The 72,089-nt window shown below is 43.8% G+C and overlaps 1 protein-coding gene across 1 annotated transcript; it reads left to right on the plus strand.

Moving 5' to 3' along the window:
• Positions 1-2,031: 2,031 nt before the first annotated feature.
• Positions 2,032-43,773, plus strand: LCMT1 (leucine carboxyl methyltransferase 1; the record flags this gene model as incomplete). Its single annotated transcript, XM_044915271.1, has 11 exons — positions 2,032-2,087; positions 12,907-12,998; positions 14,869-14,990; positions 17,054-17,130; positions 18,669-18,730; positions 23,648-23,750; positions 33,968-34,088; positions 37,050-37,151; positions 38,335-38,426; positions 41,775-41,872; positions 43,560-43,773. Coding segments are annotated over 11 exons (969 nt in total), but the record flags the coding sequence as incomplete, so codon positions are not given.
• Positions 43,774-72,089: the final 28,316 nt, after the last annotated feature.

Raw genomic sequence — 72,089 nt, forward strand, 5'->3', positions numbered from 1 at the left:
ACCAACTGTTATTTGCTAAGAGAATCTGAGGTGCCATCAAAATGATCAGAGGGAAATAAAATACTTTTCAGGGGCATATCACAATTAGGTGTATTTAAAATTTGTTGATGATTTATTTAATATTTGTTGGTAACAGTTTGTGCAAATTTGCTTACTTAAAGAGTAAATTAACTGTAGCGTAACTCAGACACTACGAAAGAACAGGGAAGTAGTTTAACTATAGCTTGCATTTTCTTGACTCTCCATTGGATAGTTTTTATAATTTTCCTGTTCTTGCATGCGTCAGTTTCCAATGCCCCCCATTGTGTCTGCAGACATCTAAACATTGTAGGGGAAGTTTGGGTTTGGAATGGCAGAGACTACAGTGGTACCCAGCCCAAAGTGCACTTCAGCAGAGCCTGTGGGTCTTTTTAAAGAAAATACAGATGCTCACGTCCTCCTCTAGACTCACTGAATCAGAATCTTCTGGGCTAGGTCCCGGCTATAAAGACCAGGTATGTTTCCCATCTGGAAGCATTTCATGAAAGCTTTTTTTGCACTGGGCTTTCCTTCAGGGGAACAACATGCAACAAGTTTGGGAGAATCCATAAGTTAATATCTGAAAACATTTTGCAGACCTCTGTCCTTCATGTTCTGTGATATCTTGATCTGCATCTTCAATGTAATGTGTTAAACCCTTAAACCTTGTCAGAAAGTCGTATTATTAATATCGGGATTCCTTGCTTGAATCATGGCCATATCACTTTATGCCTCAGTCCTCTCTTTGGAATCAGGATAAGATTGGAAACCCAGCACAGAGTGTAGCCTTCAATAAAGTATTATTACTACTTTTGATTTCCCTCAATTCTTTTTTTTTTTTTTTTTTTACAGATTGTATTTATTTTAGAGAGTGACGGCATGAGTGTGGCGGAGGAGAGGCAGAGGGAGGGGGACAGAATTTCAAGCAGAATCCACATTGATTTTGGAGCCCACGTGGGGCTCGAACTCACAACTCTCAGATCATGACCTATGTCAAAATGAAGAGTCAGAGGTTCAACTGACTGGGACACCCCTGCACCCCTTGATTTCCCTCCATCTGAATATTATTTAGTTGAAGTTACTGACTGTGGGTTAGGCTGGTTCCTGCCGCCCTAGGTTACAGCCATAAAGCCCCTAAAATCACACTAAGAAAGCCAGTTAGCCTCCCAGGACACCTAGGATTCCCTCCAAGAAAGGGAACCATCCGTTCCTCCCGTGACGGTCAGCATCCTCCACAAAGGCCACTGGAAGCACACCTGTCGTTAAACACGGTGGCTTCGTTACTCATCCTGAGGGGGAACCCACGTCATGGGGACTGTGGGGCTGATCCGTAAGAAAGAGGGTGTTAGAAAGAACTTACAGGATTTGGGCTTTGGGCGGATGTTTCGGGGAGTGTTCAAGGAAGCAGGGGTGTGCTCTGGACTGGGTGCTGAGGCGAGGCGAGACAGTTCTGGGATCGGGTAGCTCCATCAGTGTTTTCTAGAAGGAGGTGTGAGGAGCGTGACGGACGGTGTCATTCAGAAGGAAGACACTCGCTGGTATCAGCCGGGAGAGGGGAGGATTGGCATTTTGGGGTGGGCACGACAAGCTGGTTTTTGTCTGTTTGGACAAAAGAGCAAGTGGTCCTGTTTTGTGTCCCTTCATCACCGGGGCCACGGCACCTCAAGCTGCTGTTCTGCGAGGTCATTTGCGTGCAACCGGAGAACCACGTGGCGTCTCCTTGAGCGCCAGGCCCGCTGCGACCAGCCGTGCAGCCCGGCTCATGGTGCCAGGCCGCCTCCTCGATGTCAGCACTGCTCTTCCTTCTTTGCCAGTGGAGGGGGGAAGCCTTCAAGAGACAGATAGGTGTTTGCAGGGCAGAAGAAACTAGCCTGGCCACGGAAGCCCAGGGCTGTGTCATCGGCCCCTGACATTGGGCCAGGGAGCGGGGAGCAAGAGAGAATTCTGGAGAGGTCGTCAGAGAATGATATGTGGAAGGACCAAGGGGTCAAGTGGGGGAGCTGACGTGCTCCGGGTTTTCGGACGGTCCCCAGGAGCCTCGTGGGAGATGCATTGCTGACAACGAGCAGGTCTGTTCCCCTTTCCTTCCCTGTGGCCACACCCCTGGCTCAGGTCCCTTCTCCTACCTGCTCTGTTGCAACAGGTCCTTCTTGTTCTGCCTGCTTCTCATCCAGCTCCCTCTCCCATCCACGTGCTCCTGCTCTGGCCAGGGTGATCTTCTTGGAATCCCACATCTTCTCCTGTTACTGCGTTCCTCGAAACCTTTTGATTCCCCATCAGCCACAAGGTGAGAATCTGTACTGTGTGGCGACTCACTTTGCTTTTCCTGATCCTCTCACGGTTCCCTGGGTCTCCCGCTGCCACCTGGAAATCTGTATTTCAGTGTCTCCGAATTATGGCAAATCCGTTCTTTCCAAAACTTCTCAAGATCCCCTTCCTGTATTCTCCTCCTCGCCACCCCCACCCCCCCCCAACTCCGTGAATCGGGCCACTGTGTCCTTCAGGTCCCACGTGCAAAAGGGAGGAGTCCTCTTGGAACTCTGCTTTTACTTCCTTACCCCCTTGTGTGATCATTCTCCCAGACCTGTGATTTTATCTGCTAAATATTTCTGGAATCTGCCTCCTTTTCTCCACCTCTGCTTTTGCCCTCTCATTCCGAGTTAAGGTCATTTGGGGTCTGAGCCAGGGTTCTAGTCTGCTTACTGAGCTTCCAGGCGCTTCTACCGCCTCCAAATCCCTATCTCCCCCTGAAGCCAGAGGATTGTGGAAGGCCCATTCGTTCATGTCACTGCCTAGTTTCCTGGCTCCTTGTTGCCGTTCGAGATAGGCCCAAACGTTCCTTCTGTGTGTGCACGGCTGCTCGGTCCTTCTTCTCCAGTCTTGCTTCCCGCTCGCCTTCCCTGCTGTACACGATCCGGTCATTCCTTCCAATGTGCCCTGTGCCCGCCGGCCTTGGGGCGGCTCGGCTGCTCCCTCTGCCCAAGATGCTCTTTCCCGCAGCCGCCCTGCCTCACGAGCTCTCATCTTCCCTCAGATGACTGCAGTCACTCCACATTCTTTATTGAACGCCTACTCAGTTGCCAGAGGCTCGGTTCTTGTGCGCTTCCCGATGTGACCCAAACAGACCTTGGTGGAGCTGTTAGGGAGCCTTTCTTCCGGGGAGAGAATCAGCCAGGAAACACAGAGGCAAGGAATGTGGCGCATCAGGGGTCCTGGATGCTGTCGGAGCGTTGGAAGGGGTTGTCCTCTGAGCTGGGATGGCCAGGGACGGCCCCCTGAGGACAAGAGTGGGGAAAGCCTTGCAGGAGGTTGAGGGAGTGGGCCCCGTGCATGTCTGTGGGAACAGTGTCCCAGGCAGAGAGAAGGGGGAGTAGGAAGCCCTCCGGGGAGGGAGCTGGCCTGACTTGTTCCAGGAATGACAAGGCCAGAGTGAGGGAGAAGGGGAAGAGTAGCAGATAGGGTGTTAGGGACCTGGGACGGTGGCCACTGGGGGATTTTGAACTGAAGAGTGAGGTGACCTGACTTGGGTTTTAATGGGATCACTTCGGCTTCTCTGTTGAGAACAGCGAGGGTGAAAGCAGGGCGATCAGTTAGTAGGCTACTGGAATATTCCAAGTCAGAGATGCTGCTGGCTTGGGTCAGGATGGTAGGGGTGGAAGTGCTGAGAAGCGATCCAGATTCTGGGTACATGTTGAAGGGAGAGCTGATGGGATGTACTGACAGATTGGATGTGGGTGAGGCCGATGAGTCCAAGAAGGTGCCCAGCCTTCTGGCTCATGTGAGATGCGGCTCCCTCCGGAGGCCCCTGACAGCTGCAGACAAGGTCTAGCTCATTATCTGTTCTCTGTGCATCTCCTTTGTGGCAGTCAGTCCTGTTGCTACGCAGACATCTCGTTTAATGTTTGTCTCCCCCGTGGGAATAATGGTGCCGAGAGGGACCATGTGTGTCCAGTGCCATGAGCCTTGTAGACCCCTAGTAAGTATTTCTGAGCCCCAGAGTGATGAGGAACTGAATGTAGATGCTCAAGGTTGTATTTCCTGATGAGGTCTCCAAATTCCCATGTTCTTTCTCACTGGTTTTGAGTGGTCTGTGTGTTTTAGAAACCAGGCCAGGGCTGTAAGACGGAAATTGTATTGTGAGAATTCCAGAAGTTTTTCTGTTGTCACCCGCATCGAAAATGTCCCCCTTGACGTGCAAGTGGGTCAGTGGATCACCTCTTGGGAGAGGCAGCATCTTACGGAGGGCCTAGGCCTTCCAGCTCACTGATGGCATCTACACAGCTCTGTCCATAGTGCAGGGCTGAGTTTGTGATCTCAGATATTCTGAAGATGAGGGCTGCTGTTTTCCCTGCCCAAAGAAGACATGTTGCTGTATTTATTTATTTATTTAGATTTTATTTATTTATTTGACAGAGAAATAGAGAGCACAAGCAGGGGGAGCGGCAGGCAGAGAAAGAAGCAGGCTCCCCACTGAGCAGGGAGCCCGACGTGGGACTGGGTATCAGGACCCTGGGATCATGACCTGAGCCGAAGGGAGACGCTTAACTTTTTAAATGACAAATATGAAGTGATTTTCCCCACTTAGTAATCTTATTTGAATAGACGGTGCATATAATTTTTTGCATTGTTTTTTTTAATGGTTGAATGGTATTATACAGAGTGGTTGTATGTTTGTGACCATCCTTGTGTTCATGATTTGGGTGGCTATGATTTTGTTACTAAGATAGGGTTCCGAGGGGCGCCTGGGTGGCATAGTTAAGCGTCTGACTTCGGCTCAGGTCATTGATCCCAGGGTCCTGGAATCGAGCCCCACATCAGGCTCCCTGCTTCGCAGGAAGCCTGCTTCTCCCTCTCCCACTCCCCCTGCTTGTGTTCCGTCTCTCGCTGTGTCTCCCTCTGTCAAATAAATAAATAAAATCTTAAAAAAAAAAGAGATAGGGTTCTGATGAACATCTTTGCATGTGTGTTTGAGTTTTCCAGTGAAATGGATTTCAGGGGAGAAGCTTCTGCAAAATGGTCGTCAGAAGAGGTTTAGTCACTTTCTGTTCTCACCCATAGTAAATGAGATAATAATCACAGAGTATTCTCAGTCTCTTAAATTGTTTGTCAACTGGCAGGTAGAAAATAATGCCTCTTTTAAATATATATATATATTTCAATGATGTATTTATATGAGAGAGAACACGGGGGGAGGGGCAGAGAGAAAGGGAGAGAGAGAATCTCAAGCAGACTCCAGCTGAGTACAGAACCTGACTGGGGCTTGATCCCACAACCCTGATCCAAAGTCAAAAGTCAGATGCTTAAGTGATTGAACCACCCAGGTGCCCCTTAAATTTATATTTTCATAATCACTAGTAAGACTGAGTATTTTTAGTTGTTCACTGTCACTGATAGCTTTTTACATGAACCCTTACTCCTTACCATTTTTCTGCTGGGTGGTTGTCTTTTTGTTTGGTTATTTATAGTTTTATTATCGATTTTGAGGAACATTTTATATGTAGGATAGTAGTCCTTTGCCTCTGTAATGTTGCAGTATTTTCTCTCAAACTGTTGTTTATCTTTCAGTTTAGCTTGTACCATACATTTCATGATATGTTTCGTTCTGAATCTTCATGGTGCCAAATCTGGCAGTCTAACTTTATGGCTGGTGGCTTTTAGATTCTGCTTTAAAAACCATTTTCAATCACTACATTTTCTTTTAGTACTTTTATTGTTTTGGCTTCTATTGCTCAGACCATTCATCTGTCTTTATTATTTTGTATGTTATAAGGTAGCAGTTTTTGTCCCTACACCATCTAGTGATGGTCTGTATCCCCCAAGGATTTAAAACATCATTTAGATACTAAATTCTTATATATACTTTAATACAGCAATACCTGTATCATTCTTCACTTCCAGTTTGACTTGCTTTTTTCATTTTGATCCTTAAACATTTGACTTGTGATGTAACTTATCTGTGAATTGATTGAGAGCTCTCATAGATTGCTTCTAGAGTAAGAATAGGTTTGTACCAGGGAATAGCACCGTTTTCTTAGTTCATTTTAAGCAGCTGTACTCCAGGAAGGAAGAAAAGAAAGGGACACTGGCAATAGCTTTTCAGGAAGCACTACTGTGTGGACTTCAACATATGTGTCATTGGCCAGAACTAGGCATGTGGCCCTACCCCTAGCTGCAGGAACATGTGGGAGGGGAGAATTTCTCAGGGGGCAGATTATTACCTTGAAGAAAATTGGGGTCCTCTTAGTAAGGAAGAAAGGGCAAGGGGATATTGACAGGGGATCTTAGAGGGCCAGCTACATCTCTCATCTTTTTTTTTTTTTCTTTTAGAATTTTCCCAGGTAGGGGTGCCTGGGTGGCTCAGTAGGGTTGAGCGTCTCTTTTTTTTTTTTTTTTTAAGTTTTTTTTTTTTTTTTTAAAAGGAGAGACATAGTGAGAGCAGGAACACAAGCAGGGGGAGTAGGAGAGGGAGAAGCAGGCTTCCCGTGGAGCAGGGAGCCCGATATGGGACTCGATCCCAGGACCCCGGGATCATGACCTGAGCCGAAGGCAGACGCTTAACAACTGAGCCACCCAGGCGCCCCGGGTTGAGCGTCTCTTAATCTCAGCTCAGGTCTCGATCTCAGGGTTGTGAGTTCAAGTCCCACACTGGACTCCATGCTGGGTGTGGAACCTCCTTAATAAAAAAGAAAGAAAGAAAAAAAAAGAGAAGAATTTCCCCAGGTATTCCTTTTTTTTTTTTTTATATTATGTTAATCACCATACATTACATCATTAGTTTTTGATGCAGTGTTCCATGATTCATTGTTTGCGTATAACACCCAGTGCTCCATGCAGAATGTGCCCTCTTTAATACCCATCACCAGGCTAACCCATCCTCCCACCCCCCTCCCCTCTAGAACCCTCAGTTTGTTTCTCAGAGTTCATCGTCTCTCATGGTTCGTCTCCCCCTCCGATTTCCCCCCCTTTATTCTTCCCTTCCTGCTATCTTCTTCTTCTTCTTTTTTTTTTTAACATATAATATATTATTTGTTTCACAGGTACAGGTCTGTGATTCAACAGTCTTACACAATTCACGGTGCTCACCATAGCACATACCCTTCCCAGTGTCTATCACCCAGCCACCCCATCCCTCCCACCCCCCACCACTCCAGCAACTTTCAGTTTGTTTCCTGAGATTAAGAATTCCTCATATCAGTGAGGTCATATGATACATGTCTTTCTCTGATTGACTTATTTCGCTCAGCATAACACCCTCCAGTTACATCCATGTCATTGCAAATGGCCAGATCTCATTCCTTTTGATGGCTGCATAATATTCCATTGTGTATATATACCACATCTTCTTTATCCATTCATCTGTCGATGGACATCTTGGCTCTTTCCACAGTTTGGCTATTGTGGACATTGCTGCTATAAACATCGGGGTGCATGTACCCCTTTGGATTCCTACATTTGTATCTTTGGGGTAAATACCTAGTAGTGCAATTGCTGGATCGTATGGTAGCTCTATTTTCAAGTTTTTGAGGAACCTCCATACTCTCTTCCAGACTGGTTGCACCAGCTTGCATTCCCACCAACAGTGTAGGAGGATTCCCCTTTCTCCGCATCCCCGCCAACATCTGTCATTTCCTGACTTGTTAATTTTAGCCATTCTGACTGGTGTGAGGTGATATCTCATTGAGGTTTTGATTTGGATTTCTCTGATGCCGAGTGATGTTGAGCAATTTTTCTTGTGTCTGTTGGACATTTGGATGTCTCCTTTGCAGAAATGTCTGTTCATGTCTTCTGCCCATTTCTTGACTGGATTATTTGTTCTTTGGGTGTTGAGTTTGAGAAGTTCTTTATAGATTTTGGATACTAGACCTTTATCTGATATGTCATTTGCACATATCTTCTCCCATTCTGTCGGTTGTCTTTTGGTTTTGTGGACTGTTTCTTTTGCTGTGCAGAAGCTTTTTATCTTGATGAAGTTCCAATAGTTCATTTTTGCCCTTGCTTCCCTTGCCTTTGGTGATGTTTCTAGGAAGAAGTTGCTTCGGCTGAGGTCGAAGAGGTTGCTGCCTGTGTTCTCCTTTAGGATTTGGATGGACTCCTGTCTCACATTGAGGTCTTTCAACCATTTTGAGTCTACCTTTGTGTGTGGTGTAAGGAAATGGTCCAGTTTCATTCTTCTGCATGTGGCTGTCCAGTTTTCCCAACACCATTTGTTGAAGAGACTGTCTTTTTTCCATTGGACTTTCTTTCCTGCTTTGTCAAAGATTAGTTGACCATAGAGTTGAGGGTCCATTTCTGGGCTCTCTATTCTGTTCCATTGATCAATGTGTCTCTTTTTGTGCCAGTACCATACTCTCTTGATGATGACAGCTTTGTAATAGAGCTGTAAGTCCGGAATTGTGATGCCGCCAGCTTTGCTTTTCTTTTTCAACATTCCTCTGGCTATGTGGGGTCTTTTCTGGTTCCATACAAATTTTAGGATTATTTGTTCCATTTCTTTGAAAAAAGTGGATGGTATTTTGATGGGGATTGCACTGAATGTGTAGATTGCTCTAGGTAGCATTGACATCTTCACAATATTTGTTCTTCCAATCCATGAGCATGGAATGTTTTTCCATCTCTTTGTGTCTTCCTCTATTTCTTTCATGAGTATTTTATAGTTTTCTGAGTACAGATTCTTTGCCTCTTTGGTTAGATTTATGCCTAGGTATCTTATGGTTTTGGGTGCAATTGTAAATCGGATCGACTCCTTAATTTCTCTTTCTTCTGTCTTGTTGTTGGTGTATAGGAATGCCACTGACTTCTGTGCATTGATTTTATATCCTGCCACTTTACAGAATTCCTGTATGAGTTCTAGCAGTTTTGGGGTGGAGTCTTTTGGGTTTTCCACATAAAGTATCATATCATCTGCAAAGAGTGAGAGTTTGACTTCTTCTTTGCCAGTTTGGATGACTTTTATTTCTTTTTGTTGTCTGATTGCTGTGGCTAGGACTTCCAATACTATGTTGAATAGCAGTGGTGAGAGTGGACATCCCTGCCGCGTTCCTGACCTTAGGGGGAAAGCTCTCAGTTTTTCCCCATCGAGAATGATATTCGCTGTAGGTTTTTCATAGATGGCTTTTATGATATTGAGGTATGTACCCTCTATCCTTATACTCTGAAGAGTTTTGATCAAGAAAGGATGCTGTACTTTGTCAAATGCTTTTTCTGCATCTATTGAGAGGATCATATGATTCTTGTTCTTTCTTTTGTTAATGTATCACGTTGATTGATTTGCGGATGTTGAACCAACCTTGCAGCCCAGGGATAAATCCCACTTGGTCGTGGTGAATAATCCTTTTAATGTACTGTGGGATCCTATTGGCTAGTATTTTGGTGAGAATTTTTGCATCCATGTTCATCAGGGATATTGGTCTGTAGTTCTCCTTTTTGATGGGATTTTTGTCTGGTTTGGGGATCAAGGTAATGGTGGCCTCATAAAATGAGTTTGGAAGTTTTCCTTCCATTTCTATTTTTTGAAACAGCCTCAGAAGAATAGGTATTAGTTTTTCTTTGAATGTTTGGTGGAATGCCCCTGGGAAGCCATCTGGCCCTGGGCTTTTGTTTTTTGGGAGATTTTTGATGACTGCTTCAATTTCCTTAGTGGTTATAGGTCTGTTCAGGTTTTCTATTTCTTCCTGGTTCAGTTTTGGTAGTTGATACATCTCTAGGAATGCATCCATTTCTTCCAGGTTATCTAATTTGCTGGCATAGAGTTGCTCATAATATGTTCTTATCATTGTTTGTATTTCTTTGGTGTTGGTTTTGATCTCTCCTCTTTCATTCATGATTTTGTTGATTTGGGTCATTTCTCGTTTCTTTTTGATAAGTCTGGCCAGGAGTTTATCAGTCTTGTTAATTCTTTCAAAGAACCAGCTCCTAGTTTCATTGATCTGTTCTATTGGCGGCCTCCCAATCTCTGCCTCAGAGGAGCCGAGAACTCGGCCCCGCTCCTCAGTGAGCCCCCAGAGAAAAGCCGCCAGTCATTCCCGTCTCCCCGGTCTCCGGCTGCACTCCGTGCTCACCCGGCCTGTGACCACGCATTTCTTTCTCTGGCATCCGACCCCGTGTGGAGTCTTCAAACCCAGCAGATCCCTGCGGTGCGCTCCCGCGCCGCTCCTCCCGGGGGAAGAAGGTGAGTCTCCCCGGATCTGCCGTTTTTTGGGTCCCTGCTGGAGAAGCAGGGGCCCAACTGTGCCGCGGATCATGGTTAATGGCAACCCCGAGCTGAGAGCCTGTGCCTCGGCTCTGCCTCTGCAGCCGGCTTCCCCGCTCCGATACCTGGGAGCTCTGCCACCCTCAGGCACCCCCGGTCTTTCTGTGACCCCGAGGGTCCTGAGACCACACTGTCCCACGAGGGTTCCACCCCCTGCTTAGCCATCGGAGTGACGTCCCTCAGCGGAGCAGACTTCTAAAAGTTCCGATTTTGTGCTCCGGGGCTCTGTCCCTCCCCAGAAGCGGCCGACAGAGGCCCCCCCCCCCCCCCCCCGCCCGTCTATCCTCCTCAATATTGCCTCGGATTCACTTCTCCGCACGTCCTACCTTCCAGAAAGTGTCGCTTTTCTGTTCAGAGAGTTGTTGCTCTTCTTTTCTTCGATCTCCTGTTGAGTTCGTAGGTGTTCAGATTGGTTTGATCCCTATCCAGCTGAATTCCTGAGAGGAGACGAAATCCAGGTCTCCTACTCCTCCGCCATCTTGCTCCGCTCCCTCTATTTATTACTTATTTTTATTTTTATTATTTTTTTTATTTATTACTTTTTTTTAAAGATTTATTTATTTTAGAGAGAGAGAGTGCGGGGCGGGAGAAGGGCAGAGGGAGAGAGAATCCTGAAACAGACTCCTGGCTGAGGACGGAGTCCGCCACGGGGCTTGATGCCAGGACCCCGAGAAAATGACCTGAGCCTAAACCAAGAGTTGGCCGTTCAACTGAGACACCCAGGTGCCCCTCCATTTGGTTGAAATGTTAAAGACATTTATTAATTCACAAGATATCCATTGAGGGGCAAGGGCCAAAATGGCTTCACATGGCCTTTGGGATCCAGGCTCCTTTCCCTACTTCTGGTTGTCCTAAGGCTGGTTTCCTCATGGTTGCCAGAAGACCTTCAGTGGTAATCTGGGCTTCAGCTCCCTGGTTTAGAACACTAAAACTTTGATTCCTTGTAGTGTAGACGGGAGAGAGTTTAGGCTACCATAGCATTTTGCACGTTGTGTAGACCAGAGAGTGCAGGCTCTTTCTTTTTTTTTTTTTTTAAAATTCTTTATTGTACCAAATTCGACTTATATTAGGTGCTGAAGCATCTGAAGTTCAATGTCCTATTATTTATTACAGTTTTTTTTAAATTTTATTATGTTATGTTAGTCACCATACAATACATCATTCGTTTTTGATGTGGTGTTCCACGATCCATTGTTTTCGTATAATACCCAGTGCTCCATGCAGTACGTGCCCTCCTTCATACCCATCACCGGGCTAACCAATCCCCCCTCCCCTCTCCCCTCTAAAACCCTGTTTGTTTCTCAGAGTCCATAGTCTCTCATGGTTCATCTCTCCCTCCAATTCCCCTCCCCACCCATTTTTCCCTTCCTTCTCCTAGTGTTCTCCATGCTATTCCTTATGTTCCACAAATAAGTGAAACCATATGATAATTGACTTTCTCTGCTTGACTTATTTCACTTAGCATAATCTCCTCCAGTCCCATCCATGTTGATGTAAAAGTTGGGTATTCATCCTTTCTGATGGCTGAGTAATATTCCATTGTATATATATACCACGTCTTCTTTATCCATTCATCTGTTGAAGGGCATCTCGGCTCTTTCCACAGTTTGGCTATGCGGACATTGCTGCTATGAACATTGGGGTGCATATGGCCCTTCTTTTCACTACATCTGTGTCTTTGGGGTAAATACCCAGTAGTGCAATTGCTGGGTCATAGGGTAGCTCTATTTTTAAATTTTTGAGGCACCTCCATTCCCACCAACAGTGTAAGAGGGTTCCCCTTTCTCCACAACCTCTCCAACATTTGTTGTTTCTTGCCTTGTCTATTTTTGCCATTCTAACAGGTGTAAGGTGGTATCTCAGTGTGGTTTTGATTTGAATTTCCCTTATGGCTAATGATGATGAACATTTTTTCACGTGTCTGTTAGCCATTTGTATGTCTTCTTCAGAGAAGTATCTTTTCATATCTTCTGCCCACTTTTTGGCTTGATTATTTGTTTTTTGGGTGTTGAGTTTGAGAAGTTCTTTATAGATCTTGGATACCAGCCCTTTATCTGTAGTGTCATTTGCAAATATCTTCTCCCATTCTGTGGGTTGTCTCTAGCATTTTCTAGCTTGTAGCTGTTGTGTTTCTTTGTTTCTGGTTTTCCCCACTACAACGTGCTGAAAGCAACGACTGGTACCTAATACAGAGCCGGGGGAAATGCTTAGGTAGTCATTCATGAGTTTTACAAAACAATCCTGGATCTTCTTTCCTACAGACACAGAACTTCTGGTCGAGCAGAGTTGTCTGACTGGCTCTTGCCAGTAAGTTTGCTGAGGGAATAGGTGGTAGCAGGTCTTCTTGGTGAGAGATGAGGTGAGGTTCTGTCCTCTCTAGGGTCCTGGGGAAGGAGTTAGCCACATGAGTAAAGAGAGGGAAGAAATGGGCACCATGGGGAGGGTGAGGGGCCGTGTGTATGAGCACCAAGATGGATGGCTGAGTCTGCTGACATTTGTAATGGAGCACCTCTGTTGGACCAACAGACGTGCCTCTGTTGGTCTTTTGAGGTAGATGATTTTCCTTCTTGACCTGGTTCCTGAGAACTGGGTCAGATCCTACTGACCTCAACTCACCTGCCTCCTTTCCTCCTTTCCAGGTTTGCAGTAAGCCTTGGCTACTGGCATGACCCTTACATCCAGCATTTTGTAAGACTGTCTAAGGAGAGGAAGGCCCCCGAAATTAACAGAGGCAAGTGACCCCCTCCCTCCCAGCGTCCCCTCATCAGCCCAGAGACCTGAGCTTTTAGGGATTCATTCTACAAAAGAGAGAGTTCCAGTGTTCATTCTCTCCAGTGGCGTATGAAAGTGCTCATTTTCCAACATCCTCACCAACACAGTGTATTAGGAACCTTTTCATCATGGTTAATCTGATACATGAAGAATGGTATCTTACAGTAATTTTATTTTATATTCCTCTTATGTGGGGGTGAAGTTGAAGATCATTTTTATGTGCTTAAGAGGAAGAATTTTTTACTGTGAACTGTCTGTTCAAGTAAGGAATTACTTTCTTGGCCTTAGTAAAATGATAGTAACACTGTCAGGCTCTGCAAGTCCTTTCTATCAAGTCAGTGAAAGGATTTGAGACGGGAGGGTGTCTCAGTCTCAGCGAGATTGAGAAATTCACTAAATGACCACAGTCCTTGTGCATGCAGGGAATCCTGGCCCTAAAGATGGAGCCTATGGGTAGATTGTATAAGAAATGCAAAGAAAGTGTAAAGTGGTGGTTCCTGAGAATAAGGACATGGACCTTACTTGGAGCTGAGGGTGAACCCAGGCATCGGGGAGATGGGGCCAGGCCTGGCTAAGAGGCCTGAAGACTCCCTCCCGGGCTCCTGAGGCAGCTTTCCTAACCACGCTGCAGAGGTGGGAACCCACCTTGGGGCCCCGGGAGATGGGCGCCCCAGGCAGCGTGTCAGGTGACTTTCCTTCCTTCTTTCTCTGCCTGGGCTGGCATCTCCAGACTGGGGCCCACTAGGAGAGTGCTTCCCTAACAGTGTGTTATGAGCCTCTTTAAAGTTTTGTTCCAATAACCAATCTGTTGTGGACGATATTCTATAACATACATTAAAAATGATTTCCTAGAAAAATAAAATGCAAGAAACACATAAAATAGAAGCTCAAGTTACTTATTAGGATAATCAATAGACATAGAATTCCTTGTCATATTGCAGTAAGTTTCTAAATGCTACTCAAATTTTGTTCTTAAAGTAGTTATACTTAAGTAGCAGGGCTTTAGAATAGATATTATCTTCCTTTCCCTCTGTTTTTATTTTTCAATGCCTTTGCTCCAGCTTCCCATTCCCTTGGAGCTGAGCAAGTCCATTTATCGGCAATGCAGATGGTCTGTGAGGCCATTTTATTTATTTTTGTTATTTTTTGAAAGATATTATTTATTTGAGAGAGAGCGCAAAGGAGGGGGAGCGGCAGGCAGAGGGAGAAGCAGGCTCCCCATTGAGCAGGTAGCCCAACATGGGGCTGGATCCCAGGACCCTGAGATCATGACCTGAGCTGAAGGCAAACAGTTAATCGCTTTAGCCACCCAGGTGCCCCGTGAGGCCATTTTATAAACAGAGGCTCTTACCCGCACGGATGGAGATGAAGGGAACACGGTAAGAAATACGGCCTTTTTTTCTTTCTTTCTTTTTTTTTTTTTGACATTTATCTGTCCCATATAATGACCCCAAAATATTATTTTCATCATGATCTCGTCATTTTGACTTTTTGCAGAGTCCTGAGTAGCTTTCACCTAGCCACAAAAAAGCACATTTCCTGAAGGAATATTTAGATCCAACTTGTCTTTCATAAGTAAATTTACGGACCATTTTATTTTTAAGATAGTTAATTCTACCATTAAATAGATTGTACTTACTTTGGTTCTAGCAGCTTTAAATTAAAAAAAAAGGAAGAGAATGTGAAAGTCATTATTTCTGCCATGAAGTCCAGAGATAAACCACTGACCCCGAAGAAGAGCAGAAGAGTCCTCATTTGCTCTTCTCCTGGGGTGGGCTCTGCAGGGATGATTTCTGACCTCACTGAGCTTGTCCCTGTCTCTCTCTCAGGATATTTTGCTCGAGTCCATGGCGTCAGCCAGCTGATAAAGGCATTTCTACGGAAGACAGAATGTCATTGTCAAATTCTAAATCTTGGGGCTGGGATGGATACCACCTTCTGGAGATTAAAGGTAAATGAAAATGCCCCTTCTTCTTTCCCGAATTGTTTCATATGTGAAGGTGCCCGCCTGGTTCAAAAATGTTAAAAATATATTCAGAAGGAATGCAGTGACTGCCTATCTCGCCCCCCTGTCCCCAGCTGCTTGTACCTGCTGCCACCATCAGCCACATATATGATGTCACCAGGGCCTCGGTGAAGGATAGGTGCCTGGCTTCCCATCCTTTGCTCTTGCAACAGGGGTTATGATAAAAATCCTTGTAGACATGTCCTCAGCACGTGTGGAAGAGCCTGCCAGTGGAATTGTGAGACCCAGAGCCCCTGCATCTGCCATATTGATGATAAGGAAGATTTTATTGTCATCGTGACAGTATCCTCAATACAGTTTGGGGATGTGCAAGGCTGGGTGATGGTGATATGACACAAAGGCCTTTTGTAGCTATTCCCTGATTTGATCCCTCACCTGCTCTGTTAGGGGGCAAGAACAGGTGTAACTATGCTCACTCACAGGAAAGGAGATGGGTCTGGTTAGTGCAGAACCAGGACCGAAGCGCTGGTCTTGGATTCTGGGCTGGAATTGAAGTGCCCAGTCTGTTTCCGACGACACCCTCACCCATTGCATTTTCTTTCCTGTACATTTGTACAGAATTTTCTGTTTTTTCTATTAGGTCAGTCATGTGGCAGTGATGGGTTCGGGAGTTTCCCCAGAGTTCTTGCAGACATACACCAAGATAAATTAGAGCGTGTGGGCCTAACGTGACCTGCATATGTGTTTTGTCCCTAATGAGCTCTCCTGATAAGAAGGTCTTTGGTCATCAGTGTTCCCGACCTTTCTGTTACTCAGGAGAAAACTCAGCAGCCTCAGCCTGGCCTGAGTATCAGTCATTTGCCTCTGCCTTTTTCATTCAGGTTAGGAGAGCTCACGTTTATGAGGTGCTTGCACTTCCATGACCTCATGAATTAACTTGGGAGCTCTGTGGGGCGGTGGGTTACACAGATAGGGAAGGGGGGGCGCGAGAGCCTGTGTCTCCCCCAAATTGGACAGCCAGTAGTGGGGCTGGAGCGTGGAACAGACAATGGACTGCAGCTCCTCCAAGTCCAGGTTCCTTCCCTGTTCTCTACACAGAGCCTTGTGCTTGTTCAGGGGGGTCTTTGTGGTCTTCTGTCCACGTTGCGTCTGTACCTCAGTGGCCATGGTGTGGTGGAAGGAGCTGGAACAGAATGCAGGGGCAGAACGTGTGCAGTGTGAGCAGAAGCCATTGGAGAAAAGCCTCCTCTCGGCCCAACTCCCTTTTGCCTTGGTCCCGAGGTTTGGTTTCTCCCCCCATCATGTAGGTCGGTTAATAATGAATAAGTCTGACATTTTTATTTCTGGTCAAGGTACACCGAGACCTAGGTACCCCTTCCAAGAGAAAGGTTATCTGTCAGGAGTGAGGAAGGCTAATAGCATAGGGTCTAAAAGATTTTATGGAGGAATTTTGGTTTGTTTGATAATTATATTGGTCCAAAGGTTTTTTTTGTTTTTGTTTGTTTTTTAATCTAAGTTTCTTTAAAAAAAAAATGCTTGTTTGCTCTTTGGAGTCTAGGTCAAATGGGCGAAACTTGCCTGCTCTCACTGTGGGGGATGCTTTGTGATATTTGCTCTTGTATCCTATTTGATCCCCTAAATGCTGGTCCCACCCGACCCCCCCACCCACAGTGGTTTCCTGGCCCTCCCTAATCTGTCTCAGTCTGGGTTTTGGAAAAGTCTGTTAGGTCCTACTTGCCCAGCACCTCTCAGTGCCTCCCCACGTCCATCCCAGTGGCGGCTCCCCCAGTTCAGGCTCCCCATGACTTCTTCCCTGGACCTTCTTCCTGGATGGCTGTGAGATCCTCCTAACTTTTGTCCTCCATCCGTTCTCTATGCAGAGACCAAAGTCACCTAAAAAATACATTTCTGACCGTATTGTTCCTAATTTAAGGTGCTAAGGCCCTAAGGCCTTTGCTGTTTGGGGCCTAGTGTTCAGTACGTGAAGATGGTCAGTCAATGTATGAGGGAATATAGAATTAGAAAACTTACTGTGTGTTTTTTCTCAGGATGAAGATCTTCTCCCAAGTAAATATTTTGAGGTCGACTTTCCAACGATAGTCACGAGAAAGCTGCACAGCATCAAGTAAGTGTGGCTTGGACCAGAGGACAGAGCCGGGTAGATTCAGAGGCAGCGGTCAGTAGAGGGCTGGTCTGCGTGCTGGAGACCTCATTTTGGGGGCTCTTCCCTTGGACCCCCTCCCTTCTTTCTTGCTGGCCCCAGGATCCTCATTCCATACCTGTCGAACAGTCTTCCAAATGCAATACACACCCTCCCTTGAGACTCTTCTGTCCATGAATGTCATTTCTCTGAACCTTGAAAAGAAATGACCTACAGTAGTTTAATCATCGGAATTGTTCTGTGTCTTTTGTCTACTTCGATATCTCCAGGGCATAGAGAGGTGCCAGGCCCAGAGCAGATGCCGAGTATATATTGTTCGAGTAAATGATGACGAGGCTGAATTTAGTCATACGTGAGATTTTCCAGGGGCGACCCTGAGGCCAGGTTTTAAAAAGTTTGCAGAGTTGTAGAGGATGAGTTTGTGAATCTCTGCTGGGACCTTTTGTAGCACCATGTGAAATGCTTCACTTGGATCATCATTCAGTGCTCAGAGCAGACTCGTGAATTCTGGGGGGACCCAAGGCTCAAAGCAGTGAAGCGAATTTCCGTCAGGGCACCTGTGGATGAAAGGGTGGAGCTGAGATTTAAACCCTGGCCTCAAGCCCAAGGTCAAGGTTTTTTAGTGGTTTTAACCTGTACTCCCTTCCCTGTTTTTAAATGAGTGATTTCAATAAAATGCCAAGTCTTACATTTAAAAAAATTTTGAGTGAACCTAAAAGTTTCAGCTTGTCCTTCATAGATGTCTGATTCTCATCATCTGGAAATATTTTTCAAGTATGAGGTTGTTCTACTTTATCCTATGAAAACAAGGTTTTCACCCTTTCAAATACAAGATTCTGTTACAGTAAATATGTTTTTTACTTGCCGTCTGGCGTCTGAGGCTGGGCATCTGCAGAGGACAACCTAGCTTGTTGGATCCCCGAGTGAAGTAAGAGTAAGTGGGCTCTCACGTAAGCCCAGAGGTGGCTTCTGGGCTGAAAAATGCTTTGGCCTTTGTGTATGGTTGTTTGATAGAGGATTCGGCTCTCTGAGGTCTGATTTTTGCATATTGTGAAGGAGGAGACTCATCACATAAATGTTACTGACTTCAGGTCTGAATAGGAGTCTGTTTTTCAGTTAACTGTGAGAATAAGCACTGTGTTAAAAATTTTGTTGGAGAAGAGGCAGGAAACTAGATATGGCTTGGAAAACACTGGAACATCGGGAACATTCTTGATGACCTATCTTGATCAAGTTCTGAGTCTTCAGTATTTATGATCAGACTGTGACTGGACATCCGATTCGGAGTGTCCTGCTTAGTGAACTCGCCTGAGCCCCGATCCACTGAAGTGTGAGTGCGTGTGCCGAGGCCCAGATGTCATGAAGCAGAAGGCCCTGTGCACTGAGTGGCCCTTGCTTTGAACAGGAGCAGGATGTAGTTGCCGCTTCTGGAGTGGGTGTTTGCAGTTTTGCTGAAACTGAGCTCCTGGACTCATTTCTCTCCCTTTCCCATCTCCCCACAGAGTCAAGCCTTTCTTATCACAACCCATTATAGAATTACATTCAGAGGACCCACTTCAAAATGGCAAGTACCCTTAACCTACGTGGTGCAGTACGGACTATAGAACTCTCTTTGCTTTTTTTCCCCTTTTCTTTTGAAATATGGGGTGTGTGTGTGTGCGCGCGTGTCAGAATGTGTGTGTGTGTGTGTGTGTGTGTGCGCGCGCGCGCGCCCATGACGTCACACAGCGGGTACTTCTGCGGATACATTTACACCACATCACATTTACCATGGAGGAATTTAAAGCAGATGTCCATAGGTCCCCGTTCTAAAGTCTTTTACAAAATGTGTTTCAGTGATTTGCAAATGGTGCAAAAATAGATTTTTTCCGGAGAATCTCCATTTCCAGCTTTCCTCGGGAACATCCAGTCCGGCAGCATCAGACCCTCCCTCCTACATGGCTGCCTCGTGGAGGGGGGCTGTCACCCTGCAGTCCTGCCCCCGCTGCTCCCCGCTGTGGGTACCTGACCTGCTCCACCTATTAGGTCACCTCCTTGGCCCCTGTGCTCGGGTTTTCCCCCCTCACGTTTTAATTATGAGTGTTTGCAGCAACGCTCTGCTCACTTCTAAGCCTTTCGAACCAAGGGAAACCTCTTCCAGAATGTTCCATCGTTTTCTGTCTGTCTGGCAGAGTAGTTCAAGGGACTTATTAATAATTCAGGTCAGAAGACCTTCTCAGAAAGATGGCCTTCTTGGATGGTGGACACAGATCCCACAGGAAACATCAGACAACTAGACAGGCCTCTGTGCAACCACAGTGCCATAGTCATGCTCCTCGTGAAGAAACTCCTCCAGGAAAGAACATCTCCCCCATCCTTTGTTTCCTCCTACAAATTATAAGTAGAATGTGTGCAGCTTTGCCATGTGCTGGCCTAGCTGATTTCTCCACACTGTAGCTATCACAGTTTTCTGTGTATTTGGTGAGTACTTGTGTCAGAATGATTACCTGTAATGGAAGAGCTAACACTTTGCATCACCTTTGATCCATCAGTACACAAATGTATGAAGTAGAAAGTAAAGACCCTCCACAATCTCTCCCCCCATCAAGATAACCAGTGTTGGGGCGCCTGGGTGGCTCAGTTGGTTAATCGACTGCCTTCGGTTCAGGTCATGATCCTGGAGTCCCGGTATCGAGTCCCGCATCGGGCTCCCTGCTCAGCAGGGAGTCTGCTTCTCCCTCTGACCCTCCCCCCTCTCATGCTCTCTCTATCTCATTCTCTCTCTCAAATAAATAAATAAAATCTTTAAAAAAAATAAATAACCAGTGTTCAGAGTGTTTTCTCCTGTGGATGAACAATGCACCTAGAGACGGATCAATATCACACATGAGAAAACACACACATAAATAGAATCCAGTGCTGGCACCTAGAAGGTTCGATAAATTTTTGTTGAAAGAATGTATATACACATTGAATAAATACAGAGGTTGTAGTTCAATATGTATGTTGAATGAGTGAATCTATAGTTCTCAAAATAAATAAGATCTATGTGTAAATTTAATAAAGTGAGTAATTTACACATCCTGTTTTGTAACTCGCTCTCTCTGCGTCGTTAGTGATTCGTGGCTGTCTTCGTGTCATCATATATAGGTCTGCCTCATCATTTCTGATGGCTTTCTAGTTCTCCTTGGCATGGAAATTCCATTTTACTTAATGTATTCGGTACTGACGGTCCTTTTCATAGCTGAGTTTTTTATGGTTTTCTATTAAACAGTGTTGTAGAAAGCACAGGTACACGTGCATATTTGCAGGAATTGCTGGTTCAAGGGATTGTCCTTTATGAATTCTAATAGCTACTGCCAAACTGTTCTTCGAGACCCTCTTTAGTAAATTGTATTTTCACGAGAGTAGACGAGGATTCTCTTTCCCTACAGCCTCACTGACAGTGGCTGTTACCATTAAAACAAAAATTTCTGCTTATCTTCCAAACCTATTAATTTAAAATTTTTAAATTAACTTTGAAACTGCTCCTGAGATGGAGTATCTTCCTTCCTTTTTTGGCCTGCAGGATTTCCTTGTAAATGTCCATCGGGAATGTGTCCATGGTATCGTTTCATTTTCTCCTCAATTGCTAGGAATCCTTTAGAACATAAAGATACATTCTTTGATAAAAGTCCCTCATCATCTTTTTTTGGGCTGATTTTTTTGTTAGTTGTTTGCTTGCTTTTGAACTCTGTGTTTGTGTCTCATGTACACACATTTTCTGGTCCTGTGCTTTTAGTTTTTGATCTTGCGGGCATACCGAGGAAGGAGAATTCGAATAAAACAAGGGAAATACAAATGTGAGTGAAGGCCTGACAAAAGTGATAGGTGATCATAAAAGTGGCACAAATTTCATTGAAACATTACCCTCCATCAAACATATGAGGCTGTGATTGTAAGATTCACTGCTATTTCTTTATCGTTAGGAAAGACAACTTGCTGGCAAATTAATGGGTGTGTTCTTGACTGTTCAATGCATCCTGATTTCAGGAATGTTAAAGTGGAAAAAAAGACGCATCTTTGAATTGACACTTTTTTTAAGCTGAACTATGCACGGGGAGGAAAATTCAAAGTATATAAATGGGCACCCAGTGAAAAGTAAGTCAGAAGGAGTAAATCAGGTTCTCTTACTCCCCTGCTTAAATCTTCCCGCTGGTTGGGATCCACACGGTTAAGCATTCCTCTGTCTGCCTCCTGATTTTACTTTTGACTACAGTAACTCTGATCTGGCCACACTGTCCTGCTGTTGCCTGTCACCTTCGGATCTTCCACTTCCTTCTACCATGGAACTCTTTTCCCCTAATTTTGCCTACCAGGCTCCTTCTGATCACCTCTGTCTCAGCTTAGCTACTGCCTCCTCTGAGAACCCCTCCATGACCACCAGGTGAAAGACTGAACCCTGTCCCTTCTACTCTTTTTTTTTTTAATCACCTTTTATTTGCTTCTTAGCACCTAATACTCTGATATTCTCTTAATTCTTCCTTTCTTTAATGATTCATTGTCTCTCTCCCTCCTCTGGGGGGGTAAGCCTTATGAGAGGCAGTGACCTGTCTCTTGTTCATCACTGTGTCCCCAGCACCTAGAACAGTGCCTGGCACGCCGAGATTGTTGGTTAAATAAATACACACCTGAATGGTCAAATGAACGAATGTGTTGGTGTTTTTGTAGTACATCTCTTTTTTTTTTTTTTAATCAGGGATGGAATAACTCACTCCAAGCACACTTTTTAGTAACATGTTCACTATTTGCAAGAAGGTGCACAGATATTTATTATTTGATCTCATAACAGGGCAGACAAGTGCCTTCATAGTCTTTATATTCCTTTTCTGACTTGGGCATTGTGGCACCTGGGGCTCCGACTTCGGGTTTCCCTGCTTGCCTGAAATCTAGCAGGTGCCTAGGAGGTACATCTTTTAGCTTATGGTGTGTGGCCCAGTGTATTTGAGTCAGCTGAATTGGGTTATCAGCATCATGAGAGTTTTCAGACACTGTGGTTTAGTCTCTTTCCCTTTTTCTACTGTGACCTCTCAGAGCTGAGAGAACCTGAGCTATTAGCAATGATATAGAATGGCTGTTGGATGTTCCAGTTCCTTCCATGGTTTGTACCCTTGAGGAAGCTGAGCAAGCAATGCTTCGGGTAAACAACCAAGCAGTTTCCTTTTTTTAAAAATTACAATCCATTTTTGGGGCACCTGGGTGGCTCAGTCGTTAGGCGTCTGCCTTTGGCTCAGGTTGTGATCCCAGAGTCCTGGGATCGAGCCCCACATCGGGCTCCCTGCTCCACGGAAAGCCTGCTTCTCCCTCTCCCACTCCCCCTGCTTGTGTCTCTCTCTCGCTGTGTCTCTCTCTGTCAAATAAATAAACAAAATCTTTTAAAAAATTAAATAAATAAATAAATTACAATCCATTTTTTAAACTTTTAATTGACAACATTTTTAGGTATACATGAAAATAAATCAGTGAACCTCCACGTGCCCAACATCTAACTTTAACTATGACCAACTTCATCTGTACCAGTGGTTCTAAAAGTTAGTCCTAAACTAGGGGCATCAACACGGCCTAAGCACTTATTAGAAATACAGGTTTCTAACTTTTAAAAGAATTTGAAAAAATTTCTACTTTTGAAAGATCTGCTGAATCAGAAACTCAGGGAGTGGAGCCCATCAGTCTGTGTTTTAACAAGTCCTCCAGGTGATTCTGATGGCTGCCAAAGCTTGAGAACCAGTATAAAAACCATTCCATCCAATCTCTGCTGGAGTATTTTAAAGCAAATGTTATCATCTTATTTGTAAATACTTTAGTATAAAGACAATTTTCCTTCAAACACAGTATCTCACAGATTGGCAAAACATTTAGAGAGCAGCCAGCCAATCAGTACCATTATTTACATAGGCTTACCCTTTGACCTCCTAATTCCACTCAGAGAGACCTACTTGACAGGTGCTTCATGATGTCTATATAAAGATGTTCATTGCAGTGCTTCAGATGGAGAAAACTTGGAAATACCACATGCCTGATAGTGAGAGATTGGTTGAGTAAGTTGTTTTATCCACTCACGGAATTCTAGGAAATCATTAGAGCGAATGATGTCATTGATATTACTGTTAAATAGGAAAAGCAGTTTCTGAAAGAATTGGCCCTGTTTGCTTTTTTCTGTGTGAGGTGTGTGTGTATGTTTGTGTGAGAATGTGTTTATTTTGTATATATGAGTTTGAGCACATAGAAAAAGGACCGGGATGTTCTACACTCAAATACTAATAGTTATCTCTGGAAGGTATGATTTTAGTTCATTTCTCCCCTCTTCATTCCTGACTTTTTTTTTCCCCCCACAATGGAGCATGTATTTTTATAATGGAGAAAAACAATAAGTTTACTTTAATTTTGAAAGAACCATACCCATTGAAATTATAATCTCTTGGTTAATTTCAGTTGAAATGATAATCTCTTCTTGGATTTGCAGATGGACACCTGTTGGATTCAAAGAGATACGCCATTATTGGGGCAGATCTCCGAGATTTACCTGAACTGGAAGAGAAACTAAAGAAATGTAACATGAATCCACAGTGAGATTTTTTTTTTAACCTCTTCTGCATTTGTAACTTCTTGCTAATATGAAATAAGGCCAGTTAAAATTGCAGTGTTTATACCTGTGTCCCATTTTTTATTCTGAAATGTTTATCGTTTCATTGCTACTGAGAGTGGTGTTCTGAAGCATTTTTAGAGGCAAAGTTTCTCAAGCTTGTTTTCACATCAGAATCACATGTATTGCTTTTGTAACATACTGAGGCCTAATATCATAAAGTTTGAGAGAAGATAATTATATGCATAGAAATGTATAATTGCGATATATAAAGGATTAGTATGCAGAATAAAGGTAAGCTACTCTTAAAAAAAAAAGTAAGTCCCATATGAAAACAGGCAAAAGAGAGATGACAAGGTAGCTCAAAGAAGAAATTGGATATCATATGAAAAAGGTATTGAACCTCAGTGGTGATGAGATGGAACTCTATTTTACTCCAACCAAGTTGGCAAAAATGTGAAAGTCTGACATTATCAAGTGTCGGCAAGGTTATGTGAGAATGAGAATGGTCTGCGCCACTGGTGCAGGTGAATTATGAGGAACAATCTGGAAGTATCTACTAAAATTGCAAGCATGTGTACCATGTGATTTAGTATTTCGTTCCACTTTTGGATGTGTGCACTCCGAGAAAGTCTGTGTGCCTGTACAAGGAGGATGTTCATTATAGGCACTGTTTTTAGTAGCAGAAAATTGGAAACATTCTAAATGTCCATCAGGAGAAGAATGAGTGAGCAGCATGTAAAATGCATGACCTAGATCAGCATGGAGAGAGCTCAAAAGGGTAATGTTGCGTAAAAAAAAAAATCAAGTTGCAGAATAATATGCATAGTGTGATACCAAATGTGTAAAATCAAACCCTCAAAATACAGTACTTCCATGATTATACCTATGTATCACAGAAGTATTTTAGAAATGGACCAGAAGGGTTCACACCAAATTCTTGGGAGCAGGTGCCTTTGGGGAGCAGTGGAAGGGAGTGAGATGTGTGGTTTTAGCACACTGATGCTGGTCAAAATTAGATTGGAATTTAACAGTAGTGGGAGATAAAGACATGTTTACACAGCTTACTGTCAGTGAAGATGACACTTTCAACAATATTTGGGATGAGTAACTCAAGAGAGAGGCTTGAGGGGAAGGTGGGGAAAACAGAAAGTTACTTTAAAAATAAATTGAAGGCAAAGAATCAGTGGCCAGTGATTAAAGAGAGTACCTAGTAGGGAAATCCCTGGTAGAGAAGAGGCCTTAGAGCCCACAGAGGCTAAGAGCCTTGGAGGGAAGGGAAAGCTGTCGTTCTTCTGAGAGGAGAGGAAGAGGGTGAGGACAGGTGCAAATACAGGTGAGCTTTGGGCGATGCAGGGCAGGAAGTGTAGGGAGTTGAAGCTTGACCTTCCGGATACATCTTTTGTTAAAGTGATGATGGCTGTCCCCTCTGCACTTTGAAGTTCTTGTTTACGTGTTTAGCCTAGAATCATAAACCAGGTTATCATCGTTGGGATTTGTATGTCCACCTTTGCAGATGTCAGGGATGGTGCTTACTGACCCAGTACTTATTTTCTAACTCTTTGTGTGTCTCACTGAGTGTTCAGAGAGCAAGGTCAATGCACTGTACGGAATATGCCTCTTTTTTCCTTTGGGGAACCCTTTAGATGGTTCCCAGATCATAGCGTGTAGGGGGTTCTTCTTTCAGCAGAAGGGAAGTTTCGACGTTCAAGGACACCACTGATTTTCTTGGGGGCAGGTTAGTGAGTGGTCAGTAGATTGCCTCAAGGTGACGCTGGTAAGCCTGGAGCCCTCTCAGACTGAGGAGAGCCCGAGTGTTGGAATCTTATCCTGGATTCCAAGCGACCTCTCCTGCTTACAAGTTATTTAATAGGGGCAGTTTTTTTCTTTTTTTTTTTTTTTCTTAAAGATTTTATTTTTTTATTTGACAGAGAGAGACACAGTGAGAGAGGGAACACAAGCAGGGGGAGAGCGAGAGGAGAAGCAGGCTTCCTGGCAGGGAGCCCGATGTGGGGCTCGATGCCAGGACCCTGAGATCATGACCTGAGCCGAAGGCAGATGCTTAATGACTGAACCACCCAGGCGCCCCATGGGGCAGTTTTTTTCTTAAATAAACAAACCCCCTCCAGAAGCCTCTTTGAGCCTCAGTTTCTTCACAACTACACAAGTAAAAACTACTTCACAAGATGGTCCTGAAGATTAAGTATGCTGTGAAAGCAGTTGAACAGAAATTGGCACATAGACTACAGTCTCCTTTAGATTACTATGGTCACCATAGTAACCCGCTGTTGGAGCAAATCTGCTGAAAGATCAGGGAAATAATCAGTTATAAATCAGGCTAGCTCTTGATAGGGAAGTTTGTCTCGCTTTTGGACATCTACAAAATGGATGAAGAGCAGTGGCTAGAACAAGTATTAGAATTATACATATAATTCTATGGGGCTTCATTTGTGCTCTGCATTTTCCTTTACTACTGTCTTTGCTTTGCTTTGCTTTCACTTATATTTTGAAAAGTATTAATCCGATTTTTAATATTGCCAATGGCTACTTCTTAAAACTACACTGACAGATGTTTAACTTTACATTTTCAAATAATTCGAATCTACAACAAAGTTGCAAAAATTGTACAAAAAATTCCCACATAGCCTTCTTCACCTGGCTTCCCCACTGTCTTAAGTAAAATTGGGCACCTTTTGCATTAAAAATGTTTTGGGAGCTGTAGTTCTCTAATAATCAACCTATTAATTGAGGTTTTGGAACTTTTTCCCCACTCATTTACTTTTTCTAATAATTTATGTTGATATAATCTGGGGTTTTAAAACTTAGGTTATTGCTAATTTTAAAACAATTATTCTTTCTGATTTTCAACTTTGTTTGCAACTCGGACTTCATTGACTTTCCTCTGGATTTAGTGCCCTCAGTTTCTTTATACCATGTTCCAGTTGGGTCCAGAGAGCATTTGGATATCTATTTTTAAATAACTTGAGTTATATACCATTTCATTGTCAAAAAAAAAAAGGAAATCCAGATGAACAGTAACGGTGGATAGTTGGTGCTATATGATCAGGTCAGAGCCGGCACTTACTGGTGGGGAGCCTTTCTCTCTAGTGATTGTGAATCCAGGCCCTGAGCCCAGCTGTACATTCTGATGGTAACATGCACCATGTTCTTTTCAACTACTTTCCTGGGTATTCGAGTTCAGACAATTTATTTGTTTTGAGATCCCTCGCCAATAAACATGGACAGAAACAACCTACTTGCAGTGTGCCTGGGTGGCTCAGTCAGTTGAGCGCCTGACTTTTGATTTCAGCTCAGGTCATGATCTCAGGGTCATGGGATTGAGCCCCGTGGCAGGCTCTGCGCTCAGCGGGGAGCCTACTTGAGATGCTCTCTCTCCCTCTGCCCCTCCCCCATCCCACGTGCACACATACTCTCTCTAAGATAAGTAAATCTTAAAAAAAAATTTTTTTTTTAAAGTAACCCACTTGCTTTGTGAGAAAAATAGCAACTAGCCATGAGGGACAGTGATATTTAGGGGCAGAGAAAGAAAGAGGATACAGTGAAGGAGTCAGAGAAGGAGCAGTAAAAGAACCAGGAATAAACCAGCAGAGCTCATATAATTTGGGGCTGTCTGTGTTCCCTTTGAAGAATTAAGGCTTTTGGAGATTTCTCTAGGAGTTTATTGCTTTTCATATTTCATAATTTGTTCATTACTTCAGGTCTTACCAATCAGAGTGCTTACTAACAAATGTAATTTCCTGAAGATTGTTCTTGTTGTTGTCAATTCTTGATGATAAAGATTTATATGAGAATTAGATTTGGTTAAATGAGTATCACTATTTCTGCATTGTATCTGTCAGTTTCTGATGTGTAACTATACACACTGACTGTGTATATATATATATATACACACACACACATCACATCTCCTTTATCCATTCATCTGTCGATGCACATCTGGGCTCTTTCCACAGTTTGGCTATTGTGGACATTGCTGCTATAAACATTGGGGTGCAGGTGCCCCTTTGTTGGATCACTATATTTGTATCTTTGGGGTAAATCCCTAGTAGTGCAATTGCTGGGTCATAGGGTAGCTCTACTTTCATCTTTTTGAGGAACCTCCATACTGTTTTCCAGAATGGCTGCACCAGCTTGCATTCCCACCAACAGTATAGGAGGGTTCCCCTTTCTCCACATCCTTGCCAACATCTCTCATTTCCTCAGTGGTTAATTTTAGCCATTCGGACCGGTGTGGTTTTGATTTGTATTTCCCTGATGCCAAGTGATGTGGAGCAGTTTTTCATGTATCTGTTGGCCATTTGTATGTCTTCTTTGGAGAAATGTCTGTTCATGTCTTCTGCCCATATCTTTTTTTTTTTTTTTTTTTTAAAGATTTTATTTATTTATTTAACAGAGAAAGACACAGCGAGAGAGGGAACACAAGCAGAGGGAGTGGGAGAGGGAGAAGCAGACTCCCTGCCGAGCAGGGAGCCCGATGCGGGACTCGATCCAGGGACTCCAGGATCATGACCTGAGCTGAAGGCAGTCGCTTAACCAACTGAGCCACCCAGGCGCCCTCTTCTGCCCATATCTTAATTGGATTATTCTTTGGGTGTTGAGTTTGATAAGTTCTGTATAGATTTTGGATACTAGCCCTTTATCTGATAAGACATTTGCAAATATCTTCTCCCATTCTGTAGGTTGTCTTTTGGTTTTGTCGACTGTTTCCTTTGCTGTGCAAAAGCTTTTATCTTGAAGTCCCAATAGTTCATTTTTGCCTTTATTTCCCTTGGCTTTGGAGACATGTCTAAGCAAGAAGTTGCTGTGGCTGAGGTCACAGAGCTTGCTGCCTGTGTTCTCCTCTAGGATTTCGATGGATTCCTGTCTCACATTTAGGTCTTTCGTCCATTTTGAGTGTATTTTTTTGTGTATGGTGTAAGGAAATGGTCCAATTTCATTCTTCTGCATGTGGCTGTCCAATTTTCCCAACACCATTTGTTGAAGAGACTTTTTTCCATTGGATATTCTTTCCTGCTTTGTCGAAGATTAGTTGACCATAGAGTTGAGGGTCCATTTCTGGGCTCTCTATTCTGTTCCATTGATCTGTGTGTCTGTTTTGTGCCAGTACCATACTGTCTTGATGACGACGGCTTTGTAATAGAGCTGGAAGTCCGGAATTGTGATGCCGCCAGCTTTGCTTTTCTTTTTCAACATTCCTCTGGCTATTTGGGGTCTTTTCTGGTTCCATACAAATTTTAGGATTATTTGTTCTGTTTCTTTGAAAAAAGTGGATGGTATTTTGATAGGGATTGCAGTGAATGTGTAGATTGCTCTAGGTAGCATAGACATTTTCACAATATTTGCTCCTCCAGTCCATTAGCATGGAACGTTTTTCCATTTCTTTGTGTCTTCCTCAACTTTCATAAGTGTTCTGTAGTTTTTGGAGTAGATCCTTTATCTCTTTGGTTAGGTTTATTCGTAGGTATCATGGTTTTGGGTGTGGTTGTAAATGGGATCGACTCCTTAATTTCTCTTTCTTCTGTCTCATTGTTAGTGTATAGAAATGCAACTGATTTCTGTGCATTGACTTTATATCCTGCCACTTTGCTGAATTCCTGTATGAGTTCTAGCAATTTTGGGGTGGAGTCTTTTGGGCTTTCCACAATTTGTCATCTGCAAAGAGTGAGAGTTTGACTTCTTTGCCGATTCGGATGCCTTTTATTTATTTATTTATTTATTAAGATTTTATTTATTTATTTGACAGAGAGATCACAAGTAGGCAGAGTGGCAGGCAGAGGGAGAAGCAGGCTCCCAACTGAGCAGAGAGTCTCATGTGGGACTTGATCCCAGGACCCTGGGATCATCACCTGAGCTGAAGGCAGATGCTTAACCGACTGAGCCACCCAGGCACCCCTACCTTTTATTTCTTTTGGTTGTCTGATTGCTAAGGTTAGGACTTCTAGTACTATGTTGAACAGCAGTGGTGAGAGTGGACTTCCCTGCCGTGTTCCTGACCTTAGGGGAAAAGCTCTATTTTTCCCCACTGAGAATGATACTCACTGTGGGCTTTTCCTATATGGTTTTTATGATTTTGAGGTATGTTCCCTCTATTCCTGCACTGTGAAGAGTTTTAATTAAGAGAGGATGCTGTATTTTGTCAAACACTTTTTCTGCATCTGTTGAGAGGATCATATGGTTCTTGACTTTCCTTCATTTATGTAGTATAACACATCAATTGATTTGTGGATGTTGAATCAACCTTGCAGCCCAGGAATAAATTCCACTTGGTTGTGAATAATCCTTTTAATGTACTGTTGGATCTTATTGGCTAGTATTTTGGTGAGAATTTTTGCATCCACGTTCATAGGGATATTGGTCTGTAATTCTCCTTTTTGATGGGGTCTTTGTCTGGTTTTGGGATCAACGTAATGCTGGCCTCATAGAAAGAGTTTGGAAGTTTTCCTTCCATTTCTAGTTTTTGAAACAGTTTCAGAAGAATAGGTATTAATTCTTCTTTAAATGTTTGGTAGAATTCCCCTGGGAAGCCATCTGGCCCTGGGCTCTTGTTTGTTGGGAGATTTTTGATGACTGCTTCAATTTCCTTGCTGGTAATGGGTCTGTTCAGGTTTTCTGTTTCTTCCTGTTTCCGTTTTGGTAGTGTATACGTCTCTAGGCATGCATCCATTTCTTCCAGATTGCCTAATTTGTTGGCATATAGTTGCTCATAATATGTTCTTATAATTGTTTGTATTTCTTTGGTGTTGGTTGTGATCTCTCCTCTTTCATTCATGATTTTACTTATTTGGGTCCTTTCTCTTTTCTTTTTGGTAAGTCTGGCCAGGGGGTTATCAATCTTATTAATTCTTTCAAAGAACCAGTTCCTAATTTCGTTGATCTGTTCTACTGTTCTTTTGGTTTCTATTTCATTGATTTCTGCTCTAATCTTCATTATGGGCTCTATTTGCTGTTCTTTTTCCAGCTCCTTTAGGTGTAAGGTTAGGTTGTGTATTTGAGAGCTTTCTTATTTCTTGAGAAAGGCTTGTATTGCTATATACTTCCCTCTCTTTGCTGCATCCCAAAGATTCTGAACAGTTGTGTTTTAATTTTCATTTCCTTCCAAGAATTATTTTAATTCGTCTTTAATTTTCTGGTTGACCCATTCATTCTTTAGTAGGATGCTCTTTAGCCTCCATGTATTTGAGTTCTTTCCAAATTTCCTCGAGTTCCAGTTTCAAAGCATTGTGGTCTGAAAATATGCAGGAAATGATCCCAGTCTTTTGGTACCAGTTGAGACCTGATTTGTGACCCAGTATGTGATCTCTTCTGGAGAATGGTCCATATGCACTTGAGGAGAATGTGTATTCTGTTGCTCTGAATATATCTATGAGGTCCATCTGGTCCAGTGTGTCATTCAAAGCCCTTGTTTCCTTGTTGATCTTCTGCTTAGATGATCTGTCCATTGCAGTGAGTGGGGTGTTAAAGTTCCCTCCAATTATTGTATTGTTATCAATGTGTTTCTTTAATTTTGTTATTAATTGGTTTATATAATTGGCTGCTCCCATGTTAGGGGCATAAATATTTACAATTGTTAGATCTTTTTAATTGGATAGACCCTTTAATTATGATATAGTTTCCTTCCTCATCTATTGTTACAGTCTTTGGTTTGAAATCTAATTGGTCTGATATAGGGATTGCTATCCCAGCTTTCTCTTGATGTCCATTAGCATGATAAATGGTTTTCCACCCCCTCACTTTCAATCCAGAGGTGTCTCTGGGTCTAAAATGAGTCTCTTACAGACAGCATATTGATGGGTCTTTCTTTTTTATCCAATCTGATACCCTGTGTCTTTTGATTGGGGCATTTAGCCGATTTTCATTCAGAGTAACTATTGAAAGATATGAATTTAGTGCCATTGTATTATCTGTAAAGTCACTGTTTCTGTAAAATGTCTTTGTTCCTTTCTGGTCTATGTTACTTTTGGGCCCTCTCTTCACTTAAAGGATCCCTTTTAATATTTCTTGCAGGGCTGGTTTAGTGATCACAAATTCTTTAAATTTCTGTTTGTCCTGAAAGCTTTTTATCTCTCCTTCTATTTTTTTTTTTAATTTTATTTATTTATTTGAGTGAGAGAGAATGAGAGAAAGCACAAGAAGGAAGAGGGTCAGAGGGAGAAGCAGACTCCCTGCTGAGCAGGGAGCCCGATGTGGGACTCGATCCCAGGACTCCGGGATCATGACCTGAGCCGAAGCAGTTGCTTAACCAACTGAGCCACCCAGGCGCCTCTCTCCTTCTATTTTGAATGACATCCTTGCTGGATAAAGTATTCTTGGCTATATATTTTTCTCATTGAGCACCCTGAATATATCATGTCAGTACTTTCTGGCCTGCCAGGTCTCTGTGGATAGGTCTGTTGCCAGTCTAATGTTTTTACCCTTGTACGTTATGGACCTCTTGTCCTGAGCTGCTTTCAGGATTTTCTCTTTGTCTCTGAGATTTGCAAGCTTCACTATTATATGTTGGGCTGTCGACCTATTTTTATTGATTTTGAGTGGGGGTTCTCTGTGCCTTCTGGACTTGGATGCCTGTTTCCTTCCCTAGATTAGGGAAGTTCTCGGTATAATTTGCTCCAATATACCTTCTGCCCCCCGCTCTTTCCTCTTCTTCTGAGATCCCAATTATTCTAATATTGTTTCACTTTACGGTATCACTTATCTCTCAAATTCTCCTCTCGTGATCCAGTAGTTGTTTTTCTCTTTTTCTCAGCTTCTTTATGCTCCATCATTTTGTCTTCTATATCACAGGCTAAGTAATCTGCTCCGGTTTGCTCTCTGTGGCTTTTGTTCCCTGAAGGCTTTCTGCACAGCTTTAGAGGATGAGAATGAAAATGGCGGCCTCCCAATCTCCGGCCCTGGAGCCCAAAGCTCAGGGCCTCACTCCTCAGTTAGCCCTCAGAGAAAAGCAGTCAGTCACTCCTGTCTCCCTCGTCTCTGACCACACTCCGTGCTCATCCAGCCTGTGACCGAGCATTTCTGTCTCAGGCACATGACCCCATTTCAAGTCTCCAAACCCTGCAAGCTCCTGCGGTGTGCACCTGCGCCGTTCCTCCCAGGGGAGGAAGAGGGGTTTGTGGTGGTTCTGCCAATTGCTGGGTCCCTGGTACGAGAACAGTCACCTGACCATGCCTTGGTTCACAGTTCATGGCAACCCCAAGCTGAGAGCCCACTCCTCAGCTTGCTGATTACAGCCGTCTTCCCCACTCCGATGCCTGGGAGCTCTGCCACACTCTGGCACCTCCTGAGGTCACACTGTCCCACCTAGGATTCTGCCCTGCTTCACCACCTGAGCACCTTTCAGGCAGGGGCGTCACTCACAGGGGCAGACTTCTAGAAGTTCTGATTTTGTGCTCCGCCACTCTATCACTTTCCAGTGCCGGCTGATGGAGGCTCCCTCTCCCCATGGTTTATCTTCCCATATACCGCCTTGGATTCACTTCTGCACACCTCCTACCTTGCAGAAAATGGTCGCTTTTCTATTTGTAGAGTTTCATCTATTCTTTCCTTAGATCTCTGGTTGAGTTTGCAGGTGTTCAGAATGATTTGATAGCTATCCAGCTGAATTCCTAGGATCAGATGAAACTAAGGTCTCCTACCCCTCCACCATCTTGGACTATCTGGGGAGGGGGCGGGGGCAGGGGGTGGGGGGAGGGGAGAATTTGTAGCCGTGTTTACACACTACCACACGCCTTTAACACTGTTTCACAAGCCAGACAAATCGTTGCTCATTGCTCACCTTTTTACAGTCTAAAACTTTTTACAGTCTAAAACTACTACATTGATTGTTGATGTGCTTGTTCAGTGCGTCTTGTTTTCCTGGGCTGTGAAAAACAGGGTTTTCCTGCCCCGCCAGTACCGCCCCATGTGTGCCATTAGAGAGCTCCAATTTTTTTTTATGTATACTTGACATTTATTTATTTATTTATTTGAGAGAGAGCGCATGTGCAGGGGGGGAGCATAGGGAGAAGGAGGGGGGAAATCCCCAGCACACTCCCTACTGCGTGGGGAGCCTGATGCAGGGCTTGATCTCACTACCCCGAGATCATGACCTGAGCCAGGTTCTTACCCGACTGAGCCACCCAGGCGTCCCTAGAGAGTCCCAGTTTGATGAATACATATGTATGTGCCTTTTTTTCTTCTCTTAAGATTGCCAACACTCCTGATAACTGAATGTGTGCTGGTTTACATGACTCCGGAGCAGTCGGCCAACCTTCTCAAGTGGGCAGCCAGCAGTTTTGACACTGCCATGTTCATAAACTACGAACAGGTAAATGGGAGCACGAGACATTGCATTCTGCATATATGCCCGTGGTGGCTTAATACTCTCCGAGCAACCTCAGTACGTATTCCCACTTACTCTTTTCCTTCTGCCTCTGGCCATTCACATACCTCCTTTTTCATTGATTCTAGCAATCCCCAACATCCCTCATTTCTTGATTTCCTATGAACTTACAGCCAGAGTTTTTGGAACTTGTATTTGGCCTCTTTAAAAGTTTTTTGAGTTCTTCTTTTATCGTTGTATTTACTGTAGAGTCATAGACCTTGGTAGAGGGAATTTGGGCTGTCCTGTGGGTATAGAGGGTAGCAAACTCAGAATCCTTCAGAGGCAGGCCGGTGATGCAAATGGATGAAGTTGGCTAGTATAGGGCAGGCGGGAGTGGTGGGGACTATGGTGATCCGGAGCATCCAGGTCCCATCTCACGGGAGGGGCCCCTGCTCAGTGCCAGCCAGTTGTTACCATGTAGGTGTCTGAGCCTAGAGTTGAGAACTCCCAGTTTTTCAGGAGAAGTTACAATGCAGGATTTTAAGATAAAATTTCCTGATTTCTAAGATTACTGAGTTTGGACCACTGGCTGCCTGTTTTTCTCTTCTGATCTATTTTTTTTATTTTTTTTAAGATTTTATTTATTTATTTGAAAGAGAGAATGAGATAGAGAGATCATGAGGGTCAGAGGGAGAAGCAGACTCCCTGCTGAGCAGGGAGCCCGATGCGGGACTCGATCCCGGGACTCCAGGATCATGACCTGAGCCGAAGGCAGTCGCTTAACCAACTGAGCCACCTAGGCGCCCCTCTCTTCTGATCTAGTGGAAAGGGTTATGCTTTAGAGGTTTGGAATTATTCAGCTTGGGTCTGAATCCTGGTCCTGGCTTTTATCTGTGGCTGTGTGACCTTAGGAAGAATTGCATGGTGATTGGGAGTCCGTGCTCTGGAGGTAGACTGCTTAGCTGTGTGACCTGGACAAGTTTCATAACCTCTCTGTGCCGGTCTCCTTATCCAGAAAATGAGAATAATAACAGTCCCAACTTCATAGAGTTGTAGTGAGAAGTAAGTGAGTTAATTTGTACACAAGTATTTATGGCATTTCCTGGCTGTTAGGCAGGCATGAGCTGTTCTTTGGATCTCTCTGAGCCCCAGGTCCTTGTTTTCAAAGGGATAACTTCTCTGGATTATTATGGGAACTTGTGAGATGATGTGTAGCAGTGTGCATGTGACAAGTACTAAATACACGGTAGCTATTTTTATTGCTTCTTTTATTTTGCTTTTATTGATTTTGCTTTATTTTTTTATCTCATTTTACTTTTAAATTTTATTACAGACAAGAACAGTAAAGACCTTACCCACTGCAACATACTTACAGACAGATCTAAGGCTAGACCTGGTTGACCTTTTTGCCACCCCATGCCCCAGGCCAGATTCTTGTATAGGTGGTTCTTGGTTGAGTTTTCTTCCTTCCCTCTCCTTAATTGGGGGCACTCCTCAGACTCAGTCTGCAGTCCTGGTGAATGGGTGTAACAGTAGCCAGGTTTCACTCCGTTGTCCACAGCCGTCCCTAAACTGGCTCAATTCCCACCTCCCATCCTCACTTGGTGAATAATAAACATTTAACTTAATTTTCTAACAAAGACAAAATTATCAGCATCCTCACGTGTATTAATTACTCCCATGCCTTCCATAGTTTTCTGATCAGTAGTTTAAAATGACAAAAACTGCATAAATATACATGATGAACGTGTCAATACTGATGTAAGAAGGATAGCAACTTTGTAGAATTTGCTGACTAGCAGGCACATCCCATAAGTTTTACATGTGTTAACTTACTTGATTATCACAATAGCCCCGCAGGTTTTGCGAGTAAGGGGACCGAAGCACAGAGGGATTAGGCAGCTTGCCCACAGCCACCCAGCCTCACAGCTAGAGAGAGTCAGGCCAGGATCCACCCAGGCAATGAAACAACAGAGCGTGTATTCACAGACACCCCTCGATCCTGAAGGAATAGGGGGCAGTGTGACCTTGGTACCCCACAAGCCTCACACATCCACCAAAAGAGAGTAATACTGGGTCTTGTCTGGTGACGTCGTCACAGGAACTCTGGGCATCATTTTATATACTAAAGCGATGAAGTTTTGATACCTTGCGTGTGACAGGATAATAGCACATACGCTAGGATAATGTACACTGTGTTCTCTCTTGTGGCATTTGTGTGTATATACACATTAATGGTTTTTTAAACTGGTTTAAAATGGTTCTTTATGCAAAAAGTAACAGCACATGCAAAATTTTTAAAAAATCAAATAGTACAAAAGGATAGGCAGGGAAAGGCAAGTCTCTCTCCTACCCTGGACTTTAGCCCTCTAACGTGGGAAGCGACATGGCCAGATTCCAGAATTATTCTGGGCATATATAAATGTAGACAGAGTTGTGTTTTTTTTTTTCTTAAAGGCAGATAGGAGCATATTCTACACATTCCTCTGTACCTTACCTTTCAAAAGTTTATTACCTAAGAAATCATTCTGTATCTGTGTCTGTGTCTGTATCTACATGTATATCCTCTTCTTTTCCCGTTTTCATGGCAATGCAATGTTCCATTAAATGACCATGCCAGAATTCCTTTGACCGCAGATGATGGGCATTTAACTTCTTCCCAGATCCTTCCTGTTATGTGTAATGTTGCCGTAAACATTCTCGCACCCCTGTGTGCGCACGCGAGTAGACCCACAGAACAGCGTGCTAGCGGGCCGAGCACAGCCCATCCAGCCGCCCTTCTCTGGGGGCTGTCGCAGTGTATGCCCTTGTCAGCCCTGCGTACTGTGCCTGCACCCGACTCCATGACCTGCCCTGGGTATCAGCCTTGACTGGTTAGAAATAGAGTGGTAGTGTCTTATTTTGCACATTCGAGAAACAGAGAAACCCTTGTGGCCATGCCTAGCCTCCTCTTTCCCTTCCCAGGTGAACATGGATGACCGGTTTGGACAGATCATGATCGAGAACCTGCGGAGGCGACAGTGTGACCTGGCGGGAGTGGAGACCTGCAAGTCGTTAGAGTCACAGGTCAGAGAGTGAGGACTCTGGTGCCCTGAGCCCCCAAGGGAAGGGCACCTTCCCTTCATACATCTGAGAAGCTGGGGCTCCACGGGGGCCGCTAATTCATCAGGCTAGGGAAGTCCAAGCCCTTGGTGTGGAAAATACACATGGACGTTTCCTGTACACTAGGATTTAAAACTTTCATCATGCGGATTTTCAAACAACATGAAAATAGAGGGAATAGTAAAAGGAATAGCGTGTGCCCATCAGCCCATTTCAGTAATTCACATTTTGTCCATATTGTTTTATTTATCCCCAGTTTTTGTTGGTGTTGTCACTGGAATATTTTAAGGCAAATCCCAGACAGTATATCGTTCTGCCCGTAAATGCTTCAGTGTGAATTTCCTACCAGTAAGGACTTTATTCCCCCTGGGATCATGGTAATACCATGGCCACACCTCACAAATCAATCAGAACTCCTTCATAGCACACACTACGCAGTGTGTGTTCAGATCTCCCGAGTTGTTTAAAAAAAAAAATACTCTATAGTTGGTGTGTTTGAAATAGGATCCAAACATTGGTCCAGTCTTTGTACTTGACATGCCCCTTAAGTTTTAAGATCAAGTGAAGTTTCTTAGACTCTTATAGACCTTGTTTTGAAGACTTTATTTATTTATTTGAGAGAGAGACAAAGACAGCATGCGTGGGAGGAGCAGGGGGCGGGAGGCGGGAAGAGAGACTCTCAAGCAGACTCCACATTGAGTACGGAGCCCAACTCGGGGCTTGATCCCAGAACCCTGAGATCACGAGCTGAGCTGAAACCAAGGGTCAGACGCTTAACCGACTGCGCCACCCATGCTCCCCACCGGAATCTAATAGATTTTTCTAAATATCTTTTTTTTCTGCCTCCATTAAATAGGTTAGATTTTACATGTCTTCGTCACATTACCACTCGAATGCTTTCAAAAACTATTGCTCCTAGAGAAGTTTCTTTATTTCTCTTTAATATATACTTTAGTGACTTCTCTCCCATTATAGCAATGCATGTTTGGTGCAGAAAATTGGAAAATAAGAAGAAGGAAGATAGGGGCCAGGATAGGCTTCCGAAAGAGGAGTCATCTAAGAGAAATTTTCATGTGCTTAAAGAGTGTCTTGGATTTGTATGCCAGTGCCTTGTACCTTCTTTGTTTCTCTCCACCACACATTCTAGAAACAACGGCTCCTGTCGAATGGGTGGGAAACGGCATCAGCAGTCGACATGATGGAACTGTACAGCAGATTGCCTCAAGCTGAAGTGAGCAGGTGCGGGATCACCAATAGTTAGCCTCACGGTGAACAATTATGAGTTAAAGTCATAACTGTCTTTAATGTAAAAACAACAACAACAACAACAACAAACCCTCAAACCCTAACTAGATTTATTTTGAAACAGGTTAATCTGCTAATACAGACTAAGCACTAATAGCACCTTGAGAGTAACTCATTAGCCACTCACTGAGATAGGGTTTATGCCAACACAGATTATTTTAGTCAAAATAAGCAATTGCACCTGTAACACTCCCAGAGCACCCTCTGCAAGTGGAAATTTTGCACAATCCCTGTGTTTTGGAGGAGGAGGAGGAGAATGATGTTGTCCAAGGGCTTCAGGGAAAAGTCTGCTCGCAGATTTTTAAACGGACTTCTCCCCTCATTATAAAATAGATTGTTTGAAAACAATTTTCAAGCTCTGTATGATGTGCCTGAAATAGAAAATAGTTTTGCACTCTGTAGCTGCACCTTCATAAATTGCTGTTAATAAGCTGAGGTGCGTTTTTCTATATGTATATAAAGGTGAATATTTATTGATATATAGGTTTCTGGTTTTTGAATTAGTAGATTGATACTACATGCATTGGTCTATAAATCACCGTCCTCTTTTAGAAACTTAACAATTGATTGTATTTCTCTTCACATACCAAAATATACCCAAATATAGAAGGTTCCCGTGTCCTGTTCAATGATGCATAGTATTTATATTGTTATGTGGATGGATTAATTGGTGATAATAATTTTATAGTAATTAAAAAGTAGCGTATAGAGCTGGGCATTTATGTTGTGCCTTATTGTTTATTTTGTTGTGCTTTAATTTCCCTGTTATAAACAACACCACATTTATCTCTGGGCAGTGTTCGTGCCAGCTTTAATTCAGTTCTTGTTTTATCGTTACTTTATACTCCCTGGTTTGTGTTTCCTCTTGCTTCTGGGGACCTACAGGTATAGGTCTCTTACAAGATAATCAGAAGAATTTTAGGCCTTGCTTCTCCACAGAAGTTGCTATTAATTTTTTAGAAGTATGACTATTTTTTCCAAATGTTTACATCAAGGCTTTGACGGTTTGTGAAAGAGATGTCTCCATGTGATCGGGTCCATGTTTTCTGTAGTCTTCTAGAATTTTCCTTTCCCACAGGCTGGTTTTCTTTTGCTACATGTCTAGGTGCTGTTTTGAATAGCCCTGGTCAGGCATCTAAAGTAGAAATGCTCTAGCAGCTCTTCTGGATGCCCAGGGGTGAGTCCGTAACTGGTGGCAGCTGTCACGGGAGCAGCTTTTTCCTAGGCCGTCATTTGTCTTGTGTTGCCATGGCCTTGTGTAGTCAGCGCTGTGTATCCCTGACAGAGGAGGGGAATGAGGTGGGAGGGCTTTGGTCTGTCTGCCCAAGGCTGCACGCGAACAGCCCTCCCAGGTGTGGGAATGCCTGGTAGTTTGTGTCTGCATTTGCCCCGGGGCTTCTGCTGGATACTATGTATAAAAAAGAAGTCTAAGGCGAGCCTGTTTATTTAACAAATACGAGTGCCAACTGTGCACCATGTACTTTCCTAAGCACAAGGCGTACAACAGAGATCAAAATGGTCCAAAAGATACGCCTGCCTTGGAGTTTCATGTTCTAGGGAACGGCTTCACAATCTAGTGTCTCCTAAGAGCTGAACTTGGTGCTAAACATCCTGGAGCCTTCATTATGGTGCTGGTGTTTTGTAGAAGCAAATCTGCCTCGTGTGTCTTCTGGTAAGATGAGTTGGGAGACAAGTCAAGTACCTTATGCATAGTCACTCTCAGTTCAGATGTGACCCTTAGGCCTGCCTACCAAGACAGGAACAAAAACACAAATACAGAAACGTGTGTAGCAAATGCACATATGTACGCCCCTCCCTCCACCCCCAGCCTGGACTAATGGCAATACCTGAATGTTAGCAATGACTATTATGAATAGTGGACATATGGATCATTTTAAATTTTCTTCTTAATACTTTTTGGAAATGCCTGAAATTTCCCCCAGTGTGCCCATATTTTAACAGAAAAAAATTTTTAAGCTATTTTATATGTTTTGCATATTTCTTTGTGTGTGCGTATGTTTTAAAGCTTACATTTTAATGCTTTTTTGAAAAGAAATCATACCAGCACATGATAAAAGAAAACAGACAGAATAAAGTAATGTAGAATAAAAACAAAAACCAATCCTTCAATCCTGTTCCCCTCACTACCAATCTACTACATTCCTTCAAGAGACAAGCACCATTACCAGTTTCTTCTGTATTTTCCAGAGGAGAGCTATGCATATACAAACGTGTATATCCCCCACTTTTTCTTTCATAGATAATAGTATGCCCTGCCCATTATTTACTACACAACTTAGGTTTTGAACTCTGTGGTAAGCATTAGAGGCTGTTCTGTGTCAAGGCATATAGACCTATTCCATTCTTTCAGATAGGTGCATATTATCCTATTGTATGAATGTGCTTTAATTTATTTAACCCAGCTCTTCTGGTTTAAGGTTTTATGCTATGATGCTGCAGTGAATATTCTGGAATGTACCTCTTTGTACTCATAGGGTAAAATCTTTTTTAAAAAAATTTTTAATATATTTATTTGAGAGAGAAAAAGAGCAAGAGAGAGACCACGAGCTAGGGGAGGGGCAAAGAAAGAGGGAGAAGCAGACTCCCCACTGAGCAGAGAGCCTGACGTGGGACTCGATCCCAGGACCCTGAGATCATGACCTGAGCTGAAGGCAGATGCTTAACCGACTGAGCCACCCAGGCACCCCTCATAGGGTAAAATCTTAAGGGCAGAATTGCTGAGTAAAAGGATGTGCATTTTCAACATTGATAGAGGAGATCAAGTTGCGTGCAGAGAGGTTATACCATTTTGTAATCTGACTAGTAATGCAGGAGAGCACCTTTCCCCCATGTCCTTGCTAAAGTCCATATCAGCCTTTTTTTGATCTTTGTCAATCTGATAGTTGAAAAAGTATCTCGTATTTTAATGAGATTGAGAGCGTCTTATTTTTCTTTTTCGATGAATATGTCTTTTACCTGTCTTTTAAATGAGTTTTAAAAGTTTTTCTCATGAAATATAACAACTCTTTACAGAGCAGGGAATCTACCCTTTGTCATTTGTGTTGTAAGTTTTTTTCTAGTTTGTCATTTGTCTTTTGACTTTATTTATGGTATTATTTTTATAATAAAGATAAAATGGAACCCCACCATACATACTATATTGCACCCTCTTCTTTCCTCTGAGTATGATATGAACATCTTTCCATATTCATAAACTTTGGGTCATCATCTTCATTTTTAATTGTAGAGCTTGTTATTGTCCTACTTTTGTTCTCCCCACAGAATAGAGTCACTTGAATTCCTGGATGAAATGGAGCTTCTCGAACAGCTCATGCAGCATTACTGCCTTTGTTGGGCAACCAAAGGAGGACATGCACTAGGTACGTGATTTTACTTTTGTTGATTTGCCCTAGAAGTGGGGATCTGTTTGTCTCCAAACTCCATAAGGCGTGCCTGGAAAGAACTAGAGTATCGGACGCATGTGTCCAAGAGCAATAGGCAGAAAATGAGCTGTTATATCCTCTGGTTTTGTAGCACAGAGACCAGGTGAATCATTCAGGTAAATCACGTGTACTAGCACTAAGAAACCCACAGCCCTTTAGAGGTCTCCTCGGGCGTTTCCTCTGTTGGAGGGGAAGAGACCTTGAGAGTTTAGAGCAGTAATCTTAATAAAAGTAACCCATGTTTGTCTTTTGAATCACCTTATAACCAGGTTTCCTAGAGGTCAGGCACGCAAATCATCCTGTGTGTCTCCAGCAAACCCATGCAGCTGTGGGTCACATTTCTCCCCTTACCTTCTGTGATTAAGGTGAAGTCCCCTCGCCTGGCAGAGGAGGGCTGTGGCGGAGCGTGGATCCTTGTTCAGTGTTACTCGCTTCCTCGGTCTTGACCCAGTTCCTCCTTTACAGCTGCCCCACGTGGGTCTTGCTTCCTCTGGGGTCCTCCCTTGGGCATCTCTCCGGCCCCGTGGAGACTATTTGAGATCCCAGTGTGACCGTAACTGGAGTAGCCGCCATTCAGGTGTCCCGTGGACGGCGTCCTGCAGACTCGTCCAATGACATACAGCCTTAGGCAAGGAGCCCAGACAAAACACAGAACATGACACAGCAAAGGCGGCCTCCCACTCGAACATTCCATGCTGACGTTAGGCTGTTAATCATCCCCCTGGGGCTTAGCCATCCAGTAGTTTATAAATTTACCCAGCAGTTCAGCCCACAAAATCCTTTTAAATTTTTCTTTTTATTTAAGAGAATTTATTAGTGGGGTTTTATACTGTTACCCACACACACCCCCAATTTTAAAAACAACGTCATCCTTAATAGAGACTTTGGAAGCTTCTAAAAAGTCCAGTGAAGAAGAGAAAAATGAGCTGCGTGCCCATCACTCAGAGATAAGATCTGGTAGCTTTTTCCTTCCACTCTTTTTCTAGCTATGTTTTCTTTTTAGCAGAATTGAATTTCTGCGCTTATGTACTTGGAGTCCTGATCTTTTCCACTTAAGTATCCTAACAGCCATTTCCCCTCGCTGTGAGAAACGCTCAGTGAGCATAGTTTTCACGGCATTATAAAACGTCTGTCATGACACTATGTCCAGATTGACTCAACTTTGCCACACTTTTGGAAATGTAGCTCTTTTGTAATCCTATTAAGCTGGTTCTAGTTTTTATAAAGTAACAATACCGGGAACATTTTTCTGTCGGGGCTGCTGTGTGATGTCAGTACTGTACGTGTGAGGTGAAGATCACCCGTCTCTGCATTTGCTCGGGGCTCATTGCTGAGTGGGTAGACTTCTGGAGTTAACCGCAGAGCCCATAAGCTGTGACAGTGCTTTCTGAATCCCTTCGAAACCCCCATAAACACAGCCTCGTCCAACCCCTTGCTTCCTTGTGGATGATCTCCTCTTGCCACACAATAGAGCAGAGCTGCGTGAGGAGGTGTGTGGCCTGTGTTCCCAAGCCGGTGGCCGTGGGCCTGGGGTTCGGTAGGGCCTTGTTCTCCCACCTTAGTCTGCTTGCTCTGCTCTACGGTGTGAGTCTCTTAACAGCGTCTGTGTGTTTCCTTCCCTCAGGTTTGAAGGAAATCACTTACCAATCTGTTGGAGGCCCGTGCTGAGCCAGGAGCTGAAGCCACTGACCTTCCCAGAGTTGCTAGGCTACATTTCCTGGGTGGTGGCCAGACCTGGCCCGCCAGCCTCATCCCACACCCTGAGAAGCCTCAGCACCGAGGGCTGTCACATCACCTTCTGTGGCCGTTGACTTCTCGTTGAAATAAACCTGTTGTTGCCAATCGCCCACGCGTTGGTCCTCCGCCGTTCCTCGCTCCCCTGGGTGGGCTCTTGTTTACCTCCATGTCAGCTGAAACCAAAGATCCTGGATCTTCCTCCAGCCTTGGCTTGCTCCCTCTGAGTCAGCCTCAGCTCGGGCCCCAGCATCCACGTGGGGGGTTACCTTGACCTGGGCGTTCACCTCCACCCAAGGCGAGAGCTCTTCTCGGCTCCTGGCTCTGCCTTGGCCAGGATCTGCCTGCTTAAGTCCTTCTTGTTTATTGCAACCGACTGGATGATGGCCCCTAAAATGTCCCCTCCTGTCCCTCGAACCTCTGAATGTGTTACCTCATACGGCGAAGGGGGTCTGCAGGTATGATTAAGCTAAGGACCTTGAGATGGGGAGATTACCCAGGAGTATCTGGGTGGGCCCAGTGCAATCACAGGGTCCTTACAAGGAGAGGCGGGAGGGTGGGAGGAGAAGGAGGTGTGCTCATGGACCCAGAGTGGAGCAGTACATGTTGGAGATAGGGAAAGGGCCAAACCAACTGTGTAGGTGGCCACCAGATGCTGGGAAGAGCAGGAGAACAGACTCTTGGAGCCTCCAGAGGGAACCAGCATTACTGACAACTTGAGCCCAGTGAAATGGATTCCAGATTTCTGGCCTCTTGAACTATAAGAGAATATTAGTGTTTTAAGCCACAAGGTCTGTGCTGATCTGTTACAGCAGCTACAGAATACTAACAGAGTTAGACAGATGTGTAGGGCCCAGGGCGCTTATCCTGTGATTCAGAAATGTAAGGCCCGTCCACCCCTGACGAACCTTCTGGTTATTGGCTGGGGCCGTGAACCTGATCCTGTGTGTGCAGGATGGCAGTGAGGAAGCCCCCTGGCCCTCCGCTCTCCTAGAGAGAGGACAGCCCCGTCTCCCACCAGGCAGAATCCCCGGTCAGTGTTCTAGAGAGTGGGACAGCATGCCTGTTGGTGGGGTTGACTGATACAGTGTGAAATAACATCGAATCGCCCCTTGAAAAAGTAACTTCCTTTTCAGGGGTCTTTTGAGTCTTAAGAAGTTCAAGGAGAAGCTCTCAGGCTGGTACTGGTATGTCTTTAACACTCCTGGGGACCACTAAGAGTCCTGGGGACTCTTGGGACCAAGCCATTAGTGGATGGATGGTGAATCCATTTAGTGGATCCTGTCCACTATTTTAGAAAACTATAGAATAGAAAATTTTAGCACATAACTAGTAGGAAAGGTGAGTATTGCTTTTTGATACTTTTCATTTTTTTTTTTTAAAGATTTTACTTATTTATTTGTCAGAGAGCACAGGCAGGGGGAGCGGCAGGCAGAGCAGGCAGAGGGAGAAGCAGACTCCACGCTGAGCAAGGAGCCCGACGTGGGGCTCGATCCCAGGACTTTTTCCTCCTCTCCGTGCCCAGTGCTTCCTCCTCTTCCTGGAAGCCCAGGACTTGGTGTTCATGGGTCACCATAGGCTTCTTCCTCCCTCCGCCTCCCTCCTTCTCCCACATTTTGGTTATTCATTCATCTATCAAAGGACATTTAGATGTTTCTAACTCTTGGGTACCGTGAATAATGCTGCTGTGAACATTGGTGTCCAAATACCTGTTTGAGTTCCTGCTTTCAATTCTTTTTAGTGTTTAGCCCCAAAGTGGAATTTTGGATTATATGATAATTGTTTTTAATTTTTTGAGGAGCCTCCATACTGTTTTCCATTTTACATTCTTGTCAGTCAATGTAAAGATTCCAGTTTCTCCACAACCTTGCAACACCTGCTATTTTCTGGGTTGGTTTGTTTTGCAAATAGGCATTCTAATGGGTGTGAAGTAGAATCTCAAGGTAATTTTGTTTTGTGGTTCCCTAATGGTTGGTGACCTTGGGCATCTTTTCAAATACTTGTTAGCCATTTGTATATTTATAGTTTTAGGTCCTATACTGAGGTCTTTCATACATTTTGAGTTAATTTTTGTACATGGTAGGTAAGGCTCCATCTTCATTCTTTTGCATGTACCTATCCAGTTTTCCCAGCACTATTTGTGGAAGAGACTGTCCTTTCTTTGCCTACTGAATGGTCTTGACATCTTTGTCAAAAATAATTTGACCGTATACAGGAGGGTTTATTTCTGGGCTCTCTATCCCCTTGGTCTATTTGTCTGTCTTTATGCCACTGTTTTGTTGTACCTGTGTAGTAAGTTTTTAAGTGAGGAAGCATGAGAATTCCACCTCTGTTCTTTTTCAAGATTGTTTTGGCTATCTGGGTTTCCTTGAGATTCCATATGAATTTTTGGGTGGGTTTTTCTATTTCTGCAAAAAACATTGTTGGGATTTTGATAGGTACTGCATTGAATCCGTGGATTGTTTGGGTAGTAATAACATCTTGACAACATTAAGCCTTCCTATCCATGAATATGGGATGTCTTTCCATTTACTTATTGAAGTCGTCTTTAATTTCTTTTTCTTTTTAATTTTATTATGTTAGTCACCATACAGTACATCATTCGTTTTTGATGTACTGTTCCATGATTCATTGTCTGCGTATAACACCGAGTGCTCCATGCAATACATGCCCTCCTTAATACCCATCACTGGGCTAACCGATCCTCTTACCCCCCTCCCCTCTGAAACCCTCAGTTTGTTTCCCGGAGTCCATAGTCTCTCATGGTTCATCTCCCCCTCTGATTTCCCCCCCTTCATGTCGTCACCTTTAATTTCTTTCAGTCATATTTTATAGTTTTCAGTGCACAAGTCTTTAGTCTCTTTGGTTAAGTTTATTCCCAAGTATTTTGTTCTTTTTGATGCTATTCCATTGCAAATGGAATTTTTTAAAATTGCTTTTTGGATTATCTTTAGTGTATAGAAATGAAACTGATTTGTGTGTGTGGATTTTGTATCCTTCATCTTTGCTGAATTTGTTTATTCTAATAGGTTTTTTGGTGGCATATTTCCTATTTCCTATTCTATTGAAATAGAGACAATTTTCTTTTATCCTTTGCAATCTGGATGCCTTTTCTTTCTTTTTCTCACTTAATTGCCCCAACCCAGACCTTCCAAAACTGTGTGGAATAGAAGTGGCAAAAGTGGGCATCTTTGTCTTTTCCTGATCTTAGAGGAAAAGCTTTGTTTTTCCCCATTAAGTGTGATGTTAACTGTGGGTTTTTTTCATATAGAGCTTTTATTATGTTGAGATAGTTTTTTAAATTCCTATTTTGTTAAGCATTTTTATCATGAAAGGATATGATTTTTGTCCAATACTTTTCCTGCATCAATTGAGATGAATATGTGGTTTTCCCCTTCATTTTGTTACTGTGGTGTATTACATTTATTGATTTTAATATGTTGAACCATTCTTGCATTCCAGGAATAACCTCACTTGGTCATGGTGTATAATCCTTTTAATGCACTGCTGCATTTGGTTTGCTAGTATTTTGTTGAGGACTTTTGCATGAATAATCATAAGGGGTGGGGCGCCTGGGTGGCTCAGTCGTTAAGCGTCTGCCTTCGGCTCAGGTCATGACCCCAGGGTCCTGGGATCGAGCCCCGCATCGGGCTCCCTGCTCAGCGGGAGGCCTGCTTCTCTCTCTCCCGCTCCCCCTGCTTATGTTCCCTCTATCACTGTGTCTCTCTCTGTCAAATAAATAAAATCTTAAAAAAATAATAATCATAAGGGATATTGGTCTGTAGGTTTCTTATGGTGTCTTTGTCTGGCTTTGGTACCAGAGTAGTGCTAGCCTCATAGACTGAGTTAGGAAGTGCTCCCTCCTCTTCAATTTTCTGGAAGAATTTGAGGATTGGTGTTAATTCTTATTTAAATGCTTGGTAGAATTCACCAGTGATGCCATCTGGTCAGACTTTTCTTTGTTTGGAGGTTTTAAATTATTAACTCAATATCCTTACCATTTATATGTCTATTCAAATTTTCTATTTCTTCATAATTTGGTCTTGGTAGCTAGTGGGTTTCTAGGAATTTGTCTATTTCTTCTAGGTTATTCACCTTGTTGGCATATGGTTGTTTATAGTACTCTCATAATCCTTTTTATTTCTTTAAATTCATTACAGAAATCACTAGTAACGATTAGTAAAATCATTAGTAATGTCCCCACTCTCATTTCCAATTTTAGTCATTTGGATCCTCTCTTTTTTTTATCAGTATAGTAAAGGTTTGTCAGTTTGGTTGATCTTTTTCAAGAATATGTTTTTGGTTCTGTGTATTTTCTTTGTTCTTTTTCTATTCTCTATTTCATTTGTCTCTGCTGTAATCTTATTTCCTTCTATTAGCTTTGGGTTTAGTTTGTTCTTTTTCTAGTTCCTCAAGATGTAGATTTAAGATGTACATTTTTTATTTGAGATCTTGCTTCTTTTTAAAAAAATTTTTTTTCTCTCTCTCTTTTTTGGGGGCTTGCACTCATGATCCTGAGATCAAGACCTGAGCTGAGATCAAGAGTCAGACACTTAGGGGTGCCTGGGTGGCACAGTCAGTTAAGCATCTGACTCTTAGATTAGGCTCAGGTCATGATCTCAGGGTTGTGTGGTCGAGCCCCACATCGGACTCTGTGCTCTGCATGGATTCTGCTTGAGATTCTCTCCCTCTGCCCCTCCTGCTGTGCTCTCTCTCCCCCTCTCTAAAATAAATAAATCTTAAAGAAAAAAGAAGAGTTAGACGCTTAACTGGCTGAGCCACCCAGGTACCCCACATCTTGTTGATGTATGTGTTTAGAGTTATATATGTCCCTTTTAGCCCTTATTTTGCAACATTCCATACATTTTGGGGTGCTGTGTTTTCATTTTCACTTATTTAAGGGTATTTTCTAATTTCCTTTTTGATTTCTTTTGTGGTGCATTGGTTAAACATTTCCACATATTTGTGAATTTACCAGTTTTCCTTCTGCTGGTAACTTCTAGTTTCATTCCATTTGTGATAGGAAAAGATATTTTCTATGATCCCAGTCTTTAAAAATGTATGTATTAAGATTAATCTTTGTAGCCTAACATATAGTCTATCCTGGAGAACATTCCATGTGCACCTGAGAAAAATGTGCAGTGTTCTGTTACTGGGTAGAATGTTCTGCAGATGTCTGTCAGGTCCCATTTGTTTACAGTGCTTGTTCAAGTCCTCGATTTCCATCTTGATCTTCTGTCTGGTTGTTTTCACCATAAGCTTTTGATTCCCAGAGCTTGTCTCCTGCTTTATGCCTCCTGGACTGCTTTTCCAGGTGAGCATCTTACCTCTCCTCTTAAGTGACTGAGTTACTGGCTCCGCAAACTCAGCATTCCTAAAAGCAGTGACATCCCTTCCCCCTCCTACATAGCTCTTCTTTAGAAGCTCTGCCTTCTCTGCCAGTAGACCCCCCACTCCACTCAGCGTCCTCAGAGTCATTGATTCTCTGCTTTTTCTTGTTCTGTTCATCAACTGGGGAGCCGCATTCTGTTGCTCTCTTACAAGCAGCATGAGTTCTCATGTCCATCTCCCCGGCCCCCTGGTTTGGTCTTCCACTGTCTGACATCTGGGCTTCTGGGCCTTTGTTCTCAACCTCCTGCACTCCTGTATGCCACCCTGAGCCGGTCCGCCCCGGCCCTGAGCACCTCGCCCCCACAGTCGAAGGCCGGCAAGGAGAGCATGCTGGGATGGAGCCTCATCCTGCATTTATAGTCTTACTCTCCAGCTGACCGTCACTGGGCCTTAGGTAATGCTCTTGTCTCTCTCTTTGGATTGTGCTTTTTCTGGGTTTCATTTCCATAGCACACCCTCACAGTCCATCCCCAATGCAGACTTCTTTGTCCCTTTCTTCCTTCCATCAACCTTTTTTTTTTTTTTTAAAGATTTTATTTATTTATTTGACAGAGAGAGACACAGCAAGAGAGGGAACACAAGCAGGAGGAGTGGGAGAGGGAGAAGCAGGCTTCCCGCGGAGCAGGGAGCCCGATGCGGGGCTGGATCCCAGGACCCTGGGATCATGACCTGAGCCGAAGGCAGACGCTTAACGACTGAGCCACCCAGGCGCCCCAACCTTTTATTACTATATTCAACAAAAGACCAGCAGGACATGATACATGCCCTTCAGGAGCTTCCATTCTTGAGAAGACACAGTTAAACATGACTTGCCATCCAGCATGGCAAACATGTGGGACAGCCACAGATTCACGTAACTGAAGCAGCTTAGCCATTGTAGGCTGGTCAAGAAAGCTTTCCTGAGGAAATGTCACACAAAGAGGTGAGGGAAGAGCGCCGTTGGCTAGATGATCAGCCACGTGTGAGGGAGCATGCCTGCATGCTATCTGGGATCACTAATAGATTATGTATTTGTGTTTCTAATTGCTTTACTTGTATTAACTCATCCTGTCCTTATAACATGTCTATGTCACGTTCTGTTTTCATCCTCATTTTAGATGGAGAAATAAGGGCACATGGAGATTTGGTAATTTGTCGGAAGTCATATAGCCAATAAATGATAGAAGTAGATTTGAAGCCAGGCAGGTTGGCTGTAGAGCTTGTACTTTTGGTTTTTTGTTTGTTTTCTTTGTTGTTGTTGTTTTTTAAGATTTTATTTATTCATTTGAGAGAGAGTAAGAGCAGGAGGAGAGGGACAGGGAGAAGCAGGCTCCCCACCGAGTGGAGAGCCCCATGTGGGGCTCGGTCCCAGGACCCCGGGATCATGACCTGAGCTGAAGGCAGACGCTTAACCGACTGAGCCACCCAGGCACCCCTAGAACTTGTGCTTTTGACTGTTGCATTATATGTATCCCCTCTATCCCTGCCCCTAACAGCGCAGGAAAATCCCCTGCCATCAGTATTGCTTAAGGGTGTGGTTACCCTGCTGCCTCATTTACTCATGTATTCCTGATAAATTTCCACATTTATGAGATTGGATCGTTTCTAACTTTGGGGCTGTTCCTAGATGTCAGTGATGAAGAGTGACTCTTTTTCTCCAAAATTACAGTTCTTAGTCAGGCTTTTGAGTATTTAGTAGCAGAAATGGCTACTTACAACAAGCAACCAACCAACAAACAAAAAACAAACAACTCAAACCCACCAAAACACCAGTGAGTATCTAGAATGCTTTCAGTTCAGTAATAAAATATTGAAGAATATCATTAAAGACCTCAGTTTGCTCTTTATGCTCTGTCTTCATCAAGATGTTGACTTTTAATCTTCTGTTACCTTATGATCATAAAGTAGCTGCTAGACTGCCAGGCATCACAGCTGCATTCCTGGTAGTAAAAAGATGGGTCTTTTCTTCAGTGGTCTCTGTCTTTTTATCCAGAATAAAATTATTCCCAAATGTGCTCCAATATACTTCCCCTATATCTCATGGTAGGAACCGGGTAGGATTGCCAAATAAGATACAGGGTGCCTAGTTAAATTTGAATTTCAGGAAAACACCACAGAATTTTTAAAGTATAAGTAACATACTTATACTAAAAAAGTTGGGTGTTGCTTATCTGAAATTCAGATTTACCTGGGTGTCCCTTATTTTTATTTGCTAAATCTGGCCACCCTAGAACTTGGTCTACTTGCAATAGGGGCTGGCACACAGAATATCTGGATTTCTGGCTTTTGTAATCCAAGATGGGCAAGAGAGAAAGAGATTAGAAAGCTTTTAGGTCATCAGCCACCCAATGTGGAGTCATTCTGACTGTGTTTGCTCTACTGCACAGAGAATATGTTTACATAATATCACAAAATTTACGAAGTTCAAAGCAGAATCAAACTATATTTTCATTTTAGAGTTTTTTTACTTTCTTTGGGTAGGGGGAGGTATAGACGGTTATGAATAAAATGCCTGCCATGGGCAAAGAATTTTTTTATTTTTTAATTTTTTTTTGTTTTCTTTTTTATGTCCCTCCTTGTTCCACGAAAGGAATTGAGAGGGTTAATAGAACTACATCACCACAAAAGGCAAAAATAAATACAGGAGTGGAACATGAGCTCAACAAATTACAAAAGGCCCTGAGTTGTGCGTATTTTATTGTTCACACAGGTACTGGAAGCAGGCTGCAAATCTGACTTCCCCGAGTCCTCACAGGGATGGAAACATGCTCCAGTTTCCATAAAATCACAGCCAGCCTCCATACTCAAGAGAGGCACAACTCCTCCTCCATGGAGACCCGAGAAGCTTCTCCAGAGCATCTTCAGTGAGATCTCTGTGAATGCTGGGGTTCTGGGTGTGCAGCTGCTTCCCCAGGACCCTTTGGCATGCGCCTGTGCCTTAATACTGAAGTTCCGTGGGTCCAAAACAGTGCAGTCCAATTCTACATCTCTGGGACACTAGATCAATTCAAGAGTAGAAGTTGGACAATCTGGGGACAGTGAGAGAGGCCTGCAGAACTGATGTGCCTAAGCGTTGTTCTTGAAAGCCGGACATTTTACACAAGATTCCCCAGCAGTGAGTTTGAGGTCAGAACCCTCAGCAAAGGCCTGGGGGTCAAATTGACCAAGTGGTCCAGATCCAAATGCTTTGAAGAGCCAGCCAGGTGGAAGGGCGAAGGTCTTCATAAGAAAGTATAAGAGCCTGTACAAGGAGCAGAGCTTCATTCCAAGGTAGTTGCCTCAAATATAAAACGGACCATTTCATGACCGCACCCCCCCGCTTTAAGGCCCCAAGGACCCTTCTTCCCCTTGGTATGAAATCCAATTCCTTCCCCTGGCCCACAGGACCCAAGACCCTATGTGGTCTGGCCCCTCCTCCCGTCTCCCATGCCATCTTCCTCCTGCCTATCGACACTCCCAGCCTTGCCTTCTTTCTTTCCCTTAACCTGCCCAGACTCTGCCTCTGCTGTTCCCTTTCCTGACTCAGCCCTTCCCCCTTGAAGCTTAGCGGGAACATCACCTCCCCAGAAAAGCTCTCCCCCATTACCCTGTGTAAACGTCCCTTGTTGCTGGAACTCAGCACCTTTGTCTTTCATGGTCCTTCCCTGAGCTTGTCATCACTCTTAGGCATTGCACAAGTATTTATCAAGCACCTTCTATGTATCAGGCACTGAGAGTGAAGCCGATGAACAGATAAACCAATATAATTACCGTGCTAATTGAGTGCTCTGATGACTCAGTAGTCATGGTATGAAGGATGATGTAATCCTACCTTATCAAGGTGTTTGATTTATAGCTACTCTAGGTAAACATGCTTGGAATTCAGTTGAGGGGGGAACTCAGGCACTATCCTGAATGATGGTCACCCCAGTAGGTTATGAATATGGTGACACTTGGTAAGCTGTTACTTAATGTTTGTCAGCTTAAAGATCCGAACAAGGAGTGGGTGGGCTGGGAGGGGCAGGGGCGATGGCTGCAGGAGCAGCTTCACCTGTAACGATGCAGTAGGGCTTAAGTGAGGCGCCTCTCCAGGCTGGGCCTCAGATGGCCGCTGAGCCCCTGGAGAGAAGGAGAACAAGATCCAAAACCTGGCTAAGCTCAATGGGGGAGAGATCACCTTGCTCTGTCTGCAAACAGAGAACTTGTTATGAACTTAGTGATGGAGTAATCAAGTGACCTGGGAGAGCTCTGGGAACTGGGTAAGGCTCATTGTTCCGGTTTTACCCACCCATTGTTTCTCAATTGTGGATGAGTTTGAGTGCTGGAGGTCTGAACCCTGAAGGGTGGATCACGGCTTCCAGAGCGCAGAGGGGAGAGAATTTAGAGATCGCAAGGAGATGGGAGCCATTGAGGGAGTGAGAGGTGGGACTGGTCTTTGGGGATTGAGAGGCAGGGAATGGGGCTCTTGGAACATCCTGGCGAAAGCTGCTAGAAGGAGCATTGCAGGAAACCAAGTCTAGGACAAAGTCACGAAGGGCAGTAGCTCTTGCTTTGGTGTGGGTGGTGCGGTGTGGCCGATCACAGAGGAGGGTCGTAAAGCCTTCCCGAGTCTCTAGGACTTGAATCGGGAGTGGCCAGGCAATTCGCTTTGGCCCATGGGACGATAAGAAATAAGACGCGAGCAGCAACTTGAAGGTGCTCGCGCCCTGGGGTTCTCTTTCTCTTGCTGCAGAGGAACCCTGTGGTGACCAACGTGTGAATAAGCCAGCTTGCCTGTGGGATAGGAAGACCACATGGAGCAGAGATGAGCTGTCCCAGATGAGGCCCTCCCTAGACGCAGGTCCCAGCCAACACGCCAGCTGATCACAGATGTTCAGGAGAGTCCAGATGAGATCCACCAAGGCAGCCCAGACTAGAAGAACTGCCCCGCCGGCTTGCAGAATTGTGAGCTAAATGAATGGTTATTGTTTTAAGTCAGTATGTTTGGGGACAGTTTGTTACCCTTCAGTAGCTAACCAATACAGGTGTGTGTGGGGGGTGAGGGTTGTAGGGAAGAAGGCAAGTCTCAGTTGCTCGGTTCTTCCATTAATGCTGATTCGGTGCCAGGCTGTGTGCTAGCTCTAAAGGTTTCACGATGGACACAGCAGACACGGGTTCTGATGGGGCAGAGCACCAGCCAGCAGTGGCCCCTGACAAGGAACTTAGCCATTTCAGTATCTCATGGCAAGTCCAGGAGGTGCTGTGGGAAGTGCTGGGGATGAAAGTGAGTGGGACCTAGGGTAGAGTTGGTGAGAGAGAGGGCGGGTAGAGACTTCCGGGCCATAAGAGAGTCTGGATGGGGGCGCCTGGGTGGCTCAGTTGGTTAGGCGACTGCCTTCGGCTCAGGTCATGATCCTGGAGTCCTGGGATCGAGTCCTGCATCGGGCTCCCTGCTCGGCAGGGAGCCTGCTTCTCCCTCTGACCCTCCCCCTTCTCATGTGCTCTCTGTCTCTCTCATTCTCTCTGTCTCAAATAAATAAATAAAATCTTAAAAAAAAAAAAAAAAAGAGAGTCTGGATGGTTGAGGAAAGAACACTGCCACTTGGCAGGAGCAGTGTGCTTCAAAGGGGCACACGTTTCCTCCGGAGTCACGGAACACTCCCAGGGGAACCCCAAGGATACTTGCAAGGCATCCATTTCCAAGGAGCTGAAGTACATAAATAAAGGTAGTGTATCAGTGGTATTAAAACTTAATGGAGGGATGCCTGGGTGCCTCAGTCAGTTAAGCATCTGCCTTCGGCTCAGGTCATGATCCCAGGGTCCTGGGATCGAATCCCACATTGGGCTCCTTGCTCAGCGGGGAGCCTGCTTCTTCCTCTTCCTCTTCCCCTCCCCCTGCTTGTGCTCGCTCACTCTCTCTCAAATAAATAAATAAAACCTTTAAAAAAAAAACCTTAATGGAGGGGTAATTAGGAAGAAAACAAGTCTTGAAAATCTCCATAGAGGGGGGACAATGAAGAAAGGTTGAGAAACTGTTTGAGGGACTCCGTTTCCATATCCTCACCTTGTGTGATTGGCTCCCTTTCCCCATTGTTCTCCTCCTAGCTCACAGAAGAGCTTCCTTCTCACCCCAAATCCTGCCTGGTGTCTGCCCTGGGAAGTCAAACCTGGAGTGAGGGAACACTTAGAAGAACTGGTGTGGGCATTGAAAAAGTCAACAATGACAATGATCACGTGGCAAATCCTTTTGTAGGTATGAGAAGGTTTCTTCGCTTCCAACAAAATTGAAGGGGATTCGATAGCATTGTCAGCTTGATTAAAACAATAGAGAGAAAGATTTTTCCACTGTAGATTACTCTTACTGCCTTCCCATACTGTCCTCTTTGGAAGGAAGTCACCATGCACAGTAACGCTTCACCTCCTTGAGGATAGTTTCTACAGAAATTACCTGGAATTCTTCCACTCAAGAGATTTCTTTCTTCTCCCTCATTTACTTATTTATTCATTTATTTACATCAGTATGAATTCATGGGTATTTATTCCATGCTTTGCTTTATAATCCAATACAACTTTATTCATTTTGTCATGTGTAGGTTTTTAAAACTGTCAAGCTGTTTTCCCATGTGACAATGTGCTGCACATTCTGACCAGCAATTGTATGAGTGATCCAGGTTCTCCATGCTCTTGTCAGCATTTGGGGTTGTCACATTTTTTTTCTGAAACTTTAGCCATCCTGGTAGCTATGCAGGGAGATCTTGTCGTGGTTTAGATTTGCATTTCCCTCATGCCTAACTCTGTTCAACATCGTTTCATGGGCTTATTCGCCATTTGGGTATCCTCTTGGGTGAATTGTTTCTTTCGTGTCTCTTGCCCATTTTCTAACTAGATTTTGTGTTGTTTTGGCTTTTGGTTTGGAGGTTTGGGTTTTTTGGGGTTTTTTTTTGTTTTTTTACTATTGAGTTTTGAGAGTTTTTTATGTAGTATAGACATTGGTCTTTTGTCAGATTTCTGGTTTGAAAATATTTTCTCTCAGGCTAAAGCTGGTCATGTCATCCTCCTAACAGAATCCTTTGAAGAGCAAAAAAAATTTTTTTTGGATCAAGTCCAATTTATTAATTTTTACTTTTATGGATAATACTATTGGTATCAAATCTAAGAACTCTTTGTCTTGCCTAGCCCTAGGTCTAGAAGATATTCTCCTATTTTTTTTTCTAAAAGTTTTATAGTTTTAGAATTTACATGTGGGGCGCCTGGGTGGCTCAGTCATTAAGCGTCTGCCTTCGGCTCAGGTCATGATCCCAGGGTTCTGAGATCGAGCCCCACATCGGGCTCCCTGCTCGGCTGGAAGCCTGCTTCTCCCTCTCCCACTCCCTCTGCTTGTGTTCCCTCTCTCGCTGTCTCTGTCTCTCTGTCAGATAAATAAATAAAATCTTAAAAAAAAAATTTACATGTAATTCTGTGATCCATTTTGGATTCCTTGTTTATGAGATGCAAGACTTTGGTTGAGGTTCTTTTTAAAGAAAAATTATGTATTTATTTATGTATTTATTTATTTATTACTTATTTATTTTGCCTGTGGATGTCCAACTACTTCACCATAATTTGTTGGAAAGGCTCTTTCCTTTGGATTGCTTGTGCAAACTTGTCAAACTGTCAGTCATTTTCAGTAAATGGTATGTGTTTTGTGTCCTGCTCAGAAAGGTCATCCCCATCTCAATAGTAAAAATTAATTAATCCACATTCTCTTATATTTTTCACCTCTAAATTTTTGCTCTTTCTGGAAGTTATTATTATTATTATTTTTTTGGTAGGAAAGAGATAATGATCTAGTTTTCTTTTATTTCCCAAAAGGTGACCCGTTGTCCCCACTCTCCTTCTATTCCCACCGATTTTGAAACTTCACTTTTCTCATAAATGAAATTCCTAAAAATATTTGTGGCTATTCCTAGGCTCTTCATTCAGTTCCAGTGGCTTCTCTGTTTCTTCTCTACTTCAAAACTGTTGAATCTATTTTAATTATTGTTATTTGGCACCTGGTAGAGTCAGTTCCCTCTACTTCTCCTATTTCTCTCCTAGATGTTCTCATAGGACTTTTCTTTAGGAAATTCACTGGCAAGTTCAGTTAGCTATCCCCCGAATATTCATTTCCTCCTCCTACAGTGTTGGGAAGATGGGGGTGGGGAAGCTGCTGGCCAGCCTCAGACTACACTTCCCAGCACCCCTTGCCTCTGAGATGTGGCCATGTGACTAGTTCTCGCCAATGGGATGTGAGGGAAATGATACGGGTTCCCGTTGCCCTTGATGTGGTAAGAAGTGGGTCTCCTTGTCTACCTTTCCTGTTCTCCTTTTCTGACCACCTTGGAAGCCAAAAGTTTATAATCGTGGGGACACAGGATGGAAGCAGCTGGTCTGTGAATCACTGCAGAGACGGCCCCCTGCTGAATGAACACTCAGGGGTGATAACAAACAACAGCAACAAAACCCACCACACTTGTAATGCGTTTAGCCACTGAAATGAAAGGTTTGTGTGCCACGGCAGCTAGTGTTATTAGAACACATTTATTATCACCTTACGAGTTCTCCCAAATTTCTGTTGTCTTTCTTAGGGTGGCATTAAATTCATAACGCAAAGAGAACTAATATCATTACAATATGGAACATGACGTCTTCCTATATCATAAGGCCCTCTTTTGTGGCCACCAGTAGAATTTAAAACAGATCTTTTATACCATCCAAAGATAGCGACAATTAATGCACAGGTGACCTTATTTCAGGAATCTCAGTGTGCACTCACACCTGGTATATGTATTTAATTTTACCTGAATGGAATCATATGACACATGCTGTTTTAGAAACTACATTTTTTTAAAACATTTTATTTATTTATTTGACAGAGACACAGCAAGAGAGGGAACACAAGCAGGGGGGAGTGGGAGAGGGAGGAGCAGGCTTCCCACTGAGCAGGGAGCCTGATGCAGGGTTTGATCCCAGGACCCTGGGATCACGACCTGAGCCGAAGGCAGACGCTTAACGACTGAGCCACCCAGGTGCCCCAGAAACTACATTTTTAAAAAGATTTTATTTATTTGAGAGAGAGAGAGTGTGTGTGTGTGAGCAGGGGGAGGGTCAGAGGGAGAGGGAGAAAGAGTCCCAAGCAGACTCTGCACTGAGCACAGAGCTGGAAGTGGGGCTCAATCTCATGACATGAGCCAAAATAAAAAATCGACCACCCAACTGACTGAGCCACCCAGGTGCCCCTAGAAACTACATTTTTATTCCAAAATTTCTATAACACTACATAGAGATCTACATACAGAAGCTGACAATTTTTTAAAATTTACATATAATATATTGTTTCAGGGGTACAGGTCTGTGATTCAACAGTCTCACACAATTCACAGCGCTCACCATAGCACATACCCTCCCCAATGTCTTATCACCCAGCCACCCCATCCCTCCCACCCCCCACCACTCCAGCAACCCTCAGTTTGTTTCTGGAGATTAAGAGCCTCTTATGGTTTGTCTCCCTCTCTGGTTTCATCTTGTTTCATTTTTCCCTCCCTTCCCCTATGATCCTCTATCTTATTTCTCAAATTCCTCATATCAGTGAGATCATATGATAATTGTCGTTCTCTGATTGACTTATTTCATTTAGCATGATACCCTCTAGTTCCATCCACGTTGTTGCAAATGGCAAGATTTCATTTTTTTGATGGCTGAGTAATATTCCATTGTATATGTATACCACATCTTCTTTATCCATTCATCTGTGGATGGACATCTGGGCTCTTTCCACAGTTTGGCTATTGTGGACATTGCTGCTATAAACATCGGGGTGCACGTACCCCTTCGGATCCCTACATTTGTATCTTTGGGGTAAATACCCAGTAGTGCAATTGCTGGGTCGTATGGTAGCTCTACTTTCATCTTTTTGAGGAACCTCCATACTGTTTTCCAGAGTGGCTGCACCAGCTTAGAAGCTGACAATTTTTTTTAAAGGGCCAGATAAGGGCGCCTGGGTGGCTCAGTCGGTTAAGCGACTGCCTTCGGCTCAGGTCATGATCCTGGAGTCCCGGGATCGAGTCCCGCATCGGGCTCCCTGCTCGGCGGGGAGCCTGCTTCTCCCTCTGACCCTCCCCCCTCTCATGTGCTCTCTCTCTCTCATTCTCTCTGTCTCAAATAAATAAATAAAATCTTTAAAAAAATAAAATAAAATAAAGGGCCAGATAATTAATATTTTTGACTTTGTGGGTCAAGAGGATATTACAGAGGTTTGATAACCCTTTAAAATGTGAAAACCTTCTTAGCTTTTAGTCAGTAAAATAACAGGCAACCAGCCAGAGCTGGGCCATAGGCCATAGGTTGCCAGACTCAAGTACACATCATCATTTAAAATTACTACTTACTTAAGGAGTCTTCTGTTAATACACATTTATATGGCTTCCATATTAATTTGCTATGATAAATACTGTGGCAGGCAACAATGTGTGTAAATCCTTTCATATTTATCTATTTACCCCCAAAGGGTAAATTCCTAGAAATAGAATTGATAGGTTGGAGCATATGATATTTTACTCTGTGATACATATTGTCAAAATATTCTCATTTATATTTACATTCTCATCAATTATGTACAAGAGAGCCTGTTTTACCATGTACTTATCAACAGTGGATATTATCAAACTTCTAATTTGTCAGTCCAGTAAGTGGAAAAAAATGGTATTGCACTGATGTTCTTACACTTACTATGACTGTCTTTTCACATATTATTGTGAATTTATTATTTACAAATTCCCTGTTTGTGCTTTTTGCCCATTTTTCTCTGTGATTTTTTTCACATTGATTTGTAAGAACTCTTTACGTAGTAGGGAGAGGAATACTGTATAATTATGTGCAATATTTTTCCCCCCAGTTTTTCATTTTTCTTGTTTCTGGTAATCATTTTTCCTTTCTGTTTTAGAAGTCCTACATTTTATCTGGTTAGGTTGATAGACCCTTTTACTATATAGTAAAATGTGTCTAGTATGCATGCCATGCCTCTCCCCTTTTATGATTATGAAAGCATTTGCCTGTGTTTTATTTTAGTGCCTTTTTATGGTCTTTCTTTTACATTTTAACCTTAGGTTTATTTAGAATTTATTTTCAGGTTCAAAATGAAGCAGAGATTCACCTTTTTTTTTTTTTTAAAGATTTTATTTATTTATTTGAGACAGAGAGGATCAGAGAGAGAGAGCACTTGAGAGGGGGGAGGGTCAGAGGGAGAAGCAGGCTCCCCGCCGAGCAGGGAGCCCGACATGGGACTCGATCCAGGGACTCCAGGATCATGACCTGAGCCGAAGGCAGTCGCTTAACCAACTGAGCCACCCAGGCGCCCCGAGATTCACCTTTATTTATTTATTTTTTGAATAAGGATAGCCAGTTTTCCTAACACTATTTAGACCTCTTTTTTTTTTTTAAAGATTTTATTTATTTATTTGACAGAGAGAGACACAGTGAGAGAGGGAACACAAGCAGAGGGGAGTGGGAGAGGGAGAAGCAGGCTCCTGGCTGAGCAGGGAGCCCGATGTGGGGCTTGATCCCAGGACCCTGAGATCATGACCTAAGCCAAAGGCAGACACGCAATGACTGAGCCACCCAGGCGCCCCAGACATCTTTTTTTTTTTTAAGATTTTATTTATTTAGGGGTGCCTGGGTGGCTCAGTAGTTACGCGTGTGCCTTCGGCTCAGGTCATGATCCCAGGGTCCTGGGATCGAGTCCCACATCGGGCTCTCTGCTCGGCGGGAAGCCTGCTTCTCCCTCTCCCACTCCCCCTGCTTGTGTTCCTGCTCTCGCTGTCTCTCTGTCAAATAAATAAATCTTAAAAAAAAAAAAAGATTTTATTTATTTATTTGACAGAGAGAGCACAAGCAGGGGGAGTGGCAGGCAGTGGGAGAGGGAGAAGCAGGATCCCCAAGGAGCAGGGAGCCCGATGCGGGGCTCGATCCCAGGACCCTGGGATCATGATCTGAGGTGAAGGCAGTTGCTTAACCAACTGAGCCACCCAGGTGCCCCTATTTAGACATCTTTAATCCATGATTTTGAACCCCAATATAAATTTCCATGCATAAATTGAGCCTAAAAGGACTCATTAAAAAAAAAAAAAACAACTCACAAGGTATCAAGGAACTGAGTATTTTGATTCTAGCAATTTATTCACTCCTGGCCTTAAGTGAAGAATTCCTTGAAATACAAGGTATGCTTTATCTTTAACTGGAAATTTTTAAACTGATAACAATCTGTATATCAAAGATAAAATTCTTATTATTCGGGTTGATAGGATTGTTTGTGTTTCCCCTGAGCAGAAGGACAGTTATTTAGAACTGAGAAATATAACTCTACCAGTGCTGTGCCTCTGTACTTTATCTGTACATATGTGTGACCACCATTCCAGACAGAAAATAATTTGCACAATGAGTCGCCAAACCTAAGGAGTAAAAAAAAAAAAAAAAATCGTAGGATGACATTTTACCAAGTTTAAAGAGTAAAAAAGGCACCAATTTGGATGCAGTCTTGGCTGAATTCCAGCTCCAGAGTTCACAGGTGTGCGGGCCCGAGAACGGCCCTTCCCCTCCATGGGCCTCAGCTCTCTCTTCTGTAAAATGGGCTAATAGTTAGAACATCTGCCTCACACCGTTGTTGGTGTGACTTGAGGAAGAAGGCAGGAATCCACTGTGTCTGGGGTTAGCCATTGCTATCCAAGGACCTTCACACCTGTGGTCTTAACTTAAACTCCCTCCCCATCCCACACTGACACCTCCAGTTTCTGTTTTTTTATTGAACAAGCCAGTGCCTGACTGCAGAGTACACTTAGCTGAGTCCTTGACTTTGGCTTTGTTCCTGTCCACCCCTACCCCACTGCTCCCGGGGTCCTGTGCCCGTTACGGTCCAGTGCCACTTGACTTCCATTCTTGTTCCAGCCCAGAAAGTCCTGGCCCAGCCGTGGGTACGACCTTGTAGCTCCAACCAGAGGTTGCCATGTCTTTTGAGCCCTCTCCATTGGGCTGCTGGCTGGGGTCCCACTTGGTCCCGCCACCTTTCCCTTCCCCTTGAGGATACTTAACTCTCACCGAGGTATTTGCACTCCCAGAGAGGATGATTGGGAATGCAAATGTTTGCTCTTACTGTCAGAATTTCTGGCATTGTGACAGAGGGCACAAGGTGTCTGACGGTCTGGGGGCCGGTCATCATGGTGGCAGCCATAAACGTTTGCCATGGTAGTTCATCTGAAGGTGACTTTTGCTCTCACATTTTGCCTTATGTAACAGTTATTTATGTGTCTGATACATATCCCTGATTTAACTGTAGAGTAATGACAGATTATCTCTTAATCACCTCTATTCTGGGTAGAAAGGTGGCCACCCCAGGACTAAGGAGTTACCCTGCCCCTCACCTACCAGCAATTGTCTGTGGTCCTGAAACACCAAGGACAGTTTTGCTTGCTCAGATTTCAGGATTCTGAAATGAAAGCTGTGGAAGAAAAGAGAGTGTGTTTAGTGGATTCTTTGTTTCTTTCTTTCGTGTAAGGGAAAGAAACCCAGCTCCAACTGGCTGAGGAAAGAAGACCTGAAAAGGCCAGGGAAAGTCCAGCATGGCTGATTTGGGGGTTGGGTAGGGGCGCGGGTGGGCATAATAAAGATGTCACCCACCTTGTTCTCCCAGTTCATTCTCTTTGCCTCTGTGTGCTTTCCATTCTCTTCAGGCTCATCCCTCACGGTGGCAAAGACAGATGCTGGTGGCTCCTTGTGTCTTGCCCCCATCCCCGCCCCCAGCAACTCCAGAGAAAGAGCATGTCTCATTCCCAAAAAGCTCCAGAAAAAAAATGCCCAGAATTGCACGTTCATGGTCATGTGGACCATAAGTTTATCCCTGAGCCAGTCAGGATGACCTGGGGCTTGGAGTGTCTGCTTGGCTGGACCCAGGTGGTTGTCCAGCCCTTGGAAGGGTGGAGAGGACAGGTTGGGGAGCAGAATGGTGGAGGAAGGCTACCAGCTCTGCCAAAATCATGTAAACTGAGAGCCAGTGGAAGACCTGTGGTTTCCCCCAGGAAAATCAAGAGGCTGTCACCAAAAGAAAGAGGAATTAGCTCTTAAGCAGATGCTAATGCCAGATATCCATTACAGGGGCAGAGAGGTGAGAGAGCAAGTGAGAGAGAGAGAGAGATGTTAGGGAAGCCAACCACTGATACAGAGGAAAAAGGCAACTTCTGTAATTTTAAGGAAAAAGGTTCTTTTTTTTTTTTTTGGTTAGCAATCAAGAAAGCATTATTATATCCATATTCATAGTAGCATTATTCACAATAACCATAAGGTGGAAACAACCCAAACATCCATCCATGGATGAATTAGGATAAACAAACTGTGGTCTATCCATACAATGGAATATTATACAGTCTTTAAAAAGAAGGAGGTTCTTGGGCGCCTGGGTGGCTCAGTTGGTTGAGCGACTGCCTTCGGCTCAGGTCATGATCCTGGAGTCTCGGGATCGAGTCCCGCATCGGGCTCCCTGCTCGGCAGGGAGTCTGCTTCTCCCTCTGACCCTCCCCCTCTCATGCTCTCTCTCTCTCTCTCATTCTCTCTCTCAAATAAATAAATAAAATCTTAAAAAAATAAAAAATAAAAAAATAAAAAGAAGGAGGTTCTAACACCTGCTACAACATAGATGCACCTTGAGGACATCATGCTAAGTGAGCTAAGTCAGACATGAAAAGGCAGATTCTATATGATTCCACTTATATAAGGTACCTGGGGTAGTCACATTCATAGAGACAGAAGGTGGAATGCTTGTTGTCAGGGGCTGGGGGAGCAGGGAGCATGGCATTATTGTTTACTGGGTAAAGAGTTTTGGTCTGAGAAGATGAAAAATTCTATAGATGGCTAGTCCTGATGGCTGCACAATAATGTGAATGCACTTAATACCACTGAAATGTACACTTACAAACGGTTAAAATGGTAAATTTTTAATGCTTAAGACGAGCCTCAGACCAGGAGAAAATATTGCTGTGCGTAAAGTAGAGAAAGGATTTGTATCCAGAGTATTCCCAAAACTAAATAACAATAAAACAAGGAACCAAAATTTTAAAATATGGGCTTTCAAGATTCGAACAGACATTTCAACAAAGACATGTTGGTGGCAAATAGCCACATGAAAAAAAATGTTCAACAAAATGAGTCATAATTAGTGCAAATTAGAATGTCTAAATTCCAAAAGACTGGTCATACCCACTGTTGGTGAGAATAAGGAGGCACCGGAAGGCTCATACACTGCAGGAGGGAATGTACATCCATTCCAGAAAACAGCTTGGCAGTTTCTTAAAAGTTAAACTCACACTCACTATTCCTCTCTGAGGAACTCACTCAAGAGAAATGAAAGCACACGTCACCAAAAGACTTGTTACAAAAATGTTCATAACAGCTTTATTGGCAGCATCCCAAAACTGGACCATGTCCATCCACAGGGGAGTGGGTAAGGACGTTGTGGTATAAACCGTACAATGGAACATTCCACAGCAGCCAGAGGAAGAAGACTCCGTACATGCTAGAATGTGAATGAATCTAAAATAAATACAGCCAGGAAAAGAAGCCAGATGAAAAAGAGCATATACTGGTTGATTTCACTTATGGAAAATTCTGGAAAACCCATACTTATTTATAGTGTCAGAAAACAGATTTGTGATTGCCTAGAGACAAGAACAGGGTCACAAGGGAACTTTGGGGGACGATACATATGTTCATTGTGATGATGGTCTCATGGGTAGATACATACATCAAAACATCAACTGTATACTTTAAATATGTGTAATTTATTGTCCATCAGCTATACCTCAGTAAAGCTGTTTAAGAAGTAAGTTTTAAAAATCCAAAAGATACTTCTGGTTTTTGTTTTGAGATAGTTTACCTCTTTTTTTAAAAAAATATTTATTTATTTATTTGAGATAGAGCGAGAGAGAGAGTGAGAGAGAGAGCACAAGTGTGGGGAGCAGAGGGAGAGGGAGAAGCAGGCTCCCCGCTGAGCAGGGAGCCCAACGCAGGGCTCCATCCCAGGACCCTGAGATCATGACCTGAGCCGAAGGCAGACGTTTAAAGACTGAGCCACCCAGGTGTCCTGAGATGAAAAGCATAGGCGCTCCAGTTAGCAACTGACTCTGAGCCCAGTGACTTAAGACCTTCAGTGAGTTGCCAGGTCTTTGAACTTTTGATTTCCTCGTCCACCAAATGAGGACAGGACCTGCCTCACAAGATTGCCATGAAGAGTGAGGAGTCAACAGGGTCATGTTTGCTAAATGCTCCCTATGACATCTGGGATAGGGCTCGTTGACCCCGAAACTTTGTCGTTATTGACCACAATTTCAATTACTGGAATAATAAAAGGCATAGTGAAGCCTTCTGATTTTTTTTAAAAGGCGATTTCTAAATGCGCATGTTCTTATATTTTATAGGCATAAAATGTGGCAGCCCACGACCTAGAGACTGAATTCGGTGCTCTCTTCTAGGGACCCCAGATTGACTGCAGATTTCCTCCTGGTTTTGTCCAGAAGGTAACTCCCTAAACACAGACTGGTTTATTTGTAACTTTTTATTGAAGTGTAATATACATGCAGAAAAGCACACACACTGTAACAGCTCAGTGAATTTCCTAAGGTGAACTCACCCTGTTGGGAGCATCCAGATCAAGAGACAGAAGATGGGCAGCATCCTGGAAATCTCCATGTGCCCCGTCCTTTGCTTACTTTTGAACTTCACATTGTATGACGTGTGCTCTTTTGCCTCTGGTTTCTTCCACTTCGTGACACTCATCTAATTGTTAGCCAGCCTATATGATTTACATTTTCCATGAGACTTTCTTACTCCCTTTACAAACATTATCATCTCTTTTTTCAGACTTGAAGGATGAGTAAGATTTTGCCAGATTCAGGAAGCAGTTGTGGGTAAAGGAAACAGACCATCCAAAGGCTTGAGGGTATATAGAACTATGGAATGTTCCGGACAATGAAAAGAGACATGCGTTCTGGGGAAGATATTTCCTACTTAGTTCAACGGTTTTCATAATTATGATCTTTCAGGGAGTTCCCAGAGTTTTCTACAATAAACAAGGATGAAATCAATATCCCTGTACATATACTCCTACTTATTGGAGCTTTTCTTTTATAGGATCGATTTTCAAATATGAGGCTTGCTGGGTCTGTGGATTTAAATATTTGGTAAATATTGCAAGATTGTGTTACAAAATACTGTAGCCATTCACATTTCTACCAGCAATGCGGGAGCTGTTCTATTCCCACCCCACCCCCCCGCCCCCGCCCTGTCAGCTTTGGATGTTAATCAGTTTTTAAAAAATTCCTGTTCTGTTGCTTTCAGTTGAATTGTGGTTTGTTTGTTTGTTTTTTCTGGCTATTAGAGTGATTGTCTTTTCATGTTTGCTGGCCATTTGGCTTTCCTCTCCTGTAGAGTTATTTAATTTGGATAGCAGACAAAAGGATAACAGTGGAAGCAAAAAAAGACGAGATCGTGCGTGTGGATTAAGCTCTCGGTGCCAGCTCACAGGAGGTCCTTAGTAAATGGGGCTGTTATTCTACCATTTTAATTATTGTTCGACATAAACAGATGGTGACAAATGAATGCTTACCGATGAGACTGAGTAGGCTGCTTAGTCCAATGCCCTCCTGGTTATAAAGGGTTCTAAGTAACCGACACGTCCATGTCTGGTTACCAGTGATTCAAAAGACATCAATATCTGGGGGCGTCTGGGTGGCTCAGTCAGTTAAGACTCAACTCTTGGTTTCAGCTCAGGTCATGATCTCCGGGTTATGGGATCGAGCCCCAAGCTGGGTTCCCTGCTCAGCAGGAAGTCTCCTTCTCCCTCTCTGACTCCCTGTTTGCTCTCTCTCTCAAATAAATAAATAAAATCTTTAAAAAAGACATCAATATTTGAAGTGGACACTGCAGGGGAGAAAATAGGGTGCTGGTGGCTGCTACGGGCAAAGAACAGGCTCAGGTTCCAATGAAACCCCCCGCTCAGCAGAGAGAAGGAGGAGCAGACTAGACTCCTTTCCAACAAGTAAGTTGCCCTGAGCTCCAAGTAACCATATGCTGCAAACGGCAGCGCGGTGATTTCGAGAGAAAGAAAGTCACAGCTTCAGAAAAAGCTGAGAGGTTCTGCTCTTAAGTTTCTGTGACTGTCCATCTCAGGATCAGCCTGAATTATGAAACATCTGCATTACAAATAGTGGCCGGTTTCAGGAAGAAATTATTAAGTTGAAAGCCTAGTTTGGCCAGGATTTTGGGAGGGAGTGTATCAGCTGGAAATATTCTCTGCTACAAGTGATATGAAACTCAACTCCCAGTTCCTGAAACAGGACATACATTGTTTATTTCAGAGGCTCCCAAATTTTCTTGGTTCACGCCGTTCCTGGGCCAAAAGGAAGACCTAATAGTCCTATTTATTAAATAAATAGTTAGGTCCAAAAAACATCATATTTATGTCTGAACAACTTAGTAGCCATTTGAAAAAAAAATAATACACATATATTGAAAGGAAAACCATTTTACTTCTATTTTAATTTCATTCTCAAATGACTATAAATAACTCAGTTGAACTGAGTTCTTAAATAACTTCCATTCTTAAATGCTACAGGTGGGATGTGGGTACCTCTGGGCACCGCACAATTTCCCAGACCTTGAAATTGGACTGGACACTACCACCAACCTTTCCTCTTCCACATTGATTTTTATGTGGTACCTAACTTTTTACTATGGCAACCCCCATAAAACCAGCTTTGCAAAGACATAAGGTTATCGGAAGGAATGTAGGGCTATTTAATATTACGACTTTGAACAACCTTGAGCTAGTCATTCACATGGTGTCTGACAGATACTGAGCATCACTATATTTCCCTTGAAATTTTTATAATACCCTGTAGTCCCTCTGTGAGTTCAGTGCAGCTCTCTGGGGTGCCCTGGTACACAATCTGGGAAGTGCAGTTTTATTTAACAAGAAAGCCTGAATGAAGTAGTTGATCTTGGACTTACTCTGGGGGCTTGGTGGTATCATCAAAGATCCACCCTTCTGGCAAGTTGTACCTCATGGTCTTAAGATAGCTGCCGTGGAGCCAGCATCATATTCTTGCACCACAATGCAGCTATCAAAGTGAGAAAGGAAGGAAGGGCAGTGCGACGGGATAAAATAGACCTGCTTTTATACTCCATCTGGACCTGGTGGTGGATGGCAGACAGGTACCTACAGTTGCAGAGACATCTTGAACTAAACAGGGATCTAAACAGGGATAAAAATTAGAGGCCTCAGTCATGTCAACCAGACCCGGGATTGGAAGACTGAAAAGTTGGCCAAGCCAAACAAGTTCTTAAGAAGACACTATCTCCCTAGCCTACCAGTTATTTTAATGGTTTGGGGAGACCAGGGCATTGTGTATGGGGACATCAGGCCAGGCAAGAAATCCTGAGTTGTAGAAACACGTTGTTTTGCCGAATGACATTCAGTTTTCCCCTGGAGAGCTGCTGGTTTTGGTGCTACTGAGACCAGCCCTGGCTCGGGCGAGGGAGGGCATGTCTCAAGGACTGACATCTAGTTGGCGGGGTCAGGGAGGGTGGATGCCTGAGATTTGAGTGCGGAGTAGAAGCTGGCCCAGGAGGCAAAACAGGACTCCGAATATGGGGAACAGCATGCGCAGGGAGGGGTGCGGGTGCCTGGCTTATCTGACACATTGTTTAGGGTTCATGTGGCAGGAGATGAGTCAGGGGTTGGACTTGATGTAGGAAAGATAGGGTCCGAGGTCGACGGCCAAGAAAGAATTCCTGAGACATCTTTGGTGCAAAAAGGTGGTTTTATTAAAGCACAAGGACAGGACCCGTGGGCAGAAAGAGCTGCTGTACTGGGGTCATGAGGAGCGGCCCATTATATACTTTCAAGTTGGGAGGGGTTTAGGGATAGTGCAAGCCTCCCAGGTATTTTGGAAACAAGTTTTCCAGGATCTTGAGGGGGCTAGCTATTGTTGGGAAAAGGTCATTTATTACTGTTTGGTAAAAACTCAGTCATGAGACCCTTCAGATGTGTATCAGTGGGTCATATGCTTGGAGGATGATTGCCAACGTGCATCTTGGGGGATAGAGATAAAGGAAGTTTCCAAAGGAATTTTTATATGTTAAAGTAGACTTACAGGGTCCTGGGGGTCAGGCTAGGATTGCCTTTTGCCCCGAGAGAAGTATCAACATTGAGGCAGCAGAGCTCCTAGAGGAATGTCACTCTGCCTGTTTTAAGGACTTGTCAGTGGGCTGTAGGTTGTCAGGAAATTTAATAATTTCTCTTCTGCCTTTGTTTCCCACATCAGGACTCACAGTCTCTGTGCCTGGCTCTAGGAGTTTGGTTTTGCCTTGAAAGCCACAGGAAGGGCTGACAGGTTTTGATGCAGGGAGGGACGTGATTAGGTGGACAGTCTGGGGAGCAAAAACTGCCCTGTGGCAGAAATTTCCGGTGCTCACGAAACGCCTTTCTTTTGCCTCCTGGGCACACAGACTACATTTCCCAGACTCTTTTTTTTTTTAGGTCTTATTTATTTATTTGACAGAAAGAGATGCGGCTAGAGAGGGAACACAAGCAGGGGGAGTGGGAGAGGGAGAAGCAGGCTTCCCGCTGAGCAGGGCGCCCGATGTGGGGCTTGATCCCAGGACCCTGGGACCATGACCTGAGCCGAAGGCAGATCCTTAACCGACGGAGCCACCCAGGCGCCCCTCCCAGACTCCTTTGTGGTCGGGCGAAGCCACAGGACTGAGTTCTAGTCAATCAAATATGGATGAAAGTGCTATTTGCCACTTTAGGCCTAGCTCATAAAAGCATCCCGAACAACCCCCATGTCCTCTCTTTCCCCATCTGCTGGCTGGTGACTTAGATGGTGAGTCCCCAAGGTGGCAGTGGCCTGGATCCCCGAGTCACCATGTCATAAAGGGCCTGCTATGAACTATTATGTCAGCAATGAATCAATTTGTATTATGTGAAGCCATCAAAACGTTGTTTTTTTTGTTGCACGGGTTAGCCTACTCTGACAAATAGGTACTCCGACAGACCATAATAATAGGGATTATTGATGGGGCACCTGCTCTGAATTGGGCCCTGTGCTCAGTGCACTGTCTCATATTAGCTCACTTTTCCAGAAGAAAACACTGAGGCTGAGAGAGAAGCCAGCAGGCGAAAGGAGAGAAGCCTGACCCCCCACCTGGACCAAAGTGCCCAACTGTGCCCTCCTGGTTCCAGTATGGGAGGAACAGATTAAAACTGGGTGAAGCTAGGGTGATGAGGAGCTAGGTGATGAGGAGTTATAGCAGGCCCAGCTGGGAGTTCCTGCCTCCTGTGAAATGGGGAAGATACTAGATGATTGTAAATATTAATCGACGGAGTGCACGTGAGGTGTCCAGGGCGGGGCTTAGCCCCTGGCCGGTGTATCATGACCATTTGATTTTTTTTTTTTCAAGAGACTAAGCAAGAACTGATGGAGGCCTGGGTGAAACCAGGAGAGAAATGTTCTGGAAGCAGCTCTTGGCAGGACTGGGGCAAAGCGTGAAGAAGATGGGGGAAGCAGAAGATTGGACAGTTGTCTCGTGTTGCCATTTGCAAGGACACTGGAGGAAGGGTGTAAGAGACATCGTGTATGGTGTGCAGTGGGCACAGAGGAGGGAGGGTACGGGTCTTAAGATAATCAACCCTAAACTTTCCGAAATGTGCAGATATTCAAAAGAGGGGCTGCATTCTGGAGCCTCCAGCTGAAAAGAGCTTTCAGCAAACTGTCATACCCTTGATGCATCTTCTCTGTCCTGAAACAAATACTTTTTATCTATACAACCTTGGGCAATTTCTTCAACTTCTCTGTGCCTTGATTTTATCATCTGAAGATAGGGATAAGAAATCATAGGGTTGTTGTGAATAGATGCGGGGGGCTTAGCACAGTGTTGGATATGTAGGCATTTTCATTAAATTCTTTTATCGCTGATCTATTTCTCTATGCATCTCTATCTGTACAGAAGAACACTCAGATAATAGTTCTGAGCACTGAAAGAATCTTCGCCTGCCTTATTCATTGCTACATTTCCAGTTAGCTCTTAGAACTAGTTCGTGGTAGGTATTTAAATATTTGTTGAATGGACGAATAAAGAAACCCATCTCTCTCCTCTTCTTTCCTTCCTCTGACCCTCCCCCATCCTTCCCTTTGTCCTTCCCTTCCTTTCTTCCTTCTTTCCCTCCTTGCTTCCTTCCCTCTTTCTTTCCATCCATGCATCCATGCATCCATCCATCTTAGAAAGGCGGTAGACTGCAGTGGCTTAACCCACAAGTTATTTTTTCCCCCCAATTGTGGTTAAATACACACAATATAAAACTTACCATTTCAACCACTTTTAAGTGTATAGTTCAGTGTCATTAAGTACATTCATACTATTGTGCAACCATCCATCTGTAGAACTTTTTCATCTTCCCAAACTGAAACTCTGCATCCATTAAAAAACAACTCCCCAGTCCCCTCTGCCCCACCCCCACCCCTGTCTACCACCATCTACTTTCTATCTCTATGAATCTTACTGCTCCAGGGACCTCATGCAGTATTTGTCCTTTGTGACTTAGCCCACCAGTTTTGCAATCACAAAACCGAAGTGACCCTGGGAAACATAACTTTCCTGAATTTCCACTTCCCTGTGTATAACATGCTATAATAATAGTACCCACCTCACAGGGTTGCTGTAATGTTTAAATGAGATACTACATAGAAGGGACTTAGCCCAGTGCCTGGCAGGTAGAAGGCATGTAGAAATTGCTCAATAAATATAAATATATAAACATAAATCTGTATTCTTAATCAGTAGATGCTGGTGTTGTGTTGATCATGTGTCTGGCACTGTTGTAAGCTCTTTGTTATATTAACTCATTCAAACCACACAACGACCCCACATCGCTAGTATTGTTACACCATCCACAGTGGAAAGTTTCCACGACCAGCTGACGGCAGAATTGGGACTGAGATCCAGGCAGCCTGTTTCCAAAGCCCACAGGCTATCC

This window comes from Neomonachus schauinslandi, chromosome 5 (assembly GCF_002201575.2).
Source record: "Neomonachus schauinslandi chromosome 5, ASM220157v2, whole genome shotgun sequence".
NCBI classification, from domain to species: domain Eukaryota; kingdom Metazoa; phylum Chordata; class Mammalia; order Carnivora; family Phocidae; genus Neomonachus; species Neomonachus schauinslandi.